The 71,085-nt window shown below is 45.6% G+C and overlaps 5 protein-coding genes across 10 annotated transcripts; 1 reads left to right on the top strand and 4 right to left on the bottom strand.

Annotated features, from left to right (window-relative positions):
* Positions 1-11,135: 11,135 nt before the first annotated feature.
* Positions 11,136-11,494, bottom strand: LOC120952759 (uncharacterized). Its single transcript, XM_040372242.2, has 2 exons — positions 11,388-11,494; positions 11,136-11,315 (listed from the first exon to the last, which is right to left on the bottom strand). The coding sequence occupies exons 1-2, from the start codon at positions 11,449-11,451 to the stop codon at positions 11,209-11,211; spliced, it is 171 nt and encodes a 56-aa protein (XP_040228176.1). The 5' UTR covers positions 11,452-11,494; the 3' UTR covers positions 11,136-11,208.
* Positions 11,495-37,258: 25,764 nt separating this feature from the next.
* On the bottom strand, positions 37,259-39,163 carry LOC120952856 (uncharacterized). Of its 3 annotated transcripts, none has more exons than XM_040372399.2 (3): positions 38,904-39,163; positions 38,409-38,822; positions 37,259-38,264 (listed from the first exon to the last, which is right to left on the bottom strand). In XM_040372399.2, the coding sequence occupies exons 2-3, from the start codon at positions 38,815-38,817 to the stop codon at positions 37,711-37,713; spliced, it is 963 nt and encodes a 320-aa protein (XP_040228333.2). In that variant the 5' UTR covers positions 38,818-38,822; positions 38,904-39,163; the 3' UTR covers positions 37,259-37,710. The 3 variants fall into 3 exon arrangements, with proteins under 3 accessions (XP_040228333.2, XP_040228334.2, XP_040228335.2); XM_040372400.2 differs by having other exon boundaries at positions 38,908-39,163; XM_040372401.2 differs by having other exon boundaries at positions 37,259-38,219; positions 38,409-39,163.
* Positions 39,164-42,147: 2,984 nt separating this feature from the next.
* On the bottom strand, positions 42,148-43,332 carry LOC120953334 (uncharacterized). Its single transcript, XM_040373165.2, has 3 exons — positions 42,985-43,332; positions 42,512-42,916; positions 42,148-42,433 (listed from the first exon to the last, which is right to left on the bottom strand). The coding sequence occupies exons 1-3, from the start codon at positions 43,204-43,206 to the stop codon at positions 42,317-42,319; spliced, it is 744 nt and encodes a 247-aa protein (XP_040229099.2). The 5' UTR covers positions 43,207-43,332; the 3' UTR covers positions 42,148-42,316.
* Positions 43,333-46,082: 2,750 nt separating this feature from the next.
* Positions 46,083-47,214, top strand: LOC120951667 (uncharacterized). The gene is made up of 2 exons (XM_040370483.2): positions 46,083-46,700; positions 46,802-47,214. The coding sequence occupies exons 1-2, from the start codon at positions 46,247-46,249 to the stop codon at positions 47,143-47,145; spliced, it is 798 nt and encodes a 265-aa protein (XP_040226417.2). The 5' UTR covers positions 46,083-46,246; the 3' UTR covers positions 47,146-47,214.
* Positions 47,215-47,298: 84 nt separating this feature from the next.
* Positions 47,299-68,227, bottom strand: LOC120951666 (uncharacterized). Of its 4 annotated transcripts, none has more exons than XM_040370479.2 (9): positions 67,837-68,227; positions 61,624-62,329; positions 57,632-57,877; positions 57,302-57,555; positions 56,262-56,422; positions 54,954-55,169; positions 53,940-54,084; positions 51,641-51,921; positions 47,299-48,293 (listed from the first exon to the last, which is right to left on the bottom strand). In XM_040370479.2, exons 2-9 carry the CDS (start codon positions 62,147-62,149, stop codon positions 48,137-48,139), a joined length of 1,986 nt encoding a protein of 661 aa, XP_040226413.2. In that variant the 5' UTR covers positions 62,150-62,329; positions 67,837-68,227; the 3' UTR covers positions 47,299-48,136. The 4 variants fall into 4 exon arrangements, with proteins under 4 accessions (XP_040226413.2, XP_040226415.2, XP_040226414.2 ...); XM_040370481.2 differs by having other exon boundaries at positions 68,074-68,227; XM_040370480.2 differs by having other exon boundaries at positions 68,078-68,227.
* Positions 68,228-71,085: the final 2,858 nt, after the last annotated feature.

The following is a 71,085-nucleotide window of genomic DNA, read 5'->3' as shown; positions in this document are numbered from 1 at the left end:
AGACTCTTTTATTTTGTGGCGAACAATCTCTGAAGCAGGGAGCAGAATAGAGCTAAAAGGAGCATGGGTTTCAACAGTGGACTTATCTTTAAAGCGTACGCGTACAGTAATGGCCATATTTTGGCAGTACACCGTGTGTTTGTGAATGTAGAATTAGATAAAAAATAATATTAAACCATTTAACGGCATTACAATGTAAGAAATTAGCAATAATAAATTATCAATAATAATTATCAATAAAAATGTAATAATCCATAAGGAGTTAGAATATATGTTATGATTGTATGGCAAAGTATATTTACATAAATTATACGCCATTGAAGTCGCACGTAAAATATTATGTGTTTATTTTCTGTTATTCATCAATGAATCTGAAAATGCATATTTTTTTAAAATTCAAACACCAGGTTTGAACTTACGGGTTGAACCAACTTCTGTTTATGCTACATGAGATGCCATTTTCACAATTTTAAGAACTCCAAACATTTGTACTAAGAGACACCAATATTTTATTATTTCAACAAAACCAATAGCGACGAAAATTGAAACGCACTGTACTCCCTGCAGCACCTCTGACCAAGGCTTTCCTTCACAATCACAATCATATGGTAAAACAAAACGATTTGAACGAACCACCACAGCAACAGCAACAACAATCAAATCAACATTCAAAAAATAAATCGGTGAAAGAAACGTCCCTCCATTTGTTGCTCTTCTTCCTCCCAGCAAACCGGCCCCCTTTCTTCGGCCAGGGGGCAGACAAGAGAGAGAGAAAGAAAGTGCCATGAAGGTGAAACATTCGCAGGCGGCACGCGGAAAGGTGACGACGAAACGAAGCGAAAAAAGGAAGAAAGTAAACATAGCGAGAGCGAGAGCGAAAGCTTACGATCGAATTGAAACCAAACTTCAAGGAAAGGGGGGAGGCCGTTCCATGTGTGTTTGCGTATGTGTGTGTGTGTGTGTGTGTGGGGGGCTGGGATGGGAAGGTTGGAGCATAATAAATGAATGGCCCGCGGAAGATCGCGAGAGGTGAATCTCAATCGAAAGGAGGATGAGGGAGCGGGGGGGGGGGGGTGTCTGGCTGGTGGTAAGCCACGGGATGGGATTTAGATGAAGAGAGGCCGCGTTTGAGTTCACGCGCCGTTTGGGGAGCTGCTTGGTATAGTGAAAAGTGAGCGTAAACCCATCGCTACCCCCTAGATCGATCGAGTTGGGGCCATAATATGTAGGGGTAAGGGGGGGGGGGGGGGGGGGCATGGACGGAATTCATACGTGAAGCATAAGCTCCCCACTGCGCCATCCTCTGGCCACCATCACCCGCTCCACAGGCCCGGGGAATGGGGTGGGAATTTGGAGCCCGCGGAAGGGGCTGCGAGCGAAAGAAAGAGCAACAGTGCGGCGAGTTCAACGACCCGCGCACATCACTCTCGTTGGTCGGTGTGGCAGGCGATGGCCGCTGCTACGATGGAGGCAAAGTCATTTGCAGGTAGTAACTCTTCGGGGCCGGGTTGGTCGGCCGGTCGGTGTGTCTCCATCGGGGTTTCGTTCACTCTCTCTCTTTTACCACTCTCTTTCTCTCTTTCTTTTGCTTTATTTTTCTCCTTTTGGTTCACGCACACAGCCGCTACCACCTCCCGATACGCACTCAAACACACATACACACACACATGTGGATGAAACGGATGGCAAAACCATGGCATGCTGCTACTACCATGTTCGCTATCGCTTTCGCATCAATTTTCTCCTTCTCGCTTTTGTCACATTTTCCGCGATTCCAAGCGTCGGACGTCATATCGACAAGTGTAACCCATTAAATGTTCTTCCTCCCTTTCTCCCTTCCCCCGCACTATACTCCGTACTTCCTTCCTTCCCCATGGTGGGTATATCCCCAACCCCAGTCAGAACGTGACGTCGCGAGAATGGGGTGGCGTAAGAACGGCCTTTACCCCGGACGCGGAAACGAGTTCAGAATGGTGCGTGCAAATTGACACGTCCTCGCATGCAAAGGGTTGCTCCTCAAGCCATCTTCGCCAGATGCACACTCACCAACACAAGCGTGCGCGAGGGAAGAGTTCTTTAGACATAGTGCATCCCTGCCGGTTGTGCAGGTGGCTCTGCACGTTGTCCTGCTCCGGAAAGGTAGCCGCGGACGAGTGTTTGCCGCGATCACACAACCTGTTGCATAATCGAGATACGTTTGACGAGATGAAGAGAAAAAGATGCTTCAGAGTGGGCGGTGCGGCGGTACAGCAAAACTTTCTTCTGGTGCCGGAACGATAAATGATCGTGATAGATTGCTGGAGCGGAAGAGGCAGACAGGATGAGAAGGGATGCAGCGTCAGAAGAGCTCTCGTACCCAACATGAACATGACTGCTGAGACTGAGTGCTAGATTATGCTGGAAAGAGTTGTAAAAAAGTTTGTAAAATTGTTGTTTAGTATACACATTTCCAATCAATAAATACAATGACCGGTTCCGATTGAAACTATCGATACACCTCATCGATAGGATTGAAAGTGTAGGTTTAATAATCGTACACATAATTGCGCTTCTGCTGCAACATCGCACTCATCCATAATTTCGTACCATCGCCACTCGTGCGCCACAACCATGCGCACATTGTACTGATTTGTGCGTTACAATTAGAGCATTAGAGCGCACAAAGAAAGATCAAAGAACGGGAAGCTAGCCCGTGCCGGAATCGGGTGGACGGGAATAATCACACGGCGATCACCAACGTGGCGGGATCGGTGGTACACTGCGGGATCGCCCGCACCAACAGCATTCAGCCCAACAGCATTGTTACTACAGTGGGAAATGATGCTGTGGCTTTTAATATTGCATCATTATCGCCAACAACGCGAAATTACCCGCGAGATGAGCCCGCGAGTCCGAGCGGATCTGGGGACTGCAGCGTGTGTCGCTGGTTTGCTGATGCTGCTGCTCTCCCCCCTGCGAATCATCCCGGAATGCTCCACCCAACGGCCTACCCTCTGCCTTTTGCAGGTTCTGTCCGTCTGGCGCTTTCCGCCGTGAGTCGTGAGTCGTTTGTGTGTAATGATCGCAATCATATGGGTCGCACTAATAGCTACAATTCCGTAGGTACGATCCGTGTGCGTTCCCGGCTTGCCCGGTCCCGGGAATAGAATAGAGGGACCGTTGTAATGTCAGTGCACCGCGGCTGATAATGATGCCAGCGTGTCTGCGTAATGGAGTCAAAGAACGAAGCACGGAAAACGGATCGGTTGGACGGTGTAGGAAAGTGAATCTTTGCTGCACAAAAAACACAAACCGGAGCCTTTAGGTCTCCTCAGTTTCCTGGGCTGGAGTACCCCCAATGCTGTAGTCGATGTGCCTCCTATCTATTCTCGGCGGCTGTGCTGCACTCGACAGGCAGCATATGATCGTACAAATCGGCCCATCATCGGCGCTATTTAACATCATCTGTTCCTATGGCTCACTGGTCTCTGGGCAATCTGGTATACCGCGCAGACACCACTCTACCTCCACTCTACTGGGGAAGAACTCCACGCACTCAATAGCACTGTGCGCATTGCTTCGGTTCAACGTTCTGTATGTTTCGCCTGCATCGCAATGCTAGCTGCAAATTCGAGTACAGTACAATGTATTGCTTTTTTGGTGATCAAGATGACGCGCTAAATCCTTCCATGCTTACAAGGACACAAATGAAAGCTATAGGCGAAGGCCCGAGAAATTGTTATAACACGGAATTTAATTCCCAAATTCATTCAATTAATCGCACATCCGTTTATTCACAGCATACCAGCAACTGTGTAAAATTCTCAATTGAATGAAAAAACAGCATGATCGTTTGCGATCACGACCGTGGCTGATAGGTATACGCACGGAGCTATTAGCGACATCAGCGGGGTTAACAATTTGCCACACAACAGCCTACAATTTCTGCACACATTGCACAACATTGCTCCGAGAGCATTCCAAGTTTCTCTCTCTCCCTTTCTCTCTCTCTCTCTCTCTCTCTTTCTCTATATCTCTCTCTTTCTTTCGGATCTTCTTCGGGCCCCGCGAATGCCCCGCGGTGTAACCGATTCCGATCAATGAATTAAAACTCTAGCGCAAAATCTAGCGCAAGAGCAGAGCGCAACCATGAATCGAAGCTTCGCCTCCCACCCAGCGTTGGGCGGGAATTGAACCGCAAATTGCGGTGGAAGGGAAGGGGCAAGGTATGAAAGCCGGCCGGAGCTAGCTCGCAGATAATTACGGCATTCTTTATCTATGTTAATGTCGAAACAGGAATTTCCTCCTTTCATTGATAGGCTCGGCTCGTTGTCTCGTTCTTGTGCGTACCCTTCCTGGTTTCGCGTTCCCACTGACCGGCCCGGCCCGTAAGTGTCGGGCAGATTGCGTTGAACAATTTCAATTAAACGAGTTCCGTGCGTCCGCGGAACGGAAGGGACCGAGATTTGGCCTCACCGTTCTCAAAGCTAAACTGCGCTACGAGACATGGGGCAAATATGTTGCATCCCATGGGAAACAGATGAAACGGTGCAGACGGTTGGGGACGGTGGTACGATTTTAGGACCGATTATGTCATTTGTGACAGGCACTTAGTCTGGCATGCGCCCGGATACGGTCGTTCTAAGGGGTGAGGATAAAGATTAGCCAAGTTCCGTACTCCATACGATGCCTTTTCATTCTTAAACTACACGTTTACACTATTTTCGGAACGATCGCTTACAAGTGTCCCAAGGGGGAGAGGTGCTCAAACATCGTTTCAACCCGCTCCCTCCACAGATCTGGTTCTACGATCCCTGAGGAACATCATGCATGCACTGTATGGCATGGTATAGGTACAACAGTACTTGCAAAAAATTGTCTGCTCTTGCCCGCACGTTGCTGCAACCTTTCTTTCGCGAACACCGTAAACATTTCGTGCTGTTGCCTTTCTTTCGGGACCCGATGGATGGAGTGATGGTTGGCCGAGTTCAACGAACGGCCGTCCCGGATTGTTGATGGTACCCCGTGGGAAGCACGAGCTTGTCATGCCCGAGTCGGCCAGTGCTGGCAACACTGGCGCTTTTACAATTGTTCCATTCCACTTTCTCTCCATTGTGTCGCCCACGGGTGGGTGGGTTGCTTCGGCTAGCTTTGTTGGGCTGGGTTTGGTTGCGTTATGTGACAACAAACGAATTTGCGGACAAAACGTACGATTTATTTCATTTCGTCGCGCGACTACAGGACCAGTCTCTTGGATTATGGATGTGAGTGTGTGTACATGGTACAAGGGTTCGCAAGAGTGCGTACAGATGACGTCCTCTCGCAAGAATGCACACCTTTTTACCCCCATATCCCCCAAGAACGTCGCTCCACGTGCAAGAGCAAGGTTGGAACAACTGTTGAACCAAATTTGCAATTTTGATGCGTCATTAAGCGTGCCCGGGCAGTGCTCGGGGACCTAGTTAGAGCTGTCAACGCGTGATGCACTGATTGCTCGCACCGTCGTCACCGGCGTCGCGGTCCGTCGGTCCGCTCGTACACACACCCATCCTGGGAAAGCAGCAACCGGTGGGCACCTGCACCAGCGAATCGCTGCAGACCGAGGAAGACGGGTGGGCTGAGACGAGCGTACAGTTGAGTGGACAGTTTATGCTGTTTCTTCTTTCGGGTTCGGGTTGTTTGCACACAGCGCAACGGCAACGTCTGCGAGACCAAGGACCCACCCATTGCCAAGGTTGCACCAATTATCGAGGTCAAGCTAGGTGCAACCAACCCGGGCATAGGGCTCGGGTATTGGGTGAACAGACGGGAACGTCGTCGGAGTGCAATGTGGAACTCGCTAAAAATAAGCTGAAATTGTGCGGTTCGAGGACCTGCGAAGTGTTGAAAAAGGAAATGCTTTTAGTTTGGAGTACAGCGCTGGTTGTTTCAAAGTACGGGTAAATGTACTTTGATATCGTGAACCTATAGTAGTAATACTCAAGAAAAATTAAACTAATTTGAATGTAATTATAATGCAACGGAGCTTTGGAGGTTGTTTAACGTAAAAGACAAGCATGAATCATTATTGGCGAATATCTGTACTATTTATGGGTCAACAATGAATGATTTGGTTCGACAAACACAATTAACAAAATAGCAGAATAAAGTTATTTTTTGCATTATATCATACATTTGTAAACAGTTAATAGATTTAAAGTAATTTTATAAAGAACAATTAAACCCAAATACAAAAAATTATTTCAACATCGTATGTCCATGTTTGGAACATATTTTGTACATAAAATTACACAAAAATGAAAGTATATATAGTACTATATTACCAAAATCATAACATAACTTATCAATTATGAATAGTACTGATGAATGCTTTTACAAAATAATGGATTTTACGATAGTTTTGTTAGAGCTTTTCAAGATGTAAACCTCTTCGTAAAGGCCAGTGGACGTTGTAATCTCGGATAAATAATTCCATTTCGTTCAATTTGCTGATAGGTATGTATTCTTGTATACTTAATCTACTAATACTACTACTAACACTATCATTACTTTATTAATTAATGGATAATGAAAACATAAAATGTGCTAAAACTTAATTATGATACTACAGCACCGATAATATTTTCATCATATCTTGTCCTGACTGATGGAATCATCACAGCTCGCCGCAGTGGTCTCGAAATATTGTTATGGCCCCCGGGAGATCATTTTTCATCCCGCCAGTTGTTAATCTTCACCGCACACATCCACGAGATCATTCATCGCGCACGTTACATTTTCATCGGCCCGACCCGTCCCAGTCGTCCAGAACAGGATGATACTCCACCGGCTCGTTCCTACATCCGGCTAAGCTGTCCATTGCACGTCGCATCGCAGGAGGATTGAACTCTACCAGGACCAGTTTGTTGTTGTTTGGTGTGTAGAATTTGCACCACCGCTGCAACTGACCAACCGCACCGGAAAGCGATCGATAGATAAGTGTGACACGAAGAAGAGCAGGGTGCTGCCGCTGTCGGCACGGTTGTCGGCGACAATTCGCGAACGAACTGCCAAAGCGAACCGACAGGGGAGGTTGAGATCCGATTGCAACCTTGCAACCGCCCCACCGCCGGCACCCTTGCAGTAGGTGCTTCCAGGCATCCTCCAATCCCCCGTCGTTTAGCACCGGTTAGTGAGTTCTTCGGATAGTTCGCTGCGCCCGTCCGAAAGGCAACAGATTTTCCGGTTGCTGCGACAATTATAATCTTCCTCCCGGGATCTAATTGATGTAACATCATGGGCCCGGCACGGAAGCGAACTCGAGCGAACTAGCAGCGACACGCGGCGGTTTCCCATACCTGTCATAAGCGATGCGTGTGTGCAGTCTCTCTCTCTCTCTCTATCTCTCACCCCGTTGACTCGCTCGGGCAATGATATAACACTTTATGTATCACTCGTTTTGTTTTGGGCCCGTCTTCTTGGGGGACGCTAATAGGCGAAACCGGCCCCGAAGCAAAGAGCGTTGGCACAAACACCAGCACCGTCTGCCCCACCGTCGTCCCCTTGCATCGTGTCTCACGCTCATCCGGTTCGAATGACATCGCCCTGCCCTGGGAGACGAAGAGGGATGCGTAATGCCAATGTGGCGGGTCGGGTCCGCAAATTTGCCATATTAAAAGCAACTGCACTAAAATGTGCACTTAGCGTAGCCGGCTGTTCTCTTCCTTCCCTCCCCCCTTTTTCACGGGCTCCGGAGGGGGGATCCTTCCACTGGGTCCTGATCGGCAAGAATCGTTGCATTGAACCCGAAGCCCTGGTTCGACCCCTTCATCACGAACGGATTAATATAGTGGCGTGAATCGGTCTCGTGGCCATTTCCAGTTTGCTCCCTTTGCCCCAGGGGTGGAAGCGAGGTTGTCCCGGCGCGTGTTTGATACCCCTTTGCCTGGAAGGACCGGAGGTAAAGCGTGGTGGAAACAGATCATGCAACACACGCACCAGAGAGAGAAAGAAAGAGGGAGCAACAAAATACAATGACACCTGCAATGCTGCATTGAGCGTGCACGGGGCTGGACTGCCTGGAATCTCATCTAAATGACAATCCCAAGATGACACTCCGGGATAGGGGAATGTCGTTGACAGGGATCGCCCTCCGGAACTCCAGAGCTTGTTCATCGGCGGGGTAGGTATGGCTGTATTCTAGCAATTTGCATTCCAGCTGAGATAGAATCACGACCGAAACACCTGTTTGCGCCCGGACGGCTGGACGGAAACGTTTACGGCCGTGTCGGTGGGGTGAAAATCAATAGGCAAATTATGCGTAAAACGTGTATGTGTATGTGTCGCTGTATGTGTGTACTTGCACACGGAGATGCTTGGACCGGGCTCTGTAGGCTATACTCTGGATCAATTATCAAATTACATTCATTGCATACTAGGCGATTGCTACTTGAAAGCTGTAGCGTTATGGATGCTGGTGTGTCACGATCGCTTAGTCAGCTCGGTAGAGCTTTGAACAGCAGCAACAGCAGCTTGGTCTATAGAGCTGGAATGTTGCCATCGATGGGCACTGACATGAATCATGCACCCTCTGGTGCTCTGGTCGCGCGCGACGGAATAGTATTTAGAAAAGTGTTAGGAAATCGAGAACGTTTGCTGGGCAACAAACTAGCGTTCGCAAATATTAAGCATACCAATTCCTAGAAACAAGAGCTAACATCACAGTTATTGTGCACCATTACCGTGAGTGCTAAAGCTAAACGATATGCGGACAGAAAGCTTTAACACCGCCAATTGATTGGGCATCTCGGATTACTGTCTTTAGCGTATTTGCGCACCCTTGTCCGAGCGTGCCGAGCCGACCACCTGTTTCACAGATCAAAGCCCTCAGCACTGCAAGGGTTGGCGTGAGAGTTTGCTAATCTCTAACATGCGCTCTACCGCCAGCGCAAGCCCTTAATGACTTAACAACCGCTAATAGTACACGGTTTAGGTTCGCTTGGTTCCGCTTCGAGCTGCGATCGCTCTCGAATCGCTGCATCAGCTCAAAACCATCGCCTTCAGGCTCGAACCGCCCGTGAACCGCTACCTCATGCAACAGGTACAACTAGATAGCAAAAAAAGAAAGAAATAAAATAACGCAAGCTCACTTTGCATAACTTACTGGGCGGCCGTTCCCAGGCGGTGCGATTTGCAATTATTTCCGCATTTTATCGCGACACGCACCGAAACGGCACCTCCCAAGATACGGATCTCGTCTTGCAGCACATGTTGCTTCCTCCAACCACCCATGGCGCGCGGGGTGGCCACATTTGACAGAGGTGGCTAATAAATATTTACTCAGCAAAGCCGCTAAATTACGGCCTGTTTATTAGTTTTCCCGTGCGCAAATACTCAACCCACTTGTGGAATGGGGCGTTGTGGAGCGAGTGCGCGCGCTCGCTCCTATACGAGCGTTCTGTAGTAGGCCACACTTGCTGCAGTGGTCGGTGTTGGCCGCTGGATAATGTAAACCACCCCAGCGAGTGGTGGTCCCAACGGGCAGCATTAAGTGGAATTCGAACAAATCAATCACACCGAGCGATCGATTACAACAATGTTGCTTGCTCGATGCGTCGAATATCAACGATATCAACGTGATATCAACACGGTAGGAGCATTTCCTATGACGAAGGTGAACACTGGTTGGTGGTGTTTGATCCTTCCTCGTGCTCTTCGTGAACTTTTGTTTTTGCTGCTGCTGTTGTTCTTACCGCGTATAGGGAAATTGTACGACTCAACCAGCTCTACTCTCGGCGAGGGAAGCAAAAGCCCGCAAGAGTAAGTGTTTACCCCCGTGTAATAATTAGTTGCACCCGGTCATGCCGTATTTCGCTTAATAACACACATCTACCTCTAGCGTATCTCTGTCTGTGTGCAGAGTGTAATAGCGTGCGTTTTGCAATACCTACCATTGATCGAGTGCTGGCAGCTCGATCACGCAAACACTGCACGGGCAGTGTACGAAGCTCGGGCAGACCTGTCGTTGTCGAACTCATCACCCATCTATCCTTAATGCACGGTCATCATTTACGATCCTCCGGGCCAGGCCGAGCGAGGGCAGCGGGCAAGGCAGTGTGGGATCACACGGGCGGTGCAGAACTGGAGTGATAGTTGCTTGGTACGAGCGATCCGAACGAGCCAAACCATTAGTCAGGTGCGGGAGTGTCACAAACGGTGCGCTGCGCCCGGCGGACACATTCGTTCGCTTTGTTTCGACTCCTTGGGCGGATAATGTCAACCAGTGCTCTTTTCGCGCCCGGCGTGCTAGCGTTCAAGATGGGTTTACTCGCTAACGGCGATCGGTACCATTTCCGGGTCATCATCGTCTGGGCTGGGAAGAGCTGTGCATAACACACTGCACGACTCTATTGTTTTCTTATTTTGTCACGAGACGTAAAATGTACATTTTTTAGTTTATTGTTAGCCTATGCGGGGAAAGCGAGGGTCATCATTGTTTGGTAAAAAATGTGCATGCTCGTCGCGAAGGTTGCCAGCTAGGTCACCTGCGAACAAAAAGAGAATTGTTTCCCTTAATACAGCTTGGAAATATTAATACGAAGACATCAACAAACCAATAGAACGACCACATAGAAAGTTTGTTAATGTTTGTCTTAAATTTTATATTTGTATTGTATTTGCTATTTGTATTATGTATCATGGCCGATTGCGTGTTAAAGAATAGCTTCAATAAAGATTTGGTAAATAAACAAAACATGAAACACTGTGTCCTTCAAATAATACTTATCTTCTTAGCTTCTTTAAGCGTTTGGCGTTTTTAAAAACAATATCAAATTTATAATTTCCCTCGATTGCTGTGCATAAAATAGCTTAGACCAAATAAATTTACAACACTCGACCGATTGAAGCTTTATAGGGTTTCTGTAGCCAGCCCAACATCGGAAGCGAACAATTCAATTCCTTAAAATACATTACAACAATAAAAATGGAATCTCGAATGATCTGTCCTTGGTTGCTCGGTTTACACACGACATTCATTTGACAATGTTGAATATGGATTTTACGGATAGGAAATGAAGCTTACAGTGTTTAGCTGGCTAGAGAAACACTGTAAAAGTTTGTTCGATTTTTACTAAACAAATACGATCCGACCATTCATTTACAAATAAAACACACTGTTATGCATGATACACACGCTTCACATTTTTATTACTCTCTTTTTGTTATTTTTCAATTTTTCGCAATCGCTTTTTATTGCGATCCGGAGTCACTGTCGCTGTCGTCAAGTGCATTATGCTGCAATATTAGCTGTCGAAGCGGAATGCTTCTCTTTACAACATTTTGTATGATTTCGTTCCCTAAAAATGTCCAAGACACAGATCAAAATTAATCTAAATTCCACTAAACACAATTGTCGGCAGTATATTTACCTTGCACCGAAACCAAACAGCAAACCAGCACCACCAGCAACAGAGCGAAAAACACGTTCTTCATGTTGAAATGTAAAATTACTTCTGATTTAATCAGCTCGCTAATCCTGCATATTTATAGTACTTTGCTAGACGGTGGACTGACTGATAAGATGAAATACAGCGAATGATGATAATCGTATATAGCGTTGAAATATTTTATAAATATACGAGGATGGCCACTATACATCAACAAACATAAATGCGAGATAGTATACTTCTTCCTGTTTTACATAACAAAACGGCAATCCAGAGCTTATAACTACGACTCAGTATATGATTAGCCAATATTGTGGTAGCTGTATCAAACGTTAGAAACGTAAGTAATGCAACGTGAAATTGATACAACCATAAGAGTTATTTATTACTATGCGTTATCTCATAACTCATTTAATTTCATAACAGTGAAATAAGCTACTTATGGGAAAAGATTAACATCCCACCTTATTTTAGCCTTCTTCTACTTCTATTTGGCGTAAACGTCCTACGCGGACATGCCGGCCTATACAGGCTTTCAAGACTTTATTCAATACCAAGTATTCGGATAGTCAGTCCTTACTACGGAGGGACGGTCCATTCCCGGCATGAACTAATTACGGGCGTGTTATTGAATAGTTCGAGTTGACGACTGTACTACGGGACCGCCCCCGTGGCCTATATTTACTATAAAATACAATTTGTACAAAAATATAAATATTTGGATGCATGGCTCAAATAATTTTATTGCACAGAGAATAAATTTTTACCATTTAACATAACATAAAAAAATGCCAACAAACCACTGTTTTACCTAACCATTCAATATTCAGAATTTTATTTATTATTATCATTTTAATTGTTCATTAAGGTCCATAGACGTACTATCAGCCTGATCACGGTGTTCGAACGGCAAGCCTAACGGCAACTGACACAGAAATTTGAACGAAACTTCGAACAAGAAAATTTTATTTTTTACATTTTAATGTGTTTTGAATAGTTAAAAAACTTCAAAAAATCGATTAAACGCTCATCGATTTGAATTGATTGGAATGATTCTAATATTTTGCTGTTAGATTTGAAGCCTGCTGGTCCATTCGATTGCCGTTCGATCTCCGTGATCAGACTGTATGACTGTATGGATCTCCTATTTTTCGTTTTGATATTGATTATGTGTGTGATTAGTTTTTTTTTTCTTAGAAAAAAACTTATTTCTTTTTGGTGTCTAGGAATTTTGTCAAATCTCAACATCAAAACTCGGTGATGTGGCTTACAGTGGCGAAGTAACACGAGATTCTATCTTTTAATATCTTCTGCTAAAATCTTTCTATCGAAAAGTTTCTGCTATAAACAGTCACACAAATGTAGGCCTGTCTGAAGTGTCGAGCGTATTGTGAACGCATTTATTAAGAACGGAAAAGTGTTGTGACAGTTGCAGTGCATTTAGATTAGCTCAGCATTTGCGAAAAGGACATTGGTAAATATAAATAAAAAAACACGTGACATCGAAACAATTCGTTGTTGAATACAGTTTATTTTTATTTAGATTTTTTCGTCATTTTGTATTTCTTATTATTATAGCAGCTTGCTGTGTTATTTGGCTGTAAATGTAAACGCGTTTAGGGGAGTATTTTTAGTCATCTTCAGGAGAAATGCTGTCGCTTTCGTCATGTGCAAAGTACGATGTAAATGCTGCACGATGCTGCGAGATGCTCCTCTTCGCCAGGTTCAGTTTGACTTCACTGCTGCTTGGTATGGGTATACCTATGTATGGAATTATATGAGTTAAGATAGAACAAGATGAATGGAAGATAAATTTCCTAAAATTCTGCTTGGCTATTACCTTGTGCAACAACGATCGCAAACACCAGTGCTACCAGCATCAGAGCGACAAACACGTATTTCATTTTGAGCGTTTGGACTTACTCTGATTTGCACTTCCTCAATCGAACCGTTTTATATGGTTTTGCACGCAACTGATCAGATGATAACACGAACGGCACGAGTAAAGCAAGAAAAAATGTAACAAACATTCATTTGTTTCTGATTTGTTCCGATTCCATTGGATGCAACACAATCTGGCATTGAAGATCAATAAGTTTTTATTCACGAACATCCTACTTCAGAGTTTGTTTAGATTTTTGTTAATTTTTTTCTATGGATGCACATTTAACGATGGGCAACAGTATGACAAGGACATTTTCGCACTGATGCTATTTGCACCTTCTAGGAACGTAAGATGTTAACTGCATAGTTGAACAATGTTTCATGATTTATATGCGATATTCAATGAGTTTACAAAGCAATACATCAGCAAACCAACCACCCAGTAATGGCTTTTCCTTTTGAACACAAATTCCCCTGCCAAGAAAGTAAACACAATCGGAAAGGACGCCGAAGAAAGGACACCGATAACGTAACTGAGTGGTAATAGATCATGTCCCGTGGAATCCCTCCAGCGTCCTAGTGACTCTTAACGACTCGTAAATCAACCATCAACCGTAAATCATCAATAATGGTCTAACGTCACAACTGTCAGAAGGCGTGAGACCACCGGTGTGAGTTGTGGAGTGTGCTAAGGTTTTGTTTATGATGTGTTTTCTACCTCCATCCCGCTCAGCAGAAAACGCATTGATCAGCTTCGGTGCAACCGGGTAAGGTGTCCGTCGATTGGAATCGGATTGATTAAGATCGTTCCCGCTTGCTGTAGCATTCCGTACGCAAGCCATCCAACAACAACGGCATTCGAATGATACTTCATACCCGTGTACAGGTACGGCCCGATCAGCTCGCCTACCCCGGCAATGCAATGAAGCTGTAATGGTGGCGCTAATTTGCTGCACATTACTGGTCCACGGTTGCGTTGACAATTATGCAAGGGTGGGGCGCACTGTGCTCGAGCTTCCCGTTAAGCGCGGCGCTGGCTGATTTACGCCAAGCTGCACCAGTTCTCGATCGCTGATCGAATGCACCGATAAGCGCAACTGCACCGGATCTCGCCGCGCGCTTGAAGGTCAGGCTAGCGGGCGGCAGCATCCGCGTGGCATTTCACAGGCGAACGGGTCCGGCGTCCTTGCGTGGCCTCCAGGGCGTGTTACGTCAGCCCGGCGTACTGGCTGCGAAAGTGAAATCGAAGCTGACATCCGATCCACCGTCCGGCAGCACACAGCTCCCCGGACCTCTTGGTAGGGGGTTGATCGGATCAATTAATGGACGCCATTTGCCATCTCAGCAGCCATTGTTTGCTAATGCTGCGGTACGGCGAAGCAGTCCCATTAGTCCGGGTGCAAATGGAGATTCCGCCCAGGGAGCAGCTGAAGGAGTCGCAGTTGTGTGTGTATGTGTGTGAGCACGGTAAAATTTCTCGCAAAACAATTTTGCGTTGTTAATGGCTAATGGTGTAATGAGGTAAAGTCACAGAAAATGTCAGTGTCTTGTGAAAGTGACATTTTCGTAAGGTTTAACTATGTTATTTTAAAAATCAAGAATAAAGGCATATAATTATCCAATCAACACAAATTCAATTTGTAATTCAAATTTAAACATGCAATCGCCATAGAAGCTGGTTATTGTCATCTTCGTTAAAAGTGTGTTTAACTGAAAAATCACAAGCTAAACTTACGCGAAAATGGATAACAGTTTATTAGTCTCTTTTTATGTAATAATCCCCTATTAAGTTTATTTTCATCAAAAACAAACTCAACTTGCATATCAATTGGAGGTAAAATTAATCTTTTAACTTCCATCTTCATATTAATATACATTAATAGGAATGGCTTCGCCAATTAATAGGTATGGCTTCGCCATAGAAGCTGGTTATTGTCATCTTCGTTAAAAGTGTGTTTAACTGAAAAATCACAAGCTAAACTTACGCGAAAATGGATAACAGTTTATTAGTCTCTTTTTATGTAATAATCCCCTATTAAGTTTATTTTCATCAAAAACAAACTCAACTTGCATATCAATTGGAGGTAAAATTAATCTTTTAACTTCCATCTTCATATTAACTACTTAATTAGCATAGAATATGTCTTTACCAGTCATTATTGTTTATGAGTTACCTGAGCGAAACGTATCACAACAACACATCAAGCAGCGGCGCAATGATTCGAAAACGCACGACTCGCTGGCGTGCAATGGCCGAGCCATTTCGAGCGAATTGCTCATTTCCTGGGATTTCATTCGATATTGTCCACGCCGGCTAAACAACACGCAAAAAGGTAGCAACCAAACGAAGGAAAAATACATACACACACACGAATCTAGCAGCAGCGTCACAACCCTCAAATTCTCTTCAACACTGACGCCTCCCGCCGTGCTCACCTGCTTTTCTGTGGAGTCAGCGACACTTTTCGTCGTACGCGCGCGATTCGTTCGCGATCGCACTCGTGTCTTGGCGCTGGCCCGCTGGTTGGTCAGAATTGGACCGCGGTCCACCCCGTGACCGAGGTCCAGCGCGTGTATCAAGTACGCAAAATTAATCATAAAACTGACTAATCAAATATCGGTCGCACCGCCCCCTTTGCTGTACGGGGCGCGAACGCATTTCACGGGTTTCTCGTTGTGCGTGCCCGCTTCTCCGGACTGTGTTGCCCGTTTGTTTGCATGAGCGTGCAAGTGTGCGTGTGTGTGTGAGAGGATTTTCTTAAAACTCCCCCAAAGCACCACTTCTAACCGACCGATCGGGGCAACCGAAAGCCTGTGGGAAAGTGCGCCGTGGGCCAGTTAGCGTGAATCGGTCAACACGCGCGCGCGAGGTGCGATGAACGGTGCACCCGCGCGCAATCCGCAACTGTGGCTAGCGCAAATGCAACGTACGTCAAAGCACGGGCTCGAGCAGCAAGCAGACTAAACAAACGCAAATTCAGTTCGACTCCAAAACACAGCAACACCGGTTGCTTTATTGAATGAATGGAAGCTGAGGTAGGTGTGCATGTGCGCTGGAGCTTGCCTGCAAGCATCAGCAGACCTTTTTGCGTTTTCTGCATCGAAGCTGTCCCCCTTCCCAGCAACAAGCTCAACAATACCTGCAAAACCCGGAAGCTGCGTCTGCGCAAACCTAATGCCAAGTCTGAGCGGGGGAAAAGGGGACGTTCTCTGGATGGGGCGGAGTAGGCAATAAAATGCAAAACCGCGATGTGACACCAAGAAACCGAGCGCTGGTGTCGATGCAGTTACCGAAGCAAAACCTACCCTTACCCGGCAGGCAGATAATGTCCATCCAACCTTCCCCGCCACACTGATGTCATTCGTCGGGTCTCCGCACTGAAGTGGGCGAGTCTGACGAGGAAAGGGATACGGGGCCGGTGGTCGCTCCAACAATCGATCGATAAATTATTCGCTAATCAGTCGCGAACCGTGTTGTCAACTGTGCAGTGATTTCCGGTACAAGATCGGCTCGATCTTGCCAAGCTCCGGTTCGATTATGCCAAAGGGTCTTTAGGGCAGTCTCCCGAGTACCGATGCGGGTGCGGAGGGTTTCATCTAATTCTGACCACCCCGGAAAAAAAATATACAAAACAAATGCCCGACCATCGTGGTCGTGGATCGATGTCTACAGCCTAAACGCTGCCAATTAGTGGTTCGCCTTCGGGAGGTGGCAGGTTTTTTTTTTTTTTCTTCGAACAACACTCACCTCGCCGGTGGGTTCTTCGGCACCCACGGGGCAGTACAGAGCCGTGCACGAGCGTGCGATTAATGGCCATCGCACCGGCGCGGAGGTTCTTCCCGTCATCGTCCACTGACCTTAGCTCGATCGGATCGGTAGGGGATCGCATTTTTCGCCGAGCTTAAGGACACTCGCGCTGCATTAGACAACGGGCCAGCCAGCCAGCCCCTTGCGCTACAAGCGTCAATTAGTGGGATGAACGTGACGACAATGCGCGGCGATACGCGACGACACTCTAGGCGCGCGCTTGCTGTAGGGCGATTTATATTCTACCAGCGTTTCAAACGATCGTCCTAACGTGCTCATACTTTATCCGCGCGTGTGTGTGTGAACGGTTTTTTCACGACAACATAAACGCGCTTATGCGGACGGGCACGTTCGTCTATTTGTCATAATATTGATCCTTTCCAGTGGTCCGACACGATGGCTGCTTCTGCACCCGTCTCCCCCCGTCCGGAAACGCTGAAACAAGTGTAGATGAAGCAGTTAATGATATCACTTTAAATGATTGAGTGTTTATTAAAAGGCGCTGCGTACTGAAACGAATTCGCGCACGGGCAAAACAAAAAGAAAACGAACAAGCAAGCGAGCGATGCACCCGACGCGATTCTTGCCACGTAGCAAATCGGGGAGGGAACAAAGGGAACGATCAAGAACGAGTGTAACCCCGGCCGGTTGGTGGACGCAGGGGAAGCGCTGGCTGCCCTTTGGGAAAGGGTCGGTCGGGTCCGTCATCGCCTAGCTGCTAATGTGAAGTGCGTCGTGTTACCGTTTTACACTCGACGTCAAACTTGTGGTCGCTGGTCCACAGAGGACTTGTTTAAGAAGTGTAACTAAACTTTTTTTTATATTTCAAATGGTGAAAAATTTGGTTTTAGACGTTTAAGATTGACAAGCATTATTCTAGTTATTTTATATTAATTTTTTATGGTATTTAATATTCAAAGCTAATATAAAACTTATGTGTATCAATTAAACATTCATCCATCATCACCTCCCAAGCCACCCAATTTACTATAAAAATCCACTTTCTCTATAAATGCACCTGATAGTGAAACATTTTAAATCATTCCCAGCAGATTATTTCCCACTGCTCACAACACAGCCACCACTGTACCGTACCGAGATCGGGTACGCGAGATTCGTTCTGATGCGCCAACTTAATTTCTCAGCCCCGCGGATCGTGCCTCGCGGAACCCCGCGCTTCTCCGCATCGCGCAATGCGTTTGCATAATAACGAGCGTGTCACTCATTCTACGCGTTCGTCGCAGCCTAGCACGCCTTAGCCTGCGCCGCACCACACCGCTTTGCGTGATCCTGGTGCGCGTTACACACGCAGCGCGTAAGAAAGGGTGCAAACAAGAGAAGCAACGATAGCTCTTCTACGTCCACCAGTTCTCACGTTCCTCCGGACCGGCCGGTGTACCACAGCCGGAGGACGGACAAAACGCTTATCACGGGATCTTTGCTTTTTTCTCGCGAGCGGGCGCGCGCGCGCTCGCGTACACACAGTAGCGCGGCACCCGCGCATAGCTATGCCGCGGATCGGTGAACAAGATTAAATTGAATGCAAATTTTATAATTCATAATTATCGATCATCCTGTCGCTGTGATAGCGGGAGTGTCGACCGTGTCTACCGCCATCACGAAGGAAGGGACAGTGCGGGAACAGTGGATGAGGTGTGAGAAGCGACTTACGCATCGAAAACTGCCACCGATGAACTACGATTCTCCCGCAGCAAATGAGACATAATGAGCGCAGTTTGTAAAGTGTGCTGTGGGATGGCGGTGCCGCGTGTTGTTGATGTTGTGTCGGGAATAGTGCCGGGCAGGGTTGGTTGCTACTTCTGTTTCAGGTGGTCGTGTGCGTGATGCATACAGGGTACCGCATTTTCTGGGGAATTAAGTACGCGCGTTAAGCAGATGTGAATGAAACGGAATGTGATAATATGCGATAAACGTATAATCGTTGTCGCGGTGTGTACTAAAACGCATCAAAATGACAGTCGTAATTTAGTTAAAATACACAGTTCAAAATGGTCATTTTGCGTAGCTATCTTGCTGTCTCGCAAACGAGCATATGGCTCTAACAACTTCTTTACAATTTGGTATTCAACTGGAATCGATCACAGTGCAATCGATCGGCATCCATCAACAGTCAAAGATTAGAGCCTTCCAAGTGCCGATCGGTGTTTAGTCGCTTTAAAGTGGTCGTGCCCGAGCTTCACAAGCCACAGATGTAACACCTTTTAAAGATTAATCTCTTGTCATACCTTCGGCCAGGCTACACGCTGGGAGAATGCTCCGACATTGTAAACGGTTCGCCAAGCCTTTGCTAAACTGCACAGCACAGAGAACACGCTAAAGTGTTTAGCACGCCGGACAACCTGCCGAGCATCGTTTGACCAGCCGGGCGGTTCCGGGAGGGCAAAACAACAGTAGAGAAGTTGTGCGCGGCACTAGCGGATAAATAATCCACAGCTAGTATGCAATTAGTACTTAATAAAATAATGAAAATGCAGCGCACAAGAAAAGTGCAGCGGCGCAAAAGAGCACCGGTTTGAGCACCGCACCTGGCAACAATGTTGCAGCGGGTGCATGTTCCCCGTCCTACCAGGCGGCCATCGTCTCGTGGCAGGAATTTGCTCCATCACAGCCACCAACAACGGCGTAGCAATCAAACATCGTCCGACTTGCGGGCGGTCTTTGACGATGTACACAACTCACGCTTTCAGTCAAGTGCCGTGCGCTCAAGAGGGCACCCAGCATGCGCCCAGACGCAAGCCGCACGAGTGACGGAAGGAGGCGGCCGAGCATCGTCGTGGGAGTGCTCCGGAAATGTGCCCTGGAAATGGCCATGGAGTGGCCATTGCCAGTCAGCCAGCCACCACTAGTCCCCGAAGGTCTTCCATACAGCTCGATGCCTGCGGTGCAATCCAACACGATGACTTAATCCGCCATTCAAACGTCGTCTTCGATCGATACCGACTGTTGCCGTGCCAGTTGATAAATGACTGGAGCAGACTGGCCACGGTTTGGCGTCATCGCGCGCATCTCACACCGCACATCTGCTCGGGACGCATCCGGGACTGGGAGACTGGCAGTGGCCGGAATTGAACGTATCCTGAAGGCAATCGAAACGTGTGGAGCTGCTAACGGTACGGTCCAAAGTCCAGAAACATTCTCCAATGACGCAATCTGTGCAAACGGAACAAACGGAAGCCATGTCTGTGTGGGCCAATCGTATATGCTTCCGCATATCCGCGCAACCTTTTTGTACCGTTAGCCTCACGGTACCGCTAACAGAGCGGCCAAACGATGCTGGATGCAGGGTATATGTATATCGACGCGCAAAAAGGAATCCCCGTCGGAAGCGTTTTAAAGCCCATCCAATACAAACGAAACGAAAAGTTTTCTCTTTCGTACGCCAAAGCGAATGCTAATGCTGAAAACATTAGCAGTGAAAAGGTACAGTATCGGACAGAAAGATAGGGCATTGGGTTTTTAACGCACCGTGCACCCGTTGGGCCAAGTTTATGTGTGGTTTGTATGTGTTTGTGTTTGTGTGTATGTGTGTATGTGTGTGTATGTGTGTGTGTGTATGTGTGTGTGCATGTGTGTGTGTGTGTGGATGTATGTTTGAATGTGTATTGATGTGTGTGTTTGTTTCACAAGTAGGTCGTTTCGGATAGATTTGTAAGTAGCTTTTTTGTGTTTTGGGTTAGGTTTTTGGTGTGATAAGCAGGACCACCGCCCTCGCGATCAGTGTGTTTTCGATATATTAACAATGTTACGGTCTTCTTTCGCCGTGGTCTTCTGAGGACGACCGGTTGACTTGCGCGTTTCGGTTGTCCAAGCGCGTTTCAGTTGTCTAAGCACGTTTCGGTTGTCCGAAGTGCGTTTGCCACAAAAGTGCGCGATCGTTCCATTACGAACTCGATCCTTTTGCGCTTAATGCCAGCAGCAGCCATTCGCTTTTACATATGGCGCTGATAATCGGTACAACGTTTACCTCGACCCATTGTTACTAACATTGCTTGCTTGGACCGTCAAGAACGCGCTGGTTAAAAACTTGGACACGGCTGATCCCGTGCTCTGCCTGCGTTCTACTTCTATACGCGATGAATTACATCGTTGTCGAGCAGCGAAAACATCGCATGGATAAAAACTATCAACGAGTACGCGAGTAAGCGTCTTCCCTTCAAAATCGAGAACAGAATACTGCCGCGCTCATGAAACAAAACGCCCATTGAAAAGAACAACTGCGCGCCAGCTCAATGCACGCACAAAGTTTACCATTCGCACACAACGTGCAACGCAGAGATGCACGAAGGCCTTTCAATGGCGTGCACTGGAGAAACACCTGTGAGGGAATGCCGAGTTCATTGCTATTGTGCGCGTGTCCATTTCGCACCGGTGTCGCATTCACATTCATGAAACAGCACACCTGCGTTTTCGTCCGAGGAACAAGCGCTGCTGTCGATGCAAACTTTAGTTTTTATCCAAGTGTAAACGCACAATGTTTCACATGATAACACACATAATAAGAATAATTTCAACGCAATATGACATCATGGCAAGCTATGTTTTTCAGACACAAACCCGCGCACTTGCAAATACACATTAAAAAGCACACTCTCTTTCTACTACTACACACACACACATGCACACACACACACATACACACACACTCACACACACACACACACATACACACACACACACACACATACACACATACACACACACAAACACGAGTAACGTGGCAAAACAAGTGCACGGTGCATTGAAAAAAAAGGGTCCTATCTTAATGTCCGATACTGTACGGTGCAGGATGTGCGAATAGGATTCTTTCTTGTTTCCGCCTGAGTATTTGACTTTTGAAACGTCAAGATTTCGCTTTCTTTGGGAAAATGGTTTAGTTTGTAAAGAAATCCGACACCATTTACCGGTTCAGAGAAAGCATTCAAAGTGAGTTGTTTTGTTGTTGTGAATGGCTCAAGAAAAGAAAGGCTGAGGGAGACGTTTTATGTGCAGCTGAATTATGAATGATGAGCTGAATAAGAACGTAATCCAATTTCAACTCGTAGATAAAGTTATTTTGAAGTTTTGAAAGTTGTTTTGATCGACGATCGGGTAAATAGATTATTTCTTATACTTGTTTGCTTTATATTTAAAGCATTTGAGTTTCTCGAGATTCTCGAGATAATCTAATTCAATCGAACTTTTAATAAGCTTCATAATTTAACAGTTATTTTCTATTTCAATTATTACATACATGTTAGATCAGCACAAAGTTAGAAATACTTGTTTGCTTTAATATATATTTTGTAAGAATTTCGGAAACAGATATTAGTCCAACATTTCTAGGATTATAAAAAAATAATTCAATACATTCATTTTTCTTTGGCATGTAGCTATCTTGATTTCGGAACATTTTTGTTTATATCAAAAACTAATTTTGTATGATTTTTTTTAAATCAAAAATGTTGACTTACGACATTGATGACTCAATTTTACTGTTTGATTATTATTATCAGTATTTGCGTGTTTTTATTTGCTTTAGTAAACGATTTTTATTCTAAATTGGGAAATATAAAACATCTTTGCGCGTACCATCAAAAACATATTTTGTTATTTTATTTTATTTTTTGTTACTTATAGTATTTTCTAACACATTCAAGTTTCTGGTACTGAAAATTGTTTACCTGTGTATGATGATCCATCCTTTCAAATGCTTTCAGCACAACGATACAAAACATGCACATTAAATCCATCTGTCACCTGGACCGCAGACTTCCATCTCCCACTCGTTCTTTCGCCCTTTCGTCAGTTGACCAAAATCTGTTCTCGATGTTTTCTCCTTAGCTAAACAGCATCATGTCCCATTGGCACTTTGCTCTGTAAAACATTTACCCATGTGGTAAGCGGTGGTAGATCTTTACAACCCCGAGGCACCGAAAAAAAGTGCTCAAATAAAAGGACATTTCGCTGCCGCATGCTGGTAACGGTTGACCACAGACTGCACAAAACACACCGATGCTCGCCGTTCGAGTGCATCCCGCCCAGTCGCACTGACCGGCACAGGCTCGTGGGTAGACTCTCACTCTCGTTTGGTCATAAAATAGTCCGATTGATTGCTGGTTGAGTGACGCGTGTAGGAAAAGTACCGCATCGCTGGGATAAACCATGTCCCTATCACGATCACGATACGGGAAGGATCTGGCCGGACCGGGCAGATCTTGAAAGCCATAAAACTGCCACCGTTGGGTCACCGCAAGGGTCGACTGTCGCGGTTGCCAGCGAGCAGTGAAACCATTTGCACACAATGGTAAATTAGTCGCAAATGCTGTGGGCGTGCAAAGGCAATGCCGTTTGACTCGTTCAGCCGCTAGCTAGCATTTTAATGGCCAAACAATTGCCATGTTTATTAGATGGCCGTAAAGATGTCACTAAAGATGCGTTCCAGCAATTGCCAACTTAAGTTCGTGCTTAAAACTCTTTAAGGCGGATCCTGTTTGATGTTGGTTTTTATTAGACTTTGAAGTTAAACCTAGCTAAATGGAAACACTGATGTGATAAGCTCACTACCCGTGTTGGAAGAGGTAGTGATTCAACCCAGTCGCTACCCCTCCGTTTACCCAAAATGTTGGGAACAAATGTTGATCTACATCTAATAAGAAATGAACGAAATATGTAAATGAGGCGGTACATGAAGCAAACTGCGCTTTTGTCACAGTTTATTGGACTCAAAACCCAAAAGTCCATTCTGTAGCAGCGTTACGCCTGTGACTACCTGCCCGGTAACGTGAACCGAACTAAGCTTTCGCACTGTATATGGCCATTCTGGAGGGAGTATTGTGCATCTTTGATGCGCCAAAAAGGCACCGAACGCACCGAAAAAAAAACGCCGCCCCAAGAACCCTATCGAAAAGGACACCAGTAAATCATGCGGCTGAAATCTACTTTTATTATTCCATTTACAGAGAATAGGCCTGTCCCGAAACGTTCCGACTCTCTCCCCTTTTACGGAATGTGTTCGGTCGCGGTTGCCGGCCCCGGACACTACGGTTTGCGCCGACAACACCGATGACGCTTCCCCACTAGCCTGCCACACTCGCGGCGACACGAACATCGATCACCGGTCGATCGGATGGGTACGCTTTGAACATGGTGCGCATAAAATGAGGATCGAAGGTGACGGCTGACGGTTTGACGAGCAGGAGCCCCGGGAAAATGCATCTTCGACACGTCAGCAGTCCGCAGCGCACGGGATGAAGCTTGCCGGTGCGCATGCCGCATGCCTGATATTGATCCCGAAAGAAGCCCCGATCGGAATGTGCCTGTGTCCATTGTTTAGAAAAATCCACCCCATTTTGCCGGCAGCAGCAGCCAGCCAACAGCGCAGGCCCACAAACAGTGCAAGCGCATCATCACAGGCATTGGAGTTCTTGTGCAGAATTTTCGACATTCCGCACGGTTTGCCGCACGGTGTCCAATCGGCATCGGTAGGGTATTGTTTTCAATCAACTTTATCAGCCACTAACATCTCAAGCTTTCAAACCTTTCAAATATTTGAAAACTGTTCGGCGAGTTGATGCGTTTCGTGGGTTTTTGTTTTCCAAATGCTTGATGTGTTGCTTTTTTTTCTCTGTTGCCCTCAGTTAGGATAACACTTTGGGATCTTTTGGACATCATGTCACACAATTAAACGTGTCGAATGGTACGGATGGAACCGTCATAGGTGAAAGGGGCGCGGACGGGATTTGTAGGATTGCATAGTAACACATGGTCCGACGCCTTATCTTTTATAACATTATAAATGACGTATGATCTATATCGTTAAAACGTTTGTACTACCATAAGCGGCCCGTTCTATACAAGAAACTGATAATTGATCCTCTTTCTATATCACATTATACCTTTTACACATATTCGAATGGTATGAAATAACCAATAAGATGCCCTGTTTCTAAGAAGCGAACCGAATTACAAGAACAACCTTCAAAAGACTCATTATCGCTCAATTAAAACGAAGTCTAGAATAAACTACACCCTGACCTAACTGTAGCCATTTCAGGAGACTATTTGGTCCGGTCTGTTACAAATTATATCCGCAGTATGATGTATTGAAATCACTGGTTGAATGGATTAAAAAGCTTCTTTTCCACTATCGTTACCAGCTGTTTCATAACGTATCAATTAGTCCTTTTCCCTTGTAACTTAATCCTTTAAGCAATCTTCACCAGGTGAAAGCAAACAATCTTGAAGCGTTTAATTCGTTCTGTTAGCAAAAAAAAAAATGGTTCTGTTTGCAAAATATTTGGGGGTGTTGAAACGATTTATTCGCACATTTCTAAGGGGATGAATCCTAAGGACGATCGTCTGTGTTCGTGTGCGTCTTCAACCCTTCGCTAGGGCTGCCTTCAAAAGCATTGCATTCCAACGCCAGCCGGCCGCCGTCAAACATTCTATTTGACACTTTCGTTGTGCGTGGCGTTACTTTTTTTGTTCCTACTTTTTTAACCGATCAGCTTCTGTCAAACCCATCAAACCCCTTCATCGATATCGAAAGTAAAAACCGTCGTACAAATAAAACCGAATCGTTACGTAAAGGTGGATCGTTTTATGTTTCTTACACTTTTTTCCGCTGCTTCACTGCGATACGATTAGCTTCCGCAGCACGTGCGCTGAACGTGGGCATGATTTCGAGAGCTGATTGTCCCCCTGCTCAACACCACAGATCCTGTGCCCTAAGCGCGAGGATGAGGAAACAGTTTTCCGTTTCCCCTGGGCGCTTGATGAGCGTCTTTGAAACATCCGGAAGATGGTTTTTGTGGCGTGGCAAAAGGTTTTTGTGCCTCTCGAAAAGCCTTTTGTTGTTTCCCTCGAAAGGAAGTTCACCCCCAAACGGATCGGTCCGGAAGGGGTGCACGCGTTCGTTAAGGGGTTAATATGCAACGCCTGCGCAAGGGATGTCGCGACCCGTGCCACCAGGCACGAGGCACGAGGCATCGTAATAAAAATCGCGATCATAGCATCTTGAACTGATCGTCGACGGGAGGAAATAAAAAAGTGTAATCTGAAACGCATTCACGCTGCGCGGTGGCACGAGACATTCGGTGAGATTTTTTTTCTCCTGCTCGCCTTATCCGGACCCTTTAGCAAGATCCTCAGACCCACGCGCATCAGATGCTACCGGAAGCGTTTTCCTCTTCGGAAACGAAACGACGCACTTTGTACGGGTGTGGTGGTTGTTGGTTTTTTGTGTTGTTGTATTTTGTGACCCAGGTTTATGAAATGTATAAAAAAGCGAAAGTTTTTTTGGATTGTATTTTTTCCTGATCCGGGTGCGTCGTCGTGGCGCAGTGTCCTGTTTCTAATGTCGTCGGATCGATCTTTAGCGACTACGCGATGACGCGTAGAGCAAACACACTTCGAAAAAATCCTATAAATTCATCGATATCAGGCTCAAGCTGCTGCTGACAGTACCACACCTCGCACAGCGCTCATAAAACGTCAAGATTTATTCATCTAGCGCTCGATTCGGGATGATCACCCTTCGCTAGAGTGCGACGGGCGACACATTTAGTCCTTCTAAATGTTTTCAGTTTGTTTGTGATCGTAAAAACATCACTGCAACAAATGGATCCAATCCAGCAGAGGCAGGCCGGAAAGTAGCCATAAAAAGAAAGGTCCTGCCGTGGGGAACGAAAGTGAAAAAGGACGATAATCATCGCATCGCTGGGTCTTCTGGCTGTTTGGCCGTCGCCTTTACCGGTGCAGTTAAATTTTACGACTGCGACTTTCTGCCGATGATTGAGCAGCACTAGACATTTGCCGATGAGATGTGGCCACATTCCGAGAAGCTGCAGCTGATGTAACCGCCTTCTAGCAAACCCGTACCTTACGGTGTACATTTCGGGGACGTACCACGGTCAGTCAGAGAATTCGTGGGAGAAAGTGATCGCTCTATTGAGGCGACAATAATAAATGGCGATCGTAAAATGCGACCGTCCGCTGGACGAGTTATTGGTTCGTAGTTTTCGGTACCTCTCGGTACCGCGTGGAATAGCATTGACTCCAGCTCAAGTGAAAAAGATCGTTGTATCAAAACGCATCGATGGTAGAAGAAATCGTTCGTTTATTCCTCGCACATCTTGTCAAATATCGAAGTGATCTGCTATTGTGCGCTTGCGTTTTTAAGAAGAAAAAAATGTCAATCTCAGTTGAAAAATCTTAAACTTACCTGAGTCATAGCAAGAATAAAGTAAAACGCCTACAAAAAAACAGAGTCTTTAAGTGCGTCTTTAAGTCATGAAGTATATAAATGACCGAAAATAACTCTGATACGAGCCAATACTATAAGTAAGAAGACTTGTGAATTCAAATAAACCGTTGTATGTATTGTAGATTTTCAACACTGCAATAGATATTAGGTTTGTATTAATATTCTGACAACCAATCACAACAATGCAACTAAATAAAACGGTTATCAGGATGTAGCATTCAACGTTTTGCTGAATCACCCTACCCTCCCTTGTACGGCCAGATCCTTGTTCAACGATAACGGCAGCACTGTCGTGTGCTTTAGTTTACAACCATGTTCAACCGTTGTTCTACAAGCTGCATCCACCGAGCTATGCAAGCGAGAGAGAGAGAGAGAGAGAGAGAGAGATAGACGGAGAGTGCGAGCCTCGACCGGACTCGTGCACCTGTTTCCCGGTTCCACCGACCAGAACACACGTCATAAGTCACGATCGGTGCAACGTGGGGCAGCCCTGTTTTGCATAGCACAAAATGCACCTGTACCGCCGCACCCGGCCAAACCGAGACAGATCCGTCTCGACGAAAGCGAGAGTCCCGTTCCGCACGGTGACACCGCTGCGCCGGTGTTGCATCCGCTGCACTCCACCGACGCCGACGCAGCTTCCAGGAAATGTGCTCCGTTGCGGGGTGACGGTCGCCAATTACTCAATCAGCACTGTGCACCACGAACGAATTCCGCGCGAGTCAGGGTGGAGCAGCAACGGCCCGCCGGCTTTGACGGAGGAACCGTAGAAGGAATGGTAAATGGAGGGGGAATGGGCAGGCACCTGCTTGCAATCAGTTCGCGAGCGGCTGCACTCGGCTTATTATCGTTATTTAATTTAATTTGAAAACAATGAGCCCCCGAGCAATAGACGGCACCGGTCACCTTGAGTGTCGCTGCATAAACAGATTAATGAATAATAATAATATTGTCGATTATTGTGCCGTAAGTGTGAGATACTTGCGTCCAATTTTATCCTTCTTTGTGTGTTCTCCTTCTCTCTGTCTCTCTTCCTCCCTCTCCTGCCCCCCAATCTCTCCATTAGCCGTTAAGCAAACGTGCTACCAGGCTTACACACTTGCAGCTACGAGTGTTGCAGGATGCATTTGTACGGTTTGTACGGTTAATTAAGGCTTCGCTGAGACAAGGGACATGTGAACCTCTGGGGAAGGGAGACGCACTTTGGCCGACGTATCGTTCGCAATGCGGGTGAGGTTCGCCCGATCGCTCGTGATCGCAGTGCCCGGTCGTAAATCAATGGGCTCGAATCAGATGCTGTCAGGCCGGCAACGATACCGCGCTGCTGCTCCGTGTCTGTTCCGTGCTTATGACAACGTCGAAATGTGGGCCCTCCGGTCTGTCGAGCTGGCCGAGCCGTCGATAAATATTTATTTGTGCTTCCCATTTGTTGACAGTTTTTACCCGCGCGAAAGCGTCTAGAATCATTCCTGGGAATGGTTCTGAGAATCGTAAGCGATCGAATAGTTCGTTAGATAGCGTTTTTGTTTTTGCTGCGCAGTTAGTTTTAGTCAGTATAGTCACGGTATGGGCTTGCTATTTCAAGTAGTGGTCTTTTTTAAATTATGTTCATTAAATAGACTTGCACCAACTATGACTGCTACATCCAATAACAAACGAAAATCCAGTTCGAATAATATAAAAAGAAAGCTTATACTGGCTGTATCTAAAATATGTTGAACGCTAATTGAACCATTTTTAAATTCTTAAGAATAAGAGGGTATGAGTGTAAGTGTAACAAACATAAAATGGTGAAATCAATGACTCATACCAACCATCACCGAGTCCACCCTTTTGCCAACATGAAATGCTACTGGTCAATGATAAATATACAATTTCCATGTGATTCCACCAAATGAATAACAACCATCAGTACACTTTAACTAACATCTTCTTCGACTCCCCTCAAAATACATCATTTGTGCCTCCAAAATGTTATTCTACCCGCCTTAGCCCACCAAAGCGCGCTCGATAATCTTATAATTGAACGGTATATTTGCAAATTACACACTCGGACTGAATGGCTGTAATTGATCGATTGACAAGCGTACATAATTTAGCCGAAAAAATTCGTGGAAGTGTTTTTGGAAGCGTTTTCAGCTCGCAAGATCACAACAACAAAAAATACATCGCATCGGGAAAGGCGTGAGAAGCATAAGAAATCGATGCCGTCTTTTTATTATGATTTTTTAAACCGTTTCACTGACAAGAAATGCATCGAACTAATCGACTCAAAACTATTTCCGCCCCACTGAAACCGTGCACATAATTATGCTGCTGCTGATGCGGCTGCTGATGCTGCTGCTGCTGTTGCTGCTGCTGTTGGACGGTAGGTTGCGTCGTATGTGAATCAGACAATTGATTGATTTGTATAATTCTCGAGATATAATTCGTAGGGCTAATTCCCGATTTTCCTGAAACCGATTTCGGGTCCGAAAATGGTGGATGTCAAGCGTTGCTATCATTCCTTCTCCTCATCTTTATGGCTAATTATGTATATTTTTCGTGGGGATCAGTCGCCATCCACGGTGGATCGGAATTTGAATAAGAAATATTGCAACCGTTCAGCACAAAGCGGAGAGCAGGGTCGCTTTTTTCATATGCATTTTACATTTCATCATGTATGTGTGTATGTGTGTGTGTGTGTGTTTTTTTTTAAGTTGCATCAAAACGAACGGACCCTCTACACATCGAAACGGAAGGTGGAGGGCTGCTGAAGATGGCTTCCGATGAAATACCGTGACCACCGAGCTACACGAGACGGCCCATGTAACGGTTGCGATACCGTAAACGGGATGATTTGAGTACGATCGATTTGGAGCAACACAAATTCTAGGGAAAATAAATCCCAGACACAACTCTCCTGCATTGCCCATAGTCTCCGGTCGCGATGCAATTCGGTATGCGGCATGCGCAATTATGAGCACGAGTTATCAATTTAAATAAAAACCGATTAGGAAAGATCGAGATCCCCAAACCATCCATTCCAATGATCATCCTGACTACCGAGCCGAGGCCCACATCATCCGACGAGCGGCCAGCCAGTGGTATGGCAGTCGGGAAGACCACAACCTGAGACGGAGAGCAAATTCTGAGTATATCCCAAAAATGTGCAGATTTATGTGCACCCCTAGTTGGGTCCCGTGCCTTTTGGCCCAAGCGCACAGTTAGCGGCAAACACAATAACATCATCATCTCGTCAAATGCCGCCCCAAAAATGATCCGTCGCGGGTGCACTTTGTCGCGGTTTCGCGTTTCGGTTAGAAACTTCGAGCCCCCGGTTTTGCAGAAAACAATCGCCCCCGAAACCCGCACGGAAAGAATTCGGCTGCGCGACGCATTTGTGTGAAGCATGAGCGGGCGATGATGGTATGGCAAATGCAGCCCTTTCTGCAGGCGACAGCACGTTCAAATATGGTCTTCAAAAGGTGAAGCCGCACCCGCACACACACACACACACACTGTCCAGTACCAGCGATCACCGAAGATAGCAAAGGGCCATGTGCAATCTATTCTTATGGACGATCTTTTTTTGCTGTGAATTTGAGAGTTCGTTGGCGATGTGCGACCGAATATTGTGTACTCGATTGTGTAGAACATCATTTATTTTTTATATGAGTTTGCGAGTAATTTTCAAATGCATTCAAACATCATCACAACACTTTTCTACTTCTATCATTCACTTTGTAAAATTAGTGTACAGACAGAAATAAACCTATTGGCTTCTACAGACAATCTGCCCGTGTCGGATTTGCAGGCTCAAAGCTCGAGGCGTCTCTGGGACCCTGTTGCACTGCAAATCCATCCAGCAAGTGCTGCCACTCAAGGATAATCTCTAACACAAACAAAACACTTGTCAGCCCGCTCGCCAAACCACAGACCAGCTGCCAAGCAGTTCCCTTTCGCGCGGCAGACCTTTAAGTCATCTCGTTCCCTTTCGCGTCGATCCAAATGCTCAACGCGATATGCATCGATGCCACCGTAGAAGGATCCCGAGGCCGAAAATGGACCCGCCCGTATCCATATTGGGCGCGGCTAGCTTCCCTAAAGAAGGCGCACGCGGGCAAGACCGGTCAGTAACAAACCAACACACACACCAAAAAACCCTTACAATTTTTGTCAATATTTTGGCAGTCGTGTGTTTAGCTCGTGCTCAACATACATCCACCAGCGGTCACTACCGCTGCCACCGCTGAAACCATTTCTTCTTACCATTACCCATTGGCCATGGCGATACACAATCGCACACCAAACCGCCCGGGTCGAGCCTTATCGGGTACCAGCACAGAAAATGGGACATTCGACATCCCGTATTGTACGGCTGGAATCTTCCAAACGCTGCTCTGCACAAGACAAGGCACCCGGGACGCCGAGCTAACTGCAGGCTGGATGGATGGATTGTTATTTTTTAAACGTTTCATTTGCTTTCTGGCTCTGTGCCGCCGCGATGCCTGAGTGCCTTTTACATGACCGTGCGCAGGTAGCAAGCTCGCACAAGCAAAACAACATTGTTTGGTAATGAAGAGTTTAGCAGTGATTGAAGGACTCCGACTTTGGGTATTTCGGTATCGCGGCTTTTCGTTAGCTCTTCGCTTCTTGCCGTGCTTATGGTGCGATTATGGCCAGTATACACACAGTTTCGTTGGTACTATGGATGAAGTGCTGTACTGAAGAGGTTTGTATCATCGATCAACACATTGTGCGGGTTGATTGTAAATTTGATATAAATCATATGAATATCTGGAAAAGTATCAACATTTTGATTTACATGTTTACGGGTACGTGCACAAAAACACATCTTCTAATCAATGTACCCAGCATCATGACAATGGTTTCTTTGTTATTGTATGAAATGAAATAAAAATACTGCAGCCAACGTTCATCTCTGCAAAGTATGCTACAAACGCATAATCGACAAAACCGCCACCATTACAATTACACCAGCAATAGCGCCTTCATTCACCAATGCTCCCAGGCATGCAGCCAATAAAACCAAAAAAACCCACAGCAAAGCATATCAACGGTTTTATGCAAATGTAAACAGAAAACCAATCCGATACTGTTTATTCCACGGAACGCGTGTTTAATTTGCTCGACACTCACCCCAACGCCAATCGCACAACCTCGTCCGGCTTCGCCTTACCCTTCACGATGGCGAATGAATTAACCACCCCGGGAGTCGATACAATGCCCCCTTGCGGAAGGGGTTTCGTAGTATTTTTGGCGTTTGCCACCATCAGCAGTTCGGCCCGTTCCAGAACCAGTCATTCACCAGAGTTTCAAAAAACAACCTCACAAAAAACATCCCGTACTAGGAGGAGCGTGACCCGTTGCGTTGCACCGGTCCCATCCAATCGGACCTCCTGGGAACGTTGGGTGCAGTGACGGATCAGGTTACGGGTCTTCCCTGGAATTTCCATTCCCATTCGTGCGGTCGGTCCAAACCGCGATCGGCCACACTCGGCGACCGCCACAGCAAAGTGTACAAAATGCATCGGAAACACCCTTCCCTTCAGGTGCAGAAGCTTTATTCTAATCACAACATAATGGTACCGGCATGCCGCCTTCTTCGCGGGTGCAGGAAACGCGCGGTGCGTTATTTTTCTTTTCTTTTTTTTTTGCAAACTTGCATTCGATGCCCTGCACCACCGCTTACGGATTTCTTGGGTCGGCTGTTTTCGTTTTTTTTTTTGTTGCTTGTTTGTCCCATTGGTCACCCAGTTCCCTGCCGACACCTAACACCGGGAGCATAAATTTGGCCCACGGTGTCGTTAAACTTTGAGCGAAAGCAAACAATTTCGAACGCACCAAAGTTCATCGGACCGGGGTCGACTGCGGCCACGAATTGGCCGGTAAATCAAGCGACCGATACAAAACACCGTTAAAGCGGTTTAAAGAGCATTCGCGAACACCCTCAAACCGGTGCATCGGTCGGCCACTTTTGTTGGGCTGCTTTCTATCGAGCGACTCCTTTTCATGCCCGGCGACGTTCTGCATCTGGTGCCGCCGTAGTAAGAAATATGCAACAAGGACTACTTATTTATCTCTCCCTTTTCGCTAGATGACATCCGGCTGCTCCATGACCATGAATCGCGCCCGATCAGCAGGATCAAAAGAAGCGGGAGGTTACTTTGGTGGCCCCAGTTTTGACTCGCAAATCACTGACCTAAGGGACGCAAAAGGGATCAAGAAACAAGCGCCTTGCCAATGTCGGAAGCGTTCGCAGAGGGATCGGGCGGCGGCAGTGGTAGCAGGAGAAGGATCTTGTACCCAGCTAACGTCAGTTTTGGGTCTTTCTCTTTGCACGGTCCGCTAGTTAGTAAAGCAGCAGAAGGCCCACAATCAGTAACCGATCGTACGTACCGTGGGCGGCTTGCGACGTATGAATTATAGATCGCTTTTTGATTGAACGTACCATTGATTCGAGCATTGTACATTAGTCAGTTGATATGTATAGATCAGACGAAAAATGGTGATCAGCGTTAAGCTATAGTTTTTGGTTTTTTTCTCTCTCCACTTCCAAGGATATAGTAAAGTAAAATAGCTAGGTTTATGTGTTGACGCAAATTGTAACAACCATTTTTCCCTGCATTGGTTTCATCAAAATCCCTCAAAACTGAACCAATACGAAAAATTGTCTGTGGATTCGATTTGTTGCACCATCCTCGGGCATTGTCATGCAGTGGCTGGATTTGAAATTCCAATCATTCAGTCGCGTTCCGGCCGTGCTGCCGTGCATCGGCAGGCACACCGTCACTGGCGGCGGATGTAAATGCGAAGCCATAACATCCTTCCTTCCGATTGGGGCGGAATGTTTATTTCGGCAATTGAATGCATCCCATTACCGGATCGGTGCCATAGCAACAGTGAAAGCTTCCCCAGAACCCTTTTGGTGCTTTTGCGATCGATTGAGCTTGGCTTGGCGTAAGGGGTGCGATGCGACAAACTCCCTTCCCGAGGAAGGGCTGATGTAACGATAATGGCTACCATTTAAGTCCTCTTAAATAGCACTAAAAACTAAGCACATACAAACGCTCACGCAGACAGAGAGCGTACGGAGATACCACGCACCTAGCCTAGTGCAGGAAACTCCAATCCACCAATCAATAGAGACAAATTACGCGCAAACAAACGCCGTTGCAATGCAGGTTGAATGCACCTTGCCCCGGCACTGGAAATGGGTGTAATTATAGTTAGCTTCATGCAACACTTCCTGATCAACGGCGTGTCACCCCGTAGCACTCACTGTGGCTTCAGTTATAGAGGTGGACAATTCGCCAAAGAGGTGTGAGTGTATGTATGCCAGCTTCGTAGAGATTCGATTTTTTTTGAAGAAACATTCATCTTTTATTCGCATCCCATAGAAAATGTGTCGTTTTGGACAGTGTTTGTTACCTCTGTTTATGGATTTCCCCTGACATTTGTCAGTGATGCTTTCTTCGCAAATTCAGCCAACGGACAGGTCATCAACTAATGTTACTGCGTACAGCAAGGCGTATCTAAGATCGTTTGCTGCCTCAGCCAACACCACACTAACGTCGCTGTTGTGTGGACTCACCATGGTGATGGGTGAAAAGCACGGAATGTTTTACGTAACCGTTCGTTGATCCGAAGACTGCGAGTGCCGGTCGCGTAAGAGACCATCGGTTAATTACGAATCAGCGGAGCAACGAAGCGTTAGGCGTTACGCGTTACGATGCATAATTTCCTCTCGGCATGCCAAACAAAACGAATTCCGCATTCCTTGGTATCATTTATTTGTTGTTGTTTTTCCTTGAACTGATGTTGAGCGAATACGTACCTTTTGTACCTTCTATACTTAAATTAATTTGTTTTTCTTTATATATAAACTATATGCGCACCTATATAGAAAATAAAACTTCAATACATTTACACTTTAACCAGAAAAGTTAGCATTGAAATTGATGCAATATGCGTAACATTCCTTCCAAGATAGCTAATATTGCGCTTTATTAAACCATGTATAACATTTCAAAACTTATCAACAAAAGCACGACAAAATTATATGTTATTTTAGATTGCTTGCTTCACTTGTAAAGTAATGTAAATCCTGTTTTGTCACTTACCACCACTGATAAAAGCATCACCTGCAATCTTGAAGGTCTACCGAACGCGACCCACCCCACCCGACGCAAGGGCGAGGGCGACCGACGAGAAGTCAACGAGAGGATAAGTGATGGAATAAACATCATCATTAAGCCCGGTAGGCAAACAATAAATCATCGGCCGCGTTAGAGCTCGCGCGAATTGTCTGTGAGGGCGAACAAGGAAGCGGTAGAGAAGAAGGAGTAAAAGTAATAAGAACAACAGCAAACAAACAGAAAAAAAAGTACGAGTTGCAAATGAACTGATGCCACGGCGGCCTGGTAGACGGACACCTTACCAAGGAAGGAAGGAAGTGTGGACGTGTCCGGTGCGCGCACGGTTGCCCACCTTTCACACTCCCTTACGGTGAGGTGGGTGGCTAGATCTGTGTGTGTGTGTCAGTGAAAAAGCAACGGATGAATAATGAACTATTAAATCACTTTCGATTTCGTTTGCACCGGCCACCTGATGGAATGGTGTCGGAGTCGTCCGCTCTGTACGTCATCGTTCAGCTTAGCCGTCCGACAGACGTTGCGCCATATAAAGTGGAAGGTAGTTTGTCGAGGCGTAGTTGATCGTGGCCGTACGTGTGGGCACATCGCAGCCACCATTAGTGACTAATAAATCGTTGTATAGTATTTATTACATGAAACTAGTTTTTATGAGTGAAATCATATTTCTTTCATGTATATCTGGACGGAGATTTAATAGTCAGACCAAATAGTATAATGATCGTGTGAGATCTGTTGATCGTATTAAATCATTAAAGCATATTCAATGAACTTTATGGTACAACATTAATTGTAAAAAACATTTAACACAAATGAAATGGGAATGCAACGACTTGGTTGAAAAATTTAAACGTTCATCGAGATTTATTCGTCGTGGTGAAGCGCTTGACTTTTTAGAGCAGTCTAAAAACGATGGGTGTGTGTCTTCGCTATAAAGCGTTACCTAGCGTTACGAACGCACAATGGGTACGCTTCATGAAAACCATAATCACATTCTTATTGTGTAATCATTAAATTATTATACGTATAAAAAAGAAATAAGATTAACATCTTTAAGAGAACCACTTTTAATTGTTTTGAAATTAAAGTAAGAAAAAAGTCTAATATTTTGGAAAAAATATAATTGTAAAAGGTAGAGTATACAGGATAAAACTTTATTATTGCAAAAATAAATATTACTTTAAACAAGTATTATCTTCATATCTTTAGAAATTGACCACATTTTTAATCTTAACAATCAAACCAAATTTTTGTATTAGTTCGTACTGTTTCGTAACACATACATTGCATAAATTTCAAACGTAAATACAAATATATATTTACATTATCAGTTTTTCTTTACCAAATATTGTGTTATGGTATTTTTTAGGTAATGTCATATTAAAAAAAAAACATAAAATTGTATTAACAACATAAATTGTGTATCTGTTAGCGGTGAAATAACCTGGCACCCATATTGAAAATGTAATGTAATAAATTATTAAATAAATAAATCAATACATGTTTTCAGCGTAATTGTACATTTTGATAATTTTGTTTATTTTATTGTTTATTTTGTTCATTTTATTTTGTTTATTGTTTTTGATTATTTTCTTTCAAATATTGCTTTCCTTCAGTACTATTTACAAATCCTTTTCCACATTGTACTTACCTCAACTTTTCGCTCTATGCAATTCAAAAGAACAAAATAAAGTAGAATACGATAATCAAAAACCATTATTTATGCAATATCTTATCAGAGTTTCGATTTGATAGATTTTCGTCGATTTGTTTATTATTATTTCCTCATTCAATAAATAACGTTTCGCATTAGGAGACAATAAATAGGTCGCAGGGATGGGAAAGAAAACGAAAAGGGCTTAAGCTATGAACCCTCCCACAGGCCAACCAGCGTTCACAGAATTTACTCAAATTTGGTGGACCCTTCGTCAACAACCATCGCCACAGTTCCTCCGATAGTAACTGATTGGAATACGGTCGTCCAATCACGGGATAGTGGCGATGGACCATTGGACGGTACCACTGTTCGTTCGAAACCTTCCAGGTAAGGTTGTTTCACTTTTTGAGTCGCTGTTGACTTAGAAGAAAGAAAAAAATGGCTCGAAGTACGACTCCCGGTGGGGAGGCTATCCTACGTTTGCGTCTTCGCTTTGGTGTACGGGTCTACGTGACTGGTGCGGGGCGGTACGCTTTCTAGTAAGCGTGCGCTGCATTCGACGACGACGAGGATGACGATGAAGCTCCGGACGAGGGAGAGGAGGAAGAGGAAGAGCTACCGGAACCAACGGCCGAGGAGCTGCTGGATCCAGCGTTGTACGCCGTGTACGAGCTGGAACCGCTCGAGCTGGGATAGTACGAGCTGTAGGCGAGGTTGTGCGACGAACCGGAAGTCGACGGCTCCCAGTGGCGCGAGTACGGGCCGGAGGAGGAGTCCCAGGACGATGGTTCGTAGCTGGAGGCCGGCGTAGAGGTAGCAGGCACCGGTGCACCATACTCAGCAGCCGGGGCCTGGGGCATCATCATGGGCATCATCGACATGGGCATGCCCAGGCCGGACTTCTTCACCAGCTGGGCAACTAGGAAGCCGAGCACCAGCGTGATCGCCAGCTTGGACAGGATGAGCGCCTTCATCGCCTTCAGCCCGATCAGCCCGAGGAAGATCGGCATCAGCGCCTTCATCTTCAGCTTCAGCAGCAGCAACACTGGAAGCAGTAGTTTCTTCTTCAGTAAGTGACCACGGGCCGCTTCTGTTGGAGCGAGAGACACACCGAACAAACGGATGGGATCGGAGTGTATGGGGGAGGGGGGGCATTGGGTTAGTACCATATCCGAGTGTAGGCGAGGTGTAAAATGTGTGTGTGTGTGTGTGTCTGCATTAGCGCAATACTCACCGGTAGCGAGACCCGCCGGCACCACGTCAATGTCCAAACCCTTATCGGCGCGGTAGCTGACGACGGTATCTTCCGGCAGCTGAACGCGGAACTCGTGGGTGGCCAGCACACGTCCGACGCGGTCGAAGATCACCTCATCCACATTACGCTCCTCGAAGGCGCGTGCCTCCTCTTCGCGCAGTCCCAGCATACCGTCCAGGTAGAGCAGCACCTTGCCCTTCAGGCAGCCCATGACCGAGGCACCGTCGAAGCACTCGTTCACGATCGACGACAGCAGCTCCTCGCTGGACGCGATCCTTGGTCGCTCCTCCTCGACCAGATTGGACGCGATCGAGGCACCGGAGGCGACACCCGCAACCAGCGCCACCACAACCACCAACACCAGCGAACGGGTTCGAGTCGGCATCATTTTGTCTAAACGAAAGAAGCGCAAGGATTCAACCCGCGATTAGGATAACTAACGCACTGCACGCACGCACACGCTCTCGCACTCACTCACACAGACACTGTATCGTGCTCTCACACACACACACTCTCTCTCTCTTAGTCGCTCGACACTCAGTGTCCTGGGTGCGGTGCGGTGGTATGTTGATTAAGCAAATGACGGAAGGCTAATGATAGGGTATTTGGAACGACACCACTGTTTTATACACCCGCCGACGCGCAGACGAGACTTTCCAACGACCCCCTGGTTCGGTCTCGCTGCTTCGCTGGCAGTTCGGCTTGCTGGCGTGTGGATCGACCGGGTTGGCACGTCGAATGCGGCCGCACTACGGTACAGCGCGTCACCAAATAAGCAAACTGGCGAGCTTTGGCCGTTTTTGGTCGCGCAACACCCAATCGACCAAGCGTTCGATACGGCTACGTACGATTGTCACCACATACGTATACCCTTGGGTGGAGTACGGTGCGAGTGAGATGCAATCAAAGGCAACAAAATACAGCAACAAAAAAGCGGGCCAGCATTACACCCACCCTAGGATGTGGGTAGTGGGATTTCGATTTTCAGCCAATGCTCCATTTCGTCGATATGGTACTGTGGGGCCGAACGGCGAAAAGCTGAAGACGATGACACGATTATGTATGCATGACAGGCGCGCAGTCGTTCCCGTCCCGCTCAAGCGCGCTCACACTCGATTGGGGAAGGGAAGAATTTCGACCGCAATTCCCGGCCACTGTTCGGAGGCCTACTTGTTCGCGATGGCCACGCAGCTACGCTCAAGAATGATCACTTTCTCTCCGAACGCTTCTTCGCACGCCCGTGCTAAAGCAGCTAACACTTTGCCAGCTGACCCAAGCTTGCGTAGCCTTACCTCGTTCGCTGAGCATAGCACAAGCACGCGTATATACACACACACAGGCACTTCCTGAGTGCGGGAATTTTGTGCTTGCCTACTATGATAGCGTAAGCGCCATCAAATTCCATACCCGCTGGTCGGTGGTCTGCAAATCAACCCGGTCACTTCCGCTTGGGTCACGCGCTCCGATTTATTATCTTTTTGTTTTCATTTGGAATGCATGCTACCACTTTCCCAACCTAACCACCCACCCACCCACCTAACCCGCCATTGGGGCCGTTGTTTGTGCAATCGCTTTTCGATGGTCATGTTTTAATGCCTGCCAAGTAGTTTTGGGCTGCAATATTTCGGTGCTGTATGTCTTGTCCTCTTTTATTACATCCCAACGCATGGGAATGCTCGGCAAGTGCAAGCAGGATGTCGACGTGAAGTCGTTGATTTCGGCCGTGTTTGTTATTACGGTTACGCGACGAGGCGGAAGTAGCACAGCGGACACGAATCAGTAAAATGCTGCGTTTTGGTTCGGCTGTAAATTAGGCGGGCACAGTTTGGACTATTACCATAATCGTAAAAAAGGGTGAAAATGAAAGTGTTTGCATTTGTTTCCTTCGGAAACTTATGGACAGAGAGTTGTGCTTCTTCTCTTGTTAAAGGTCATTTATCCACTTTTGCTATCCAGAAGATGTGTTAGCAATAAAAGCAAGTATATGAAATGGTTCAGCATATATTGGTAACTGTTGTAGCTTTTATATTAAAAATCATGTCTTAAATAAGAGATATTCAATTTGGTTTGAGAAAAAATATTAAATTGCGTGTAGTACTGCGTTGTACTACATTTTGGAAAGATTTAAAGCTACTCCCGGGTTTATGAAATCATTTTTTATTTAAAACAATTTCCGTCTCTAGATCCCTTTGGTCTCGTGGTATAGTCGTACGACTTAACAACATGCTCGTCAAGGGTTCAAGCCCCGAATGGATCGTGTCCCCATACGTAGGACTGACTATCCTGCTAATGGTTATCAATAAGTAACTGAAAGCCCAGCTTCTTAGTGGTGTACAGGGAGGCCTTGAGTAGGTTCTCTTCTTGAGAAGAGTAGTTCCTCTTCATGGCGTGTTCTATTTGTCTGATAATGTGGTGAAAAAAAACAAATAATACAAAACCATAAGTGACTAAGAAAGATTTATCTGATAATGTGAATAAAAAAAAACAAATAATCAAAACCATAAAATACTAAGAAAAGGCTAAACCTTCTACGCTTATTACCCTAAAAAAACGAAGAAGATCAAGATAATGAAAACTGTATCTAGTCATCTTTGCTACAAAATTTATAGTGCCAAAGAAGTAGTAGAACATGCTAAGAATTTACTGTTTGTTAGAAATGTGTAGAATTTTAAGAACAAAGCTTATCCGGCTTGACTTAGCTGTAACACCAAAATTGTGCAGAAGAATGTTAAATGGCTAAAAAAATCCCCAGCCCAGTGCGAGGTTAGTATGTAATGCTGTTGCAGCCACACTGGTGGAAGTATTATTAAATCCATTAGTAACAACATGCCCGCAATCGAGCCTCATAGTAACCGCGCTTGCACTTAGAAATGTTCCTTTTTGATAGAAGAAGAAAGCCGAATCGTTTGACTCCAAAAGTTCTAACGCTCTTGGGGGGCTTACTAAAAGCTATCACATTATCTGTTATGACAAAAAAAACTCTACATATTTGGAATTATACCAATTACGAACAAATCTACATCAAAGTCATTCATATAAGGCTACACTTTCATCGTTACAACTGGTCTAACATCAACCATAATACTACCCTGCCTACCATTGTAACAGTAGCAACATGCATATGCTGAGCAATGTCTCATTTGTAACAAACATTCGAAGTACAAAATGGGTCATCAGGCATAAACGATAAACCGATGAACACGTAGCAGCAGTGCGTCTCATTAACCTCGAAAATGGTTTTCTACCAACGTGGAAAAGAAATAACTGCAGACATTCTCTGGCACTCCTAACGCATGTCTACCTGGTTTTGGCAAAATAGAAATTAGAAGCCACACCGCTATTCATCGAAACGGAAACGATACAATCAAATCGCGCGGCCCAATGCGTACCCATTTTCTCCACATCATGCAGAAACGAAAACAACGAACAATAACATGGAGACGCCTGGTGGGCTACGTGTTTGCCATGCTTAAGCGACCCGGAATGGCACACGACACGGCAACTGCGCGCACTCAAATCGGAAGTGAAATTGCTGATCGATACCGGACCTTCACACCTGTGGACACGAATTTGAAGCCCATCCACCAGCATGTGGATTCGCGTAGTTTGTGCGTAAAGAGAGAAAGTTATTTCCACTAGCGTAAATAGTGTGTTCAGCTTAACATTACCATCGAGCAAGGAAATAAAATGCTACCACATCAATCAATAATTCTGTGGGTTGTTTCGTTTCGATTTGGGTTTCGTTTATTGAGCGCATAAAGCATAGTGCCTTTGCAAAGTCTTCTCGTGTACATTCGTTACAAATAAGTTAAATAAATTATTTGTCCCCTTTCTTTCGGAGGAAAGGAGTGCGTGTTTCGATCCGGTCCGTTTTTTCCGTTGTAGGTCTAAGCGTGAGCACTGTACGCAATATCCTGACCATCGAAGGTAGGTTGCACGAAGGATCGGCCCGCATCCCACGGTCCGTGGGCGGCAATGTGCGGATGGTGGCTATCGGCGGCCAGCTGTGGGGAGACAAGATGATACCAACAGTATTAACAAACGAACAGACTGCGCAACAAACGTATTTTGCCCCAACGTACCTTTTTGCAAAGCTGGAAGATAGCGAGACCGACCGACACGACGAACGAGAAGAACGACAGCTGGAGCGAGTTCCACGCCTTCAGACCAAGGACACCGAGAGCCATCGGGATGAGCGTCATAGCCTTCAGCAGGATGAACACCATGATCGGAATGACGATCTTCTTCAGCTTCGATTTGCGTGCCTCAATGCCACGGCCGCTGCCGGCGGGGAAGTTGAACGTCACATTCAGCTCATCCTGCTCGAGATTGCGCGGAGACACGGTGACGCGGGCACCGGCGATCGGCATCTTGAAGGTAACGTCGTGGCTGCGCACGTAGTTCTCGATCTGCTCCACCAGTCCCGTCGGTGCACGGCCTTCGCTCACGAGCGCACCATTGCTGCGTACCTCAACATCATCGGAGATCTGTTGAAAAGTGAAAGCAAATTGGTAAGCTATGTTTACTCTTTTAAAGCATCTAATTCAGAACCTACCTGGAAGTTGTCCTTCTTGAAAACCGTATCGAGGAAGTTCATGATCTTGAACTTGGTGCAGGCAACGGAATCGTTCTCGGAGCTGCACAGCGAACGCATCTCCTCCACCATGCCATCCATTGGGGTTCCCTTCCAGAAGGCTGGCTTGTTAGCTGGGCTGGCTGCCGCCAGACTGGAGGCCAGCAGAACGCTCGCTACGATCGCTAGATACCGAAATGCCATTGTTTCTGCTGTTTTTCGTTCAACTATGTCTGATGTGTCCAAGCGTCCAAGTTAGGGAGTGCACTGCACCGATGTGACTACAACGAGCGAGCTGTCAGGTGTGATTGGGGAAATTTCACTGTCAAGCGCTTTTATACGACCTTCCAAACCGAGCCGGCCCGATCGTGACCGGCCCCGAACGGATCCGTTATCACAGCACTTGCGGTGTTTGCAAACGACGAAACACTCCGGCCAGCCAGCATCGACGATGGCGATCACGTACACGCGCTTTAGGGGCTTTTAATGGCCGGCAAGTGCGCACACGGGCGTCATTCGTACCGTTTTCCCGCGTCTCCATGCGTACTGAGTATGTAGATCGATGCATACGCCAACAATAGTTGGCCCTCGGTACCGACAGCCGATCGGATGGTAGCTCGAGCAGCGAACTTTATGAACGTTATTATTGCCATTCTTGGCTGTAACTGGTGCTGAACACGCCACGCCAGCTGTTTGGATGAAATCTGCATGCTTTCACCACGTTGCAGTGTAGGTTGCAGTGAATGCAACTCAGCCACGAGATATTAGGGATTGGAAGCATGATCGCAGTAGTTTGCTGGTATTGTATTGATACATAATTTATTATGCATGCCAGTTGGGAATGTGTCAATCGAAGGTTCCAAGGAGAAGGATGAGACGATTAGTTTCCATGCATGACCCTGGAAAAACGACGCTGTCTGCATCCGGTCTCCTGTCAGATGTGCATAGCAATTCACACGTTACGTAAACTTTCCTTTGACGATTGAAGGATTGAGGATTTGAGGTTTCTAGTCTGTTAAGAAGTTTTAGGAGATTGTACCTTAAGGAGAGATTTTATAATATAAAGTTCAAGACTATATTGAAGATGATAGCTACCCAATGAAATCACTTTTATGATGCACTCAAAGATGCGGAAAAACATGCCACTTTTGAGCAATTTCTTTTTGGTTTTTTAGGTTTTATTTTTTTCCCATTTTCAAAATATGAACAAACAAATGAAAACAAATCTTCAGTGACTATTTAAGTACATTTCTGTAACCGTCTCTTTTTCCATCATAACAGATAACACAAACCATTTCTGCAAAAAAAACATTTTTTTGTCACAAAAAAAAACAAATTAGATCATAAAGTTGTAAACATACTTTGCATTCCAGTAGAGCCACATTAGTCATATTTGAATAAATTTTTGGAAACTCATTTTGACATATTTCTTTAGAACAATGTATTTCGAGATACTAAGGAAAATACCTGCCACGTCATATTAAATTAAAGGTCAACTTTCTATAAACAAAATTAAACAACAACTATTTTTTTTTTCAAAAATTTTGTATCATTTATACGAACACACTTTATTAAATATGTGAACATAATATTACTTTATTTTCAATCTAATCACATCACATACTTTTTTAGAAATAAATATTGATTTTTTTTCTTCTATCTATAAACTCTTCTATCTGGTTTGGCGCTTATTGTTTAGTTCACGTGACATAGTGTTAATTGTCTCCGTGTCTTGTGTTTTTGAACGGTAACACAATGTCGAAGAAATGGACGGTTCCTAGAGATTCGCCTGTGAACGCGTTTACAAAAGTGTTTCCTTCAAATTTGGGCTATTGGTAGATCCAAGTGAAATGTTTATGACCAATATGGGCATGCGTTTTTTTACATTTGCTCATTGTATCGCTGATGTATTTATTTTTTGTGTGGATCAAGCCCTATATTCAACCCATCTATTTAAGACATGCACTATTTGATAATCAAATTTAAACAAAAAGGCGTTGTGAAATTTCAGCAATCAGTAGTCAGTATATCAACTATCTATACAATTGATTTTAATTAGTATAAATGCATGCGAACATTTTTCCATAGTTTTTCCGGGATGCTAATAGGAGCATTGATAAGAAAAACAAACATATTTCCTGTTCAATTTTTACTCTCATCACATCACAGTTTGCCGTATGTCATATAACAAGATTGATTGTGATACTATTGCTGTTGTAAAGAGTTATAATACGGTGTATTTTACTTGTTTAAAGGGAAATTTAATCAAAAAATACCACCAAATGGATTCATGTACAAAAAAAATGAACGCTTAATCCTTTGGCCAAATAACGCAATCCATATCATCAGCAATATTACTTCATACGATGGCTTATGCTAAATTTATTACTGACATTCTGGCACTAATTCGAGCTAGCTCACGAAAATCTATTACATAAACACTTTCTGGATGGCAATTCGATCGCCGTCGTGCACTTTATTATAATGTTTATGTAACAGCTAAAATATAATTGACAGTTTTTCTCACCACCAACCAGCCTCTTCCGGCCAAGGGGCTGAACATAGTCGTGGTTGTTATTCGATAGCGCCGTATGTATTACCATACGCGCACCGTGCTACGCATTGTCCACCCCGTTAATGCGCTTTTCCTCGATCGCACACTCTCGCTTTCTACGGAAGCGCCAAAAAGCTGTTCCGTATCGGCAACACCGACCCACCTTGCCCGCGCTCGCATGCACACTGCTAGAATGCCAATGACGGGAGCAGATCTGCTGGTACGGCTGATATGCGTTCCAGGGCGTAGCCGGCTGTGCGTGCGTGCAAGAAATTTCGACTGTTCTGTCATTCCGCCCACGTCGACGTCGAACAGTTGGGGGATGCGCGGAGATGCCGGCCGAAAGAGAAAGGGAAACCGTGGGCGGGGCAGTGGTTTTGGAAACGATTTCCCCCTCCCTCGGCTCGGGGTCGGGCTTATCAGGTTTGCAGCAGCGATGGAAATGGTAGATTATGTTCCGCGGAGTAGGGACAATTAATCACCGGACCATGTTGGACACGGGACGGTGGATGGGCCACCCGCCCCTTGCGGCTCATACGGTCGCGATATAAAATCCATTGTAATCAAATCCAACCTATTCATACTCGCCGTGTCAAGCAGTCAGCGTGGACCGTGGATCGTAGTTGTCCTGTTCGTCAAGCCATCGGTTTCCCTGTCAAGTGTTCGAGTGTCGAGTCCTACTACGAAGAAATGCGTTCGTTCGCCGTATTTGCGGTGGTGTCGCTAGTGCTGATGGCAGGCGGCACCCAATCGCTGCCCCGATCGGCCGCCGAAGTTGCCACGGACATCTACCGCACCTGCCTTGCCAGTGAGCATGGGCTGAAGTGTGCCAAAGCGAAGGCCCTCGCCTGGATGGCGAATGTGGCCGAGCAGGACGAGATTCCGATCACCGAGTCGCTCACGATCGTGCGCACCGGTACGGAGGAGCCGGAACAGCCCGCAGACACCGAGCAGCAACGTAGCGCTGGCGGAGTGCGACTTCTGAACAGCATCGACAGCTTCCTCTCGACCCACGCCCTCAAAATGACCCCGCCTGCTGTGCTTCAGTCCGAGGAGGCTCGCGCTTACATTCCCGACACGTTGCTGCAGGGAGGACTCGCCGACAATCTGATTGTGCCATTGACGGAAGGAAACGTTGCGGAAGGTTTGTTCAGCAGCACTACACTTTGTTGCCATCTTATTCCTTATCCTTATCCCTTCTTCCTTTCTTAACTTATCCCTTCTTCTTTTCTTGATCATGTTTAGGACGTGGTTTTGTGAAGAAAGTCATGATTCCCTTCCTGCTGGGTATCAAGTTCAAGTCGACCGTCCTGGTCCCGATGGCGCTCGCTCTCATCGCCCTCAAGACCTGGAAGGCCATGACTCTTGGTCTGCTGTCGCTGGTGCTGTCCGGTGCAATGATGATCTTCAAGTTCGCCAAGCCAAAGATCGTCAACTACGAGGTGGTGCACTATCCGCCACCGCACCATGTGCACCACGTCGACCATCACATCGATCATCACGCACCGCACGTGCACTGGGACGCTCCGCCCGCGTGGAAGAAACGATCAATGGACGCCCACGAACAGGCGTACGCCGGCCAGCTGTAACTAGCACACCCGTTAAGATATTTATTTCGCTAACGATGACGATCGAATACATTATTTATTTTCCTCAAACCGTTCTCAAGCTTTCTTATTCAGTGCGTTAGACTTCTTGAAAGAAATTACCCGTTCTCTGATTTATTCTACGAAACTTTATTCATTTCTCTTTTCACACTAATTTTAACTCATCTGATTCCCTTCTTTTTATAGATCGCTGAATGTGGCGCATACTTTTGGATGATTTGTTTGTTTTTTTTTTCTCGTTCCGATCGCGATCACCCGAGCCGTGAGTGTGAGGTCAATAAATAAGAAAATAAATAAATAAATAAATAAATAAATAAATAAACAAATCAATAAATAAATAAATAAATAAACGTCCTTCTGCATTTCACGGTGCCCCAGGGTCAAAACGGATAGGGACGTCTACATGGCCTACAGTGCAAAATATTGCCCGAAATTGATTACCCTCAACTATAACTTCCGGAAGCGAAGTTTTGTTGTGAGTTCACTTCCTCGCGATAACAATGCGATCTTCTGTTCGAGCGCAATCGCTCAATGTGCACTCTACTATATACTACTAATCTATCGGGCCTATCTGTGTGTGTATGAATTTCTTTTTTACACCAACACAATCTTATCATTATATCCCTACACCCAGGAGTTTTTTTGTTGTTGCTTTTGCTACTTCTCACCAACGGCACAATGCATTTGTGTCCGGCGAAAGTCTACTGTCTTAAGTCCTAGCCTGATTGTGAATGAAATAGACGCGTTCCTTTGCTCGGTGTCACTTCCCGCGAAAGAGCGCTCGTAGTAGTTCGAAGAAAACAACACGGACACAGGTGGCTTAAGATTCTTCCCTAAGTATGTACTGAGCTATTTACAGAGTAAGAAAACATGTCCTATGAGGTATGTATCGATAGATCGCTGAGTGTTTGCTGTTTGCTTTGTGCTTGTTTCAACGCAGTGGCTGGTCGTGTGCACCGTCCATTACTGTGCTTTACTTCTTTTTCTTCTTCTCCATGTTGATCGTGCACTGGGAGTAGATCCGTTGACAGTCTCGCTGGTCTTGCCCGTCACGCGCCGCTTGTACGTATCGGTAGAACCGGACAACGGCTGCGTTCGTCGACGTTGGTTTCTGCAGCTCCGAAGCGTCTCTGTAATATATAGAACAACAGTTTAATAACCGTAATTTAAGATAAGTAGCATAAATATAACTTTTAAATGAAAACACTGTGTCTAACAGATAAAAATATGAATAATGCAACCGTGATACACATTGCATACTTTCAGGCGATAGAAAGTCGACATTCGATTCAAATGGCGACATTAATTCGAAATAGTTTTCGCGATCGTTGTTTTTGGTGTTTGCTCTTTGCTTTGGTGTACCTTTCTTCAGATACTTGACCCCCAATGGTGGTCAATGATGATGGAAATTATGGTTTTCATGATTTTGAAGAACGTTTCATCTATTCCAATCAAAATGTTAATGAAATCAACACACATATCCAGTTTTGCTTTGACTAACTTAGAATAAAAAAATAACTACATTTTAAAATAGCTGTCCAATGTATGCACTGTTTTACGTAACGAAATGTTTTGATTTCATTGAATAGACTATGTTTTAACCGCACAAATAACAATCACTGTAGTCTTCTACGAGCTAACTATCCTACTTAACGATCACCCCGAGGTGTTATGCTAAAGCTCGCTAAAACTATTCAAATCCACTCCCCTTTCGTTGACAGCTATGATAAACACGGCCCTCAGTGAGGCCCTCCCCAACAATAGAGAGCGGCGCGTCAAACACTGCGCCGTTAGCCGTGGATGCTCCCTGCGCTGCGTTGCAGGCATTGCGGTTAGCCACCGGAGCGCCCGGGGTCTAGCGCCTTCTCTGCGGCGCAAAGCATTGATTTCACCGGTCAGCCAAGCATGACCAAGTATGTGTGTAATTTTCCTTTGCGCCGTACGAAACGGCCTGCTTCACGTGTCACGGTCGCGGTCGCTTCAGCTCCCTTGCCACTTTCGCCGGCACCACCAGGCAGGCATTAGGGCGGGCGCCGGTGAAAGGAAGGGCGCGTACAAATCGCGCTTCAAAAACATGGAAATAGATATTTCTTTCCACTGCAATCATGTCGTTGATTGGTGCCAGTGGGTGTATGCGTGTTTCGGACGGGGCCGTTTATTGTGCAGCGCAGAGATGAACAAAACGTTCGATTCACATTCAATCGGAAAGCATAATGCGAGATCCGAACCTGATAGCAAGGTCGCCGGTGCAAGAATTTCGTTGAATACCAACGAAAACGCACCCGTGGGCTGGGTGGGCCAATAGAAAGTGGCCAATCCTGGTTGATGATTGTTAGCATATTTCTCACATTATAATTTCACCTGCTTTCCTGTCCATAAAAAGAGCTGCCAAAGTAAAACTGAAACATGTCTCTGCGGTTTTTACCTATCCCGTTGCGGAAAAGGTCATCCGGGCGAGCGCAATTAATGGCGCACTTTCGGGACCGCCAATTAGCCAACGTATTTACACTGACCTCGTTTTCGATTTCTAACCCACACGGCCCACTCTGCTGCTGACTGCTGTATTTGGCTCGCCCTATTTGTCTTCTGTGCAAATTTTACGATCGGGAATTTAGGGAGGGCGACATTCATTACGCGTTCAAACCTCCAAAAAAGCAGCGGGACGTTCACCGCAGGTGGCTCGCTGTTTGTGCGCTTTTCTTCCAGTGCCGCTAATTTTGGTACACATACCCACAGACAAATAAAATCAAATAAAGTATCCGGTAGCAATAAAGTTTTAAATCGCTCAGATAAATCGCGCACAAGATATGATGATAAAAGTGTGCGTCATGTTGGTATGGATGTGATTGCGGATAGGAAGCGTTTGTAAAAAAGGCCATCATAAAGGAAAGATCAAAATGGAATGAAATGACCATTTCATACCGACCATAATCGGGTCAAACGTCTTTTAAGAAAGAAATTTCGTCTATCATAATTAGTAGGATTTTCATTATTCATGAGGAATTTCATTTAAAGCGTAAATGTTTATGTTTTCAATTTATTTTTGTGAGTTCGTCCAAATATATCTAATACCATTCATATTTGACCCAATATTTTGCAATTCATTAGTAACGGTATTACATTCATATTTTTAACAATTACTATCCACTCGCAACAAAGTGCTTCAACAGCAACATATCCAATGCTGACCCACAACGGTTGATAAGGCGAACCGCAATCATGAGCGAACATTAATTCACACCTCTTCGTTACCCGCTTACTAATCAACACTCAATAACAATCATCTGCCGGTTAAACCTCAACAACAAACAATCTTTTTCATGACGCCATTGCCCCACTCCCTCCCTTTGAGTAGCTACCGTGTGCGAACATTATCGACAAAACGCGAGGAGAAAGTACATTATCGTTCGCTTCCTTCATTCTAAAATTGCAAACTGCATCCATTATCCGCTGCTGACGTTCGCAAACAACTCATTCGCAAGAACAGGCTCCCGTCAGTTACCATTTCGCAGTGTAACGCTTCTTCTGCTCCATGCAATCATGCGAATAAAAACGCAAACTCAACCCACCGAGCGCTCCATCCTAATAAAGGTACTTTGGCTGGGATGAAGCTCATCAGCGTCAGCACGTCCGTTCGGTCACTGTTCCGTTAGGACAGCCACTAATTGCGCCCCTTTGGAGGCGACCCTCGTCAATTCGCTTTCGCTTTCCAGCTGCTGTGTACCAAAAAAAAAAGGGGAACAACTGCTCCTGTTCGTACATAGGTTGCCAGACAGGCAGGGCTCAATCGCACCCGAGGTTGGATGCGCGGCCACTGACCTGTTAATTAATCTATTCTCGAAAACGAAAACGAAACCATCGCTAGCATCACTGGCATAGCGCACCCGATAACGCACACGTAACGCGTGTGAAAGCTTTGCCCGTACCCGTGCAGACAACGGTGCTGATCAAACATGCTCCAGGTTCAACAATCTGCCCGGGCATATTCTCATGCATTATTGGTGCGGTGGAGGCTTATGATCCCACGCCACCAGCAGCAGCAGCAGCAGGGCTGTCCGTGACCGTGAAGCTACGATTCCACCGGCATCAGCAGCCATCATGCCATGCATGATGATAATGATGGCGATGATAATACGCTGATACGTGATCGTTATGCGAGCGTAAATCTGACGTGTGCCATGAGGCTGATCTTTAGCTTCGTAACCTTATGGAGATCTCTCACACTACGTGGCTGAGTGGTGGGTTATTAATCATGCTTTATGGCTGTTTTCATTTTCTTCTGCACCCTTATTCCGGTTTGAGCCTAGATTTGCTCGTAAAATACTGACAGTAGAGGAATTAGGTAGAGGAAAAACAACAAATTTGACACCGAATAGCACCCGGTGGAAATATTACCTTAATTAATTCTCCACTTTACTTTGCGTATTTAAAGGTTCTAAATTTGGATTTGAAATTAGAAGATTCCGATCGTGCTTACCTGCTGAGCTCCGCCGATACATAGTTGCTGTGGGGACTGTACTTCACCGGGTTCTTGTACATGCTGCAGACGAGCCGCTCCCGGCAGCTCTCGTCCACGATGCCGAGCGAGTTGAACACCTTGTCCAGCCGCTGCAGGATGGGACTGTAGAATGGGTCGACCGGTCGCGGTGTGACGCCTTCCTGCACGTACGCCTGCTGGTTCACGATCGCTTGCTGCTTGGCGATTAGCTTCTGCTCCTGCGCTATCCTGTAAGCTTCCTGCCGCTGAGCCTCACGAATCTAGCACGCCGTGAACGAAAACAAAACAAAAACCGGCTTCAGTGAAAGTCCTGCATAATGGCGATCGAAAAGTATCATAGAGAGAGAGAGAGAGCGAGAGCGAGAGCGAGAATGCTACGGGGTCGAAGATCACAAATTGCCAATCAAGGTGCTAAATGCAATTATCGCCCCACCCCGCAGTAGGCGAACAGTGCGCCCTGGATGTGCGTGTGATTGGCATACGCTTAAGCTGATCGAACGCTCTCCCAATGCCTCACAGCATACATGCGCCGAACATCATTAGCCTGGCGTGTACATCCCGCCGCGTCGATATTGTTTCCAGCGCGCTAGAAAGTATGTCATATTGGCTTGCGGCATTAGATCGAAAGTATGTCCACTACACTTGTCTACAAGGCGCGTGCCGCGTGCTTTCGATGCTTTCGGAATGCGTTTGCGTATGGATTTCTGTGGCGCGGCCCGGGCCACGCACCACCGGAAGCGACAAAGAAGGTATCGAGGCCGTACGTGCACGAGCGGGCTGATCGTATCGGCCGGAATGGGTCACCGATGGGTGTTGGTGCTTTGCAATGTTTGTGTGCATAATTACTAATCATTCTTCCGTTTTACGGGCAATATTAAATGACACTGGAGGTTGAGGGCACTTTTTCCCATGCTGTAGTGCTAATTTAAATGTTGATTGAGCAATATTTCACTGTGCTTAGGCAATGTTTTACATTGGCATACGATTTGGGAAAGAAAATACTGTGTAAAGTACATCACATAACCTAACGTCTATTTGCAATTTGCATTGTGAAAATAATGTTAAAATTTGTTAAAGCAGCTACAATATACAGTCGTTGTCGCTTAATGACTAGGTGACTCTAACTCACCTTTTTTGTTTCTAAGTCAACAATGGTTGACATCGTGTGACAATTTTTGCTCGAAGGCATCAATGTTTGCCTCTAAGGCATCAGTTCTATACTGTAAGTCAATAGCTTTTTTATACATAACTTAACGTCTGTATGTTCCATTATTTCCTAAGTTTTTTTCATATAAAACAATCAAATCACTCTTTTTTGTAATGTTTATGTAAAATTACAATTGTCATAAACCTGCTCAAATAGTTTATTAAAATCCCATGGTCCCTACAAGATTCAAACATTGTTTACCTACAGACAACAATAAGTGCGTTTGTGTCAAAACTGGTTGCCTTAAGGGCAAAAATTAATGCCTCAGTGCCTAAATTTAGTCTTTTATCCAATCGACTGTAATTCGTTTAAAATGCATGTAACAGACTGTCAAATAACAACAGAATGAAATAAGTCACATGAAACAAAGCCTCCTCAACTAATTACAATCGTCATGTTAATCTTCTGAGATATAGTTACATTGCTATTAAAATCAAGAAAACATTTTCCATGTCACAATACAAATCAGTCTACGCCAAAGGAATGATTATCATCGAGATAAAAGATGTAAACGCAAGATAAACAAACAATTGAATGTCACAAATCGCGACAGAAAACAACCAAACTATGCAAACCCCGACCGGGTCTCACTTTCCACCAGTAATGGTACCTGATTGCGTTTACTTCATTTTCTATCTTCGCACAACGACAACAAAATGTGACTTATGCAGATTGCGCCGATGCCATTTGCACTTTAATCATCATCAGCGCCGAATGCACTTTGCACACCGCCATCACTTGCGTCACTTTCACTCGCCTGCAAACCGAGGTTGTTGTTTTTCCTCCACCACAAGTGAATGACAACGCTTAGCGGGTTTGCCGGGCCCGTGCCCGGATTTGTATGCCGAATGGATGTTATTATGCTGAAGCCCTTTTTGTTTCACTTTCGTCATTACATGCAACTCATAATTGAATGCGCGGTCCCGGTTTTGCATTTGCCGCCACCATCATCTGCGTACGGAGAAAAGCTCTCCGCGCACATCCGTCGTGCGGAGAAAACGGAACACCTTTCCGAGCGATGGTGACGTCTGACGTGAGGCCGTTCCCTTTCCCCTTTTCCGAAATACTTACAATTTGTTCTTCCGCCGAGAGCGTTGGCCCGGAGGGTGCTGACACGTACTGGGCTGCGATCGAGGTGGCCGCTCCGGTTGGGATGCGCTTTTGGGCGGACGAGGTATATCCTGGCGGTCCGTACACTGGCTTCGGACTGTTGACTCTACGCACGAAAGTTGAAAGTCGGCAATGGTAGGAATGGGGGGATATGGGGTGAAATGGAGCAAAAAAAACAACAACATTTGTATGATAGAGAAAATTGCAAGCGTCACGTTAAAGATTGTCTGCGCTTAAAATCGCTGCCACGCTCACAAGGGTCTAGCGAGGCAGCCGGGAGGCCAGGGGTCTGGAGAGAAATTGATACGTTTGAGACAAACGAGGGAAATGCGGATTTTGTCTGTCGGATCGGTATCGAACATATGTGATAAGACGTGCATCGCATATCTGCTACTACTACAACTACTACTGCGAAAGTTGGCCGTGTTTATCAAAGTGCGCTACATGCTGCCGGCGATTGGTTCGATTCTCGATCTCAACACTACTTTAGAAACGCAGCAGATGTGGATGCATGCTCGGGGATGTATGTTTTTTGCTTTTTGCTGTTTTTTGTAAGGTTTCTGGTTCACACGTTATGCTCACCAAGTGGTTGATGTTAGTCATGGAACAAGTAATTAGTGTCTCGGATGATCGGTTTAGGAGTTTTATTTTTTTGGTCTAAATTTTTATTTTCTTGCCGGTTTTAGTCACAAATGGATTGGATGATGATGATGATGATGATGAGGTTAATCACGTGCATTTGACGAGGAAAGGAGAGAAAGAGAAAAATAACAACGAAAGGCAGGAAGGATCGTTTGGTCAAAATGTTGACCCCTCCCAGATTGCCGAAATGGGTAGGATGGTCGGGAGCTGGGTTTTAAGGGTTTGGGGAGTGTGGATCTGGATTTTCGTTTCCTATTTATCAGGTAAGGTGGACGCGGCATAAATCGTTATGCCTGCCACCCGGCCCTGTGAAACCCAATGCGCAAAACCTACCTGCTGGAGGCGTGCTGCGTGAGTGGATTTACATTGTAGCTGCCGCTGCCGCCGACGGCACCATTGGAGGAGGCGGGCGGCGAGGTGAAGTATGGCGATGATTGTGGTGCTGATGTATTTGTGCTTTCGCCCAAACCCCATGCTTTGATATCGTTCAAGTCATCGTACTTTGGCTTGAACGATGTGTCTACGTACGAGTTTCTATCGCTAATGAACCTGCGTTCAAAGAAGGTTTTTTGTTGTTGGTTGGTTTGGTATGCTCGACTCTCCAAATGATCAGATGCGTATGGTGGTGTTACGTGTGCTATGGGTGTTTGGTGCTTGTTAGCGATGTGTTGCTACCGATAATGATAACAGTGATGCCTGTCTGCCACCTGTGCCCCCCCGAAAAGTGTGTTAGTATAGGCGGAACAATTTCGGAAGCTCAAAACATTCACACCCAATTACCGATTTATTCATTCGCTTCCGCTTGACCCAACCACCACCGACTAGCATTCAATTCAAGCACAAGCACCGAGATGAAATATGAAAGATGAAACGCAAATGAGGACTACGGCCGCGCGAGGTAATCTTTGATACAAATTGACAAAAGGAAAGCTGGGGAAAAAGGGTGCCATCGGCATGCTTGGCTTGGCGACCGGCGTTTTTGGCTGAAACTGTTATCTCAGCTCCGGAAAGACATTGTTCCAGAGCGAGCTATAAAATGTGAGAGAGAAAAAGAAATACGAGGTTGAATTCATTTTTGAATAGCATAACAACGAAACAGTAGGAAAAACAAAACTGAACTAATAATCGTGCCGCGAAGAAGCGGTGAGACGCCAACCACGAAAGTACTTCTGGGAATTGCTAACCCCTTCAAACAATAGCCTGAGATAGAAGCAAACGAATGAAATGTAGCAACGTTTTCAAAACGAGTTGGAAATCTGTTCTACTAATGAAGAAGCGATTATACGATACATTATTTGCTTTGCAGTGTTACATCTTACAGAAAGGACAAAGCATTACAGGGCGAAAAATCCGTTAGGCTTTAGATTGAGACGCTTGAGAAGTGGAAGAAGGCAATACGAACAGACAACCAAAGTGCAACCCATTTTATTGTCAATGTGCATCAAATTGTGTGTGTGTGTGTGTGTGTGTGAGAGAGAGAGAAAGATTACTACTACCACTACTACTACTACGACACAATACACATACAACACTGGAATAGTAACACTCCGAAAATGGCACTGCTACAAGCTACCCTTCCATACCGCTTCCCGTAATATACTCCTCTAATTAATCAACACTCATCCGCTGAAAAGTACTCACTCTGATCCCAAACCAGGAGCGGTAAACTCATAGTTCACCTCCGGCTGATAGTGCGTATGGGGAGGGACCGGTGCGCCATGTAAAAACTCCGACGGGTGGCCTCGCGGAGGCTTGGTGTAAATCAGCTCCGGAACGGCATGATCATGGTTGTGTGGGTAGAACTACAAAAGCACGAAAAAAGGAAAAACGAAGATGCTGATGAATTGAGGTTCCTTGTAAAGAAAGAAAGAAAGAAAGAAAAAACAGCCCTCGGCATTTGGTGCTTCCTCTCATGGTGCTCCCGGTCAGGTCCGGTTTTGGGCTTATCGGTGTGCAATCACTAGGCGCTTCCCGATGAGAAGTACCCTACCTGTTTGGCCCATCGTAACCCACTAAACCCCAGCGAGAGTTGCTCCTTCAATGTGCAGAGTTGGAGTGAAACCTTTACCACCAACAGAGAGCAACAAACAACACACCCGAATTCATGCGAAGTTGGCATCCCGCAATGCGAACGTTACTCCACAAAGCCGGAACCAACACACATCACCCATTAAAAACGGTGGCACTACTAAAGCGTGTGCGTGTGGCATAGGAAGCGTAGCATAAAGCTCAACGGCAATGTGCAAGGCGCGAAATGGATTGTAAACTGTCTGCCATGGGTGCTGCACAAAAACACACACGGGCACCCATCCCAAAACAACACGACCGTACTACCGAGCCGTGGTTCAATAAACTCTTGACCGAGTTTGGGGTATGATTTAGGTGGCCGGTTCGTGCAACGGCCACCGTTCCATGGTTCGCTGTCTCTCGTACGTTTCCACCCGGTGTGTGTGTGTGTATTTTTTTATTTTTCTCTTGCTTTCCCTGGCGCCCCCTCGAGGTCACTCTACTGGCCCCGGGAATGAGTTTTAACAGGCAGAAGATTATACAATAATTGAGCCACGGACCGCACCGCTCGATGGCACTGCTGACCGACATAGCGCTGTGCCGAGTGGAAGCGCCGGCCCGGGGTGCAGCGATCTCGACCGCCGGCTGCCATTTTTGTTTGTGGGTCACCTTACCGTGTGCAGATGGTTGATATGGTGTTGATGGTGGTGGAAGTTTGGCTTGTGGTAGGACGCGTGATAGTACGAGCAGAGCTTGAATATGTGCGACAGAGCCGGGAACAGGAACAGCAGGAACTTCAGCACCAGCTTCTTGGCCGTGCCGACGCCGACCATCAGCGGCAGCAACCACATCACCTTGATTTTGATGATCTTGATAATCAGCACGATCGCCAGGAAGGCGAGCAGTAGCTTATTCTGGAAGAATTTCTCTGTGAAGTACACGAACCCCCGAAACCGTGAGTTATCGTCTACTAGTAAAACAAAGACGGCAAGATGTCTACATACTAATCTTCTTGAACAGGATCCTCGGTGTGCCGTGGCCGCGTGCCTCCGCCAGCTCAGTACGCGGCACGAACTCCAGCTTCGCAATCATCCCGTTGCCCTCGATGGCCCGTGGCTCGATGCGGAAGATTGCACCATCGAACATAACCTCCGGCATCTGGATGCTGACGTCGTGCGTTAGCATGAACTTGAGGCTTTTCTCCCGCAGGGCCGTGGTGACTTCCTCGATCGGTGATGCCGGTTCGAATGCTGTCGAGAAATGAAAAGAGTAAGAAATGGATGAAAACAAACGCTAGGCCCGGAATCTGCCACCATCCAGACGACGATGATGCGATCTTCTGCCCGGTCGGTTCCAGTATCCGGCCGAAGTGAAAGTTTGAAGATGTTGAACGTTTGCTTCGGTGTGTACGTCACCGAAATTCGACTCGTTCGTAAGGTAGGGTGGTGTGGCGGCGTTTATCTACACCTCGGATGGAATATTGCAGTGGACGGCCCAGGCCGGTTGAATCAATACAAACCGGTCCTGCATGAACAATTTCGTGTATGCAGTTTCACTTACCGTCCATCGAGGGGAAATTCAAAGCGAGTAAGCATGTGAGTGTTTTATCAGCCCTTGTTGTTGTTGGCGTTTTAAAATTTTAAGCGCATTTTGTTTATGAATTTTACATAAAATAGTTTCGATTTCACTGTTATGCTTAGTGCATGTTGTAGAGCAAATACAAAGTATTAAGACCATAATTCCGTATTAATGCGAGCAACAAAGTATTTGTGGATAATTTTCCTAATTTTAACCTTTTTTATAAGTTCAGCTTTATTTTAAACAGATATATGATAGGTATGAATGACTATCCTGAACAAGAAGAAACATATCAAGCTATCAACCTGGTGATTTACAAACATCAAGATGATCTTTTCCTAGTAATTGTAAACTGCCAACTAAGTGCGATAAAGGTATATTATACTGTTTTGTTCTCTTTTCTTTTGAATCACGGTAGCAATATGCACAAATTAATACTGCATACCAATGTTTATCTTTTTTTTTCTTCTAGGTCATGTAGTCGTTGTTTGTGAAAACGTAGGTAAGGCCCTTCCAGCATTAAATCCACAATTATTTGTACCACGTTGCTGTTCATTTTCTATGCGCTTCTCGTCAAACAGAAAGCAGCCTTGCTGGATGATTTGCCATTTATTTGCCAAACAAAACGTGTCACTCCAAGTGGGACAATCTAATTTGTTGTTGATTTCCCAAAACACACACGCACACCGTCAAACCACACAGTTCCGAATGCTTAAGTGGTTTACACTTTAAACATTCACGAAAATTACGCTTGCATTCAGTAAAATGCTTTCTCTCCGGATAACAAATAGCACCGGCAATACTTCAATTTCATCCCAAAGTGCACCATCAGCTCAGGGGAAGTGTTCATGGCCGGTTTTTGGCGGCCATTTTCACCGCCAGTGTTTGACTGCTGAAATCGTTCCCCCTCAACACGCAATCTGCGAAGTAAAAGGGATTTCGAGGCTAAATGTGTCAATTTCGATTTTACACCGTACAAATCTCGTACGACGAGTGTCCAATTTCTCCATCCGCTAAGATCCGCTTACCTCGCCCAGAAGCCCTGCCCTCTGTCCGATCAAGATCGTCGTAAAAATGGTGCTGCCCTTCCCGCTTCTACCTTTCGGAATCAAACGCTCATTGTTGGTCAATTTTCCTTTCGCCATCCCCATTACGGGCGGGAAAAGTCGCGTGCTCACCAGCACGTGTATGCCAAGTGGTTTTGTTTTCCCTATCGCTTACGGAATGTTTCCAACCGTACAGGTGTGCGTCATCGGGACCAAACCATCGAAAGCAAATGATGAAATTTGTTCCCACAAATTGTACCCAAAATGCCTTTCGTCGGTTCTCTCTGCGTGATCCACGCCGCCGAACTTCTGCGGTTTGTTTTGATTTTATTTAACTTTCTTCCGTCCCGGTAATCCCATCAGCGGCTACGTGCCGTCACCGAAAAACACCGTCCCTTGGCTGCCGCTTAGTCGTTGTGGTTCAAGCCGTGCTGAGATTTCACTTTTCATTGCTCAACAGCGTGCTTGGCGATGATTCAAATCTCGTGAATTCAGCTCGGATGTGGTCAATCTTCTGTCCACCGATTTCTCTCCCCAACCCAACCGCCCAACCTCAACCGGAAGACATCGTTGGGCCGTTGCAGTGTATCACCGCGGATCGTATCAAGGCTAATAATAGGTGCTGCATCCCACCCCGCCACTTGCAAATGAGCTCACAGACACACACACACAGCAGAAAGCGCATCTTCTTGCAATGCAGGTCACACCGAGCCGACACCCAAGGGCGTCTTCCGGGATGGTTAGGCTGCGGGACCACTTTCATCCCTTCCAGCACCGTTACGATCGATCAAGGAAGGGATCGATTATGAGAAGCGTCTTCCACCGACGCCGCCCAGCTCATCGCAGTGCTATGAATGGAAAGTGCATCTCATTCCACAGTCCCTAGCCTGCTTTTCTTCTCGTTGCATGGCAGCTGGTCGCTGCAGTGGGGTAACGCGCAAAAGAAAATCAGTTAAAGCTTCAAAGCCTCATCGAAAACTGTGTTACTGTGTGATGTACGACGCTCGCTTTGCCATTTCGCATCGGAAACCACCGATCCAATCGCTGAAAGCGGGGGAAAGGGTAGAATGTACACATACACACAGACGAATTCCTACGCAATGGTGCGTGCCTGCAAACCGGTTCTTCCTTAACCGACGACCTCCAGGCAGGGCAAACTGGGTACTGAGCGGGGTGCAAAGATCAGCCGGCTGGACCACTCAGTGGCAGTTTCGCTTTCCATGTGCACACCCCGCGCCCCTCTGTACCACCACACGCGCCCGTCCATTCCCTGCAAAGTGCAAGTGTAACACCGTCCGGGATGGGATTTTCAACCCATCGACACACATAAATCAGGTCCGTCCGGCCTTTTTTCCCGCCCCGGAATCGAAAGTACCCGCCACGCGCGCACCGCCGCAGAATCGCTTTCGTTCGGCCGGGATGCGAAAGATGATTAGCTTCCTAATTGGGATGGGACACAGTGGATGGAGTGATCTTGATCGGGCTAGCGATGAAATGACAGAGCCATACAGAGCTTACAGAGCCAAAGTCCTCAATTGACGTGCGGCTAATCTGTCGAAAGCCTGTTCCGGACGGACCGGAACCTACCAACCTACGATTAGCTGCGTGTGTGAGTGCGAGATGATGGCACTGGAGATGATGGTTCGCAACAAAATGATCCACTCCAGGGGAACAGGTGCACTATTGCAAAGAGACACAAATCGAAAGGGTTCGTTCCCATTTAAAGTATGGTCCACGGGAAAGACGCAATTGTAGAGCAATGTTGGATTGTTGGATGAGCTTTCGTAATAAGGGCAAGCTGTCAGCTGGATGATCCTATCATTGCATTGCTTGAGCTTTATATTAATAAGTAAAGTGAATTTATAACTGTGAAGTTGTTTATTCCATCCAACCAAATAATTATCCTACAAATTTGGAAAAAGAGTCAAACCATGCAAATAGAGTACAGAACAAGCCTATTTCTTTGGATTAAGTCTCTACCTCAGCCAACCATATCCATCCTCAAATGGTCAACTACCTGTAATAAACCCACTTGGACACCAAATAGTTATCTCATTTTGGCCATATATTATCGGGTTTGTCATGCGTGTCACTTCTGACAGTTCAACCTCCATCGCCGGGTTCAACCTCACTGTCACCGTACTTAACCTTTTATCGCTTTAGAGCATAAACCTACGGGCCCTACGAGGAAGGTTCACCTTGTTTAATGTCAAAACATGCATACGACACGCGCACGATAGGCACGCGTTCCACCAGTCGTTAAACGGAAGTTAACAGCTCCGGTACAACCGATAAACTCACACACACCGTCCACACCTAGCGAAGAGCCTCGAAACCTCGGATCATATCTCTAGCGCCGTCTCTTTACTTACCACTGCGAGCGTCCGGGATTTCGTTTTCATTGTCCTCCTCCTCATCGCCGGCTTCGTTTGCTTCCCGTGTGTACTTGGTGAAATCGACCCGATTCCGTAGGAACTGTACGCGGTTGGTAAAGTTGACGTTTTCTACGTCCAGCTGCTCGCCCAGGAAGCTGTACACGTTCTTCTGTATGCAGGCAAACGTTGGCTTACGCATACAGTCGGCAATCAGTGCGTCCCACAGCTGGTTGCCGGTGGAGAACAGGGGACGTCCGCTTGCTCGCCCACTGCTGGTGACGTTGCTTCCTGCCGACTCCGTGACACTGGTCGCATTTACAATGGTGGCTTCCGTAGTGGCGGTAACGCATGTGCACACCAGCGCCACTGTAGTTAGGGCTAGCAGCCACAACGATGTGCTGGATGCCGGCAATGGTCGCTTCCGGTTGGTTGTGTTGGTGTTACCTCCATTGCCGCCAAACATCCCGTAGCTACCGATATTACCGGGCGCTACCGATAACTCACTCTGCACACTTTGTTTCATGATAGTGTCACTTCCAGGATCTGATACCGTTTTCCCTCTTTCCCTTTTACACACACACAGTTGCTTTGCTCACTGAGTTCTAGATACACTCACAAACAGACACTGCACTCCGAACACACCGTCGTGCTAATCACTTTTTGTCAGACCACATGGCAATCCCGCGGCAGGATTGTAGGATTGCTGCAGAGAAAAGAGAACACCAAAACACACAAGCTATATCAGTACCGACAGCAGAAAGTGAACGTTACCAGCTGATGTCGCGACTGCAACTAAACCGGTTATCGACTGCCCGGCTCGCTGGTAAAGGCATCTTCCCTCGAATTCCCTTCGAAGCTGACTGGCTCACCCCCGAGAAGACGTGCAACCGTGGGACACGTCTAATTTCACCTTCCTCTGGGAAGATTCGCTACGTTCGTGTAAAGATGCATCTTCGTTCAGGCTGGTTGGTCCGCGACGTACGTGGCGATAAGATACATCCTACGCCCACAGCTTACCACGCAAAAGGATGTCCCCAAAATTGGAAAGTTTTCACCATGCACTTTTAGACGCTTCTGAAGTTACATGCCTTTGTAGGGCGTTCCACCGTTCATGCGTGAGTATATTTCGGCGATTTGTCTACCAATTTGAAATGCCCTCTGCTGTGGTCAAGGTTCCGTTCCGAGTCAATTGCTTCCCGCCCAGCTTGTAGCCCGTCGCTACAATCGAACTCACGTTGCAAATGGGCGTGTAATGCACGTAAAAAAAAGGTATTAAACTGTCATTCACCGATTTTCGGTCTCTTCTCTTTCAATCGTCAATGTTCACCGCAAGTTCATGAGCCAGATTCGTTTTTCTATTCGTTTTGCATGCTACGAAGGGTTTTGACCGCTTGCTGCTTGTAGCCGCGGAACAACATGCGAACAAAACTCCCCCAAATTGACATGCTCCGGCAAGGTGACCGACATTCGGCAGCGTAAGCAGAGCATAATATCTCGCGTGTATGTTGGGTGAACCATAGCGCTTTAGGGGGAATCGACCAAAAGCGTTATAAAAAGGTAATTTTTTGTTGTTGTTGATACTTTTACTTGAACCTAAACCGGATCTTGCCCATGCCGGAACCGTTTTCATTGATATATAATTGCACTATCCGATCGCGAGCTCACCATTTTAATCTTCACAAAATGATGGATCGCGTTTTCAAGAGCAACATATTCACCGCACACGACACTAATTGCAACCCTGCCGGCCCGGGGAGCAGGTCCCTTTCGACGTGTTTCACCCTAACCGAATTTCTATTTCTTCCATCCCGAAACAGAAAACACATGTTTCTTCCCTTTTTTTTCTAGCATCACATCGGCAATCGTCAACACTGCCCCCCGTTGGTTGCATCGCTAATTTGCTCGCCGTTTGCGAAAGCGGTCGAACACTGTGTGTGTGTGCACTTCCTTTTCTATTTATTTCCACTCGGAAAAGTGAAACCAGTACGGTGCCGGGTTAGGGCACAGCACATCGTCAATGGCACTTTACCGCACTCCAGGTTCTTTCTTTCAAAAATGTGGAGAGAAACTTGAAGCTGCGCAGTAAAGTACCGGCACTACGCCACGAAATCGATTCCTATCTAGCAAACTTGATGGCTCTTTTTGACGATCGATGATCGATAATGGCTACAAACTCACACACTTTGGTGCGATGGGGTGTTTTCGGTCCGCTTACAGGAAAGAGATAATTTTGTACACTCATGTTTATCACGCGGACGATGGCCGTCCCGCGGTGAAACATGCCTAATCGCTTGCTAATCGAATTAGGAAATAATTTCAAAGCAACCTCATTTCGAGGGTGCAATTTTCCGAAAATCATGCCTTGCCAATAAACGCACGCGATCGATCGCGAACAATTACAGCTCGGTAGCTGATCAAAAGCTATAACCAGCGTAAGAAATGGCACAGCCGCGCATTTTCATCACACGCAAACCCATCTCGCCAGCATCCAGTTTGCATTAATTGATTAATCAATTAATCAGAACCGTCTTGCCCGGCCCAGCATCACAGACGGGGAAATCGAGCGACGATCGTATGCGTATCATTAATATTCACCTACTTCCCTACTAAACAACAGCTCGACAGGCAGCTTGGCTAACAGCTTTTCCCAATGTGCCAATGTTGCCGGCTGTGGCGCCTTACATCACGATGGGCGTGCGATCGCGGCCACAGCCGTGATAATGACCGGCCAGTTGGCCGTGAATGGGAAAGCTTTTCCCTGCTCGCTCACCAAATGCGCTGGGCAGGCAATAGGGGTGGCAATTAATATGGGTGGCTTCGGGCGTTGCTGCATTGCGCACCGTGCGTGCATTATTGCTCGCCTGTTAGCAGCGTGTTGCCCCAATGCATTCGGATGTGCCCCGGTGCTTACAAATATTCAAAAATCACAAACCGATGGGAGTGAAGTAACGCTTCCATCACCATTACTATCTAGCCTGTAAACATTTTCCCACATCACGCACTGTTTAGCGCACCTTTGGTTGCAATCGCGCGCCGGACACGATGCTTTTATCGCTCGCTGCAGGGCTATATTGACGTTTTTCACCACTGTTAGCATTACTTTTCATTCCATGTTGTACTGCTCCCCCTAAAGAGCATACAGTACATCGCAAACATCGCTACAAACTGTGATTGGTTGTACGGTTTATGCCTCCAGTTGTTCCATCCATCAGTGTATCGGTATTGAAACAGAATTGATTAATCGCCGGACAACGCCAGCGCCTTATCGAAACTACGATAAAGAAATAATTCCAATACAGCCACGAGCCAAACATGTTTGAGGCTTTCTCCTTTGATCTTTTTTTTATGATGGCGAGAGCTTTACGGTATTCTTCGCTGCGCTATTGATGGGATGCTAAGGATTACTAGCGGGCCTTTGGCCTTTTAGCTGCGGAATTTGGCAACGAATAATTTGCACGTTGTAATATATCATTTTTCACCGTTACGGTGTGCAAGTTGATAATTAAAGAACTTTGTAAAAGAAAGCTTTTAAGCTCATTAACCTCTTGGTTTGAGTTTTTTTGGTTTATTCTACCGCTTCTATTCGTTGCTTCATTCACATTTGGTTGCAGGTATGAATGATCAAACTCGCTTGTTTTAATGTGTTGTTCCTTGTTCTATCTGTTTAGCTCAAATGGCATTTTCCACGTTTTGAAGAATAACTTGTATCACCATCCTCTATAATTTATCAAAATAAACAAACCATCATAATATCCCGTACACCCACTCATTAGATGTGGTTGGTTAAATTCGATTATGAAAAAAAAATCATTTAAACCACTTTTTCGTTCCTATGTTCATCCGCAACCGAATCAGTGTCCATGCACCCCTTTGCTATTGGATGCTAGTAAGGAATTCTGGTAGAATTAAAATGCAATTACTTTCCACATATCATGACTTTGCACGAAACGCCGAAAGCAGACCGATCCCGTTCGGGTGCTAAATGGATAAGCTTTGGTAGGAAAAAACCCAACAACAATAACAACATCACCCTAAAAAAATCGTACCACATTCTCGCCCATCGATACAGCCGCCCTTCTAGAAGCAGACGGCAAAAAAATCGATGCTGAAGCTAATGCATATTAACGATATCGTTTTGAGAATTCTTGCTTGCCGCACCGATGCCAAAAAAAAACCCATAGAGAATGGATCAGCGGTGATTTACCGCTAAAAAATCAGAGCAACTCTCAATAGGAAGGGAAGAGAAATATCACGTGTTAGGGCGAGGGAACAAAAACTACTAAACGTTCAACACGATGATAATCTATTAGCGGCTTTTAGGTAGGTCAAGATGATTGGAACATTCTTTTCGTTGGGAGTGGCGCTTATTGGAGGAAACTCGAACTCTTCCTGTCTATGAGCGGAAGTACAATAACCTGCTGATGGCGTTAAATATCCACACACACACCCCAATTAAATGTATCGAAAAAAAATAGGAACAACACTTCACACCGCAGAACGGATGCTACTGAAGCTGTAAATTGGTACAATCGCTACCTGAGGTACAATCGAACAGAGGGAGCAAGAAAAAGAGCAGAACAACGTTTTGGGTTACTCATAATTTAAGCGTTTTGGAGCGATTGCGCCTATTTTGCTTATCGTCCCAGCTCCAGCGTTTTTGTTAACCCATCTGTTCTGATCAGGGTCAGTGGAGTATGTCTTTTCGATTTTATTTTTTTCGGCTGCCTCGAACCAATTCCAATTGCCCCTCCCGGTGTCAATTCGGGTAAGTGGGTTAGCGTCGACGGCTTTCAATACAAGAAAATCGATGGTCGAAATCGATCTAAATGCTTCGCTTACGTATGTTGTTTTGGGTGAAACGTTCTTCACTGAAAGTCTTTCGAATGCGGTTGAAAGCATAGAAGATAATGAAAGCAATGATCTCGATTAAAGTACAATTTCAAGACCATTAAAAAAAATCAGTTCCATTCAGGTGGGGCGTCCGGGACAGCCGATTCTGGATCAAATGTTTTTATCATCGTTAATTGCACACCTTCTAACAACGCCTCCGATAGCATTGAGCCTGTAATCAATCTTGGACATTAGTAAGTCTTTTAGAAGAATAATCTGCGCTTCATACCGGTTTGACAAAAGGTTAGTAATCCCCATTGAAAGATGCCGTTTAGCTTAGCAAACAACCAAACCCAGAAAGGAGAAAGTGTTGTTATTGTTTTAAAATTCCTCATTGTTATCTTAAACCACTCGTATAATTTGAACCATCTGCCTCACAATGCTTCGCGACCCCATGCAAATGCTTCCTCCCGTTGGCCGAAAAACCTCCTTCCCATCGGCACCAACAACAACAACAGGGTGCCTCCTAACGGCCAGGTTTTCCGAAAGGTTGCACCAATGCTCCGACGGTTCTGCGTACGTGAACGCACCAAAAACCCGGTACCGTTTGTCTCTGGCTGTCCGACGCATCCCGTTAGCATTCGCTTATCAACCCCCGAACCTTTTTGGGGTGAATTAATTAAACCACCAGCGCGGACCCCACCGCAACAAATGAACCGCACTCTGGTGTGCGCACACAAACACACTCAAACATACGGTCAGCGAGCCAGTGTCGGAAATCGGTCAGAAGAAAAATATTCAACCCATGTGGATTCCCCCGGGTACGTTCCGGTTGTCATCCACGTACACTATACAACATATTCCCACTCTCCGAGGTCGGTGACGGTTCTCCTGTTGGCTGTAAACTGCTTATAGCGGTGTGAAGACACCGAACGTATTCTGCTCTCTCCCAACAATTTTCGGCCAACCTCACCCACCCACTTTCCTTTCTGGACATACCGGCGTGTTCTCAAATGTCAGACAGCATCGAAAGCAGAACGACGAATTATTAGCAACCAATTCCAAGCCTTCTCTTCACCTTTCTCCTGTGCTAAAGAGTTCAGTGTTTTTTTTTTTTTTCTGGAAAGTCGTCGAACTGCTTTCAGCTACCATCTGCGCATTACGTTTGGAGTCATTTCTCGCTCTCACCCTGACCCACCTGCGCACTCAAACGAACACGTGATCACACCGGGGAGAGGCTTATCACTGCTTATCCGACAGTACGATCGATTACCATAGTCCACGATCACCAATCGATCGAAAGGCGTTTAGTAGCGGGTGCACACCAATACACTACCCTTTCCACCCCTTAAAGTTATCCCTTGTTCCCACTAAGTGTACCTTTATCCACTTAAAGCTCACTAATTAATCACCGTGTAAACACACACACACTTTTCTATCCACACAACCAACCACACACTTCGGTGATACTACAAACACTCCACTCGAGACACCACTACTGCTGTCTGTTTGCTCTCTTGCTCACTGGATACACTCGACAACGACGAAGGCGACGACGACGAACCCCCCCACCAGTACCGGAATGGGAAAGCAGTGAAAGTTGCCGCCGCTACTCACGTACACATGTGCAAGGGTTTGGAGCGTGCAGCAGGTCTTGGATAGGCAGTTGATTCTCACGGGCGAAGCTTCTTGGTGCGCCAAACAAGCAGTCGGTACGCGTCCTCCGTTGCGCGCTGTCTCGATCGGACTGAGCCAGTTTCCGGTGTACGGCGAGTGTTTTATCAACTTTCTTTCTCACTCGCGAACGCTCACGTTTTTGTGGGCACCGAGGGGGTTCAGTTTGCGGTGGCTGCCCATCTCGCTACGCGTTCTCGTCGTGCTGATCTGTGCGAGCGATCGCTTTGCCGGCATTACTCATCCCATTTCGTGGTGAGATGATGAGAGGAAGATGAGCATGGTGAGATGAGATTGAGTTAAAATAAGGGAGGCTGGATCTAGGTGATCCTCTTCATTTTCGTAGAGTTGCTTTTATCGGTCTATTTTGTTTTGTTATTGATTTGTGTTAATATGCCCTGTAATTTCGTATTTTACACAGATTCTACTTTGATCGACATTTACCTTTTTGATGTATATGATAATTTATTATCAAATGTAGTCATCAAACTTACTCACAGTTAAACGATATCGATAGACAACCAGATATTTGGTCAGCAAGACGAATAGAGTCACAATAACTTTACATAACGTATATACAAAGTATATCCGTTGTCCTTCACTAGGTTTTCTATTATGCTATGATCAGGAATATTGACCGATCTACAGAATGACATAACATTACACTTCAATTTAGATTTCATAAACTATTTTAAGCTCATTATAGCTGTACGAATGTCATGAGACTCTATTCATAAATTACGTGATTAAAAAATATATCCAGCGAGTAAAAGCTGCTCGATCTTCTTCTTCTCCTTTGCATAATAAAGCCATATACAGCCAGCACACGTTTAAAATTTTGTCTTTTCTTAGTAAGACTAACCCAAGAATGTCAAGTATGGAACTACTAACATTCCTTCAGTAGTTAGTTCTTGAGATACATTACACTTTAAAGTATATTTAGAATTCATAGGCATTCGGCAAATTATTGGACAATATACTGATTAATTAATAAAAGATTGCTGGACAAAATATCCTTTAATAGCATGTTTAAATAGCACTTTCTACATAAAAGAATAATTATTTTAAGTAAAATTTAAGCAATTGTGTATAAAACAATGTTTCAAAAACTTAATATTTTCATCGAAGTAACACAAACAGAAGTTTTCTACACCGTAATGTGCCATATATCAATGCCTCTTCTCAGATAAAAAAGCTATCAGTATTGAGGCTAGCCTCTGCAGCAAACGTGTCAAACATGCGGCCCGCAAAGGCTTATGATCCGGCTCGAGAGGAACTTTATTTGTGTGAAGCAGAAATAGATTGAAGATTATAAGGCAAGAAAAACGGTTGTGCTAATTTTGATCAGCTTAGGAAGCAGTTTTGACCATTCATTCTTAGTAATCTGATTAATGAACCTTGTAAAGTTAGGTTACTTCCAAGGTTGCTTCATGTATCATGGGTGCAAATCATATGTCTTGGGTTCTAGTAATTGCTTTGTAGTGGAGCCCTAAATTTGGACACATGAAGCCAAGCATAAACGAACCAAAATTTCGCGGGCGAGAAATTCCGCCTACTGCCATGTACAAACTGTCACTTTTCCAAACAGTTACATACATATGGTCTTCAGCAGACAGGGTAAGTCGAATTTCACGTTTTTCGGCTAAAACACATGTTATTACACGGTTTGTTTATTAAATTTGGTACATTTATGCAATTTTTCATTTAATCAATCGTACAGAAAATGCTGATATTTCTGGCTTTTAAGCGGATTATATTTTTAGCAAAAAAGCAATTCTTGAAGCAAATTGACTGACTGATTTGACACTTGATCTGTCAAATTTAGTAGACCGCGTAGCTCCGAATCCGCGTAGGTCGAGAACCGCGTATCTCGGGAACAGACTGTATTGGAACAACACTTTCTTTACTTCATTGATAAGGGTACTCTCACAGAGTTTACCAGTTCAATAAACAGCTGTCCACTTGTCTATTACACTAATCTCTTTGAAAAAAAATGGACACCGCTATCTACCATCTGATCACACATTATCTGCTGGAAACTACACTATTCAATTAAATCAGCCACTATCCTAAACTCGATCGAAGCGATTGTCAAATATGACATAAACTTGTGGGTTTCTTGAATGTATAACATGTTGCTATATTGTACGCATGAAATACACACGGACACACGCATGAAATAAATTCAAGCAGCCGTTGTATTTAGACAACTGCAACATGTGCATCATATAATTCACATACATTCGGATAAGCAGAAGCTTTGCATAGGTGGCTGCCCCGTAGGCTCAACGCTTAGCATACGTTAGTATACGCTTAATGACGACCGGAGTATGATGAGCTTAAGAACAAAAAAGTAATTACGCTCCGATCGGATAAGGAAGTGGTTTCTAGGTGAACTCGATTTGACACATCGCTTACTCCACATACGATAAACAGGTACACGTATCAATCAAGCGTCATCGTTGCAGTGAAAGTGCATCATGCAGTTTAATGCTGTTGTTACATATTTTTCTGCACTCTCATGCATCTAAACGATCAATCAACAGGAAAACCTTGTTCACTAATCCTGTAATGCATTAGGGCCACCACACAAAAGCACCCATGCAGTACAATACAATTGTTCTGTTTTTACTGTATGTTTGTTCTGTTCGTTTTGTAAACAACGCCACTTTTTAATGTAAATCAACTAGCTGTCGTGAATTATTGTGCAAAAGCAAGACTTCGTACTCACTGAAGTACATCATTATTAAGAGTGTATTCATTGTTCCCATTATATGCACTAGTGTTAAGCGCCTCTTGATAAATATAAGTTAATTTCTATGCCTTGTGTTGTACACCAAATTGAACTAAAATTATTTTAATGATATTTTATACTTCACCAGTGTCTATAATTTATAACACTTAAAGAGTGTCATTCAAATAACGCGTAACATGTGTCAGCTTTATTCGCATAAT

This window comes from Anopheles coluzzii, chromosome 2, assembly GCF_943734685.1.
Source record: "Anopheles coluzzii chromosome 2, AcolN3, whole genome shotgun sequence".
Lineage (NCBI taxonomy): Eukaryota > Metazoa > Arthropoda > Insecta > Diptera > Culicidae > Anopheles > Anopheles coluzzii.
The sequence above is the reverse complement of the archived record's forward strand: the minus strand, read 5'-3'. Positions and strand labels throughout refer to the sequence as shown.

Bases quoted from the DNA above. Each gene is read 5' to 3' on its own strand.
- LOC120952759 (XM_040372242.2), bottom strand. From the start codon at position 11,451: ATGAAGAACGTGTTTTTCGCTCTGTTGCTGGTGGTGCTGGTTTGCTGT. The intron at 11,316-11,387 runs GTAAATATACTG...GGACATTTTTAG, and splicing joins CTGTTTGGTTTCGGTGCAAG to GGAACGAAATCATACAAAAT.
- LOC120952856 (XM_040372399.2), bottom strand. From the start codon at position 38,817: ATGATGCCGACTCGAACCCGTTCGCTGGTGTTGGTGGTTGTGGTGGCG. The intron at 38,265-38,408 runs GTGAGTATTGCG...TCGCTCCAACAG, and splicing joins GCCGGCGGGTCTCGCTACCG to AAGCGGCCCGTGGTCACTTA.
- LOC120953334 (XM_040373165.2), bottom strand. From the start codon at position 43,206: ATGGCATTTCGGTATCTAGCGATCGTAGCGAGCGTTCTGCTGGCCTCC. The intron at 42,917-42,984 runs GTAGGTTCTGAA...ACTTTTCAACAG, and splicing joins TCAAGAAGGACAACTTCCAG to ATCTCCGATGATGTTGAGGT. The intron at 42,434-42,511 runs GTACGTTGGGGC...GTCTCCCCACAG, and splicing joins TCTTCCAGCTTTGCAAAAAG to CTGGCCGCCGATAGCCACCA.
- LOC120951667 (XM_040370483.2), top strand. From the start codon at position 46,247: ATGCGTTCGTTCGCCGTATTTGCGGTGGTGTCGCTAGTGCTGATGGCA. The intron at 46,701-46,801 runs GTTTGTTCAGCA...GATCATGTTTAG, and splicing joins GGAAGGAAACGTTGCGGAAG to GACGTGGTTTTGTGAAGAAA.
- LOC120951666 (XM_040370479.2), bottom strand. From the start codon at position 62,149: ATGAAACAAAGTGTGCAGAGTGAGTTATCGGTAGCGCCCGGTAATATC. The intron at 51,922-53,939 runs GTAAGTATTTCG...ACGGCGTGCTAG, and splicing joins TCTCGGCGGAAGAACAAATT to ATTCGTGAGGCTCAGCGGCA. The intron at 48,294-51,640 runs GTAAGCACGATC...TATATATTACAG, and splicing joins GTATCGGCGGAGCTCAGCAG to AGACGCTTCGGAGCTGCAGA.